The sequence below is a fragment of the Enoplosus armatus genome, chromosome 3 (assembly GCF_043641665.1).
Source record: "Enoplosus armatus isolate fEnoArm2 chromosome 3, fEnoArm2.hap1, whole genome shotgun sequence".
Classification (NCBI taxonomy): domain Eukaryota; kingdom Metazoa; phylum Chordata; class Actinopteri; order Centrarchiformes; family Enoplosidae; genus Enoplosus; species Enoplosus armatus.
Window position 1 is genome coordinate 11709625 of NC_092182.1, and position 70224 is coordinate 11779848.

At 40.7% G+C, this 70224-nt stretch overlaps 6 protein-coding genes across 15 annotated transcripts in view; 3 read left to right on the forward strand and 3 right to left on the reverse strand.

The window, feature by feature from the left end:
- Nucleotides 1-444: 444 nt before the first annotated feature.
- LOC139282457 (arf-GAP with GTPase, ANK repeat and PH domain-containing protein 1-like) lies at nucleotides 445-16651 on the forward strand. Of its 2 annotated transcripts, none has more exons than XM_070902178.1 (19): nucleotides 445-1594; nucleotides 6870-6928; nucleotides 7030-7117; nucleotides 7377-7462; nucleotides 7584-7725; nucleotides 7803-7937; nucleotides 8024-8145; nucleotides 8349-8510; nucleotides 9332-9415; nucleotides 9694-9798; nucleotides 9902-10061; nucleotides 10700-10828; nucleotides 10938-11075; nucleotides 11278-11337; nucleotides 11739-11890; nucleotides 13887-13977; nucleotides 15142-15364; nucleotides 15581-15884; nucleotides 16382-16651. In XM_070902178.1, the coding sequence occupies exons 1-19, from the start codon at nucleotides 445-447 to the stop codon at nucleotides 16649-16651; spliced, it is 3660 nt and encodes a 1219-aa protein (XP_070758279.1). The 2 variants fall into 2 exon arrangements, with proteins under 2 accessions (XP_070758279.1, XP_070758280.1); XM_070902179.1 differs by having other exon boundaries at nucleotides 9902-10049.
- A 4950-nt stretch (nucleotides 16652-21601) lies between these two features.
- On the reverse strand, nucleotides 21602-27633 carry LOC139282734 (phosphatidylinositol 5-phosphate 4-kinase type-2 gamma-like). 2 transcript variants are annotated; one of them, XM_070902580.1, is made up of 10 exons: nucleotides 27484-27633; nucleotides 27290-27387; nucleotides 25933-26029; nucleotides 25397-25546; nucleotides 24155-24301; nucleotides 23587-23625; nucleotides 22431-22544; nucleotides 22099-22354; nucleotides 21873-21976; nucleotides 21602-21682 (listed from the first exon to the last, which is right to left on the reverse strand). In XM_070902580.1, exons 1-10 carry the CDS (start codon nucleotides 27631-27633, stop codon nucleotides 21602-21604), a joined length of 1236 nt encoding a protein of 411 aa, XP_070758681.1. The 2 variants fall into 2 exon arrangements, with proteins under 2 accessions (XP_070758681.1, XP_070758682.1); XM_070902581.1 differs by lacking the exon at nucleotides 25397-25546.
- Nucleotides 27634-29323: 1690 nt separating this feature from the next.
- LOC139283251 (insulin-like growth factor-binding protein 6) lies at nucleotides 29324-30523 on the reverse strand. The gene is made up of 4 exons (XM_070903234.1): nucleotides 30214-30523; nucleotides 29766-29794; nucleotides 29543-29662; nucleotides 29324-29428 (listed from the first exon to the last, which is right to left on the reverse strand). Exons 1-4 carry the CDS (start codon nucleotides 30521-30523, stop codon nucleotides 29324-29326), a joined length of 564 nt encoding a protein of 187 aa, XP_070759335.1.
- A 3539-nt stretch (nucleotides 30524-34062) lies between these two features.
- On the forward strand, nucleotides 34063-46631 carry LOC139283235 (SPRY domain-containing protein 3-like). 2 transcript variants are annotated; one of them, XM_070903217.1, is made up of 10 exons: nucleotides 34063-34190; nucleotides 34353-34428; nucleotides 38306-38430; nucleotides 39364-39496; nucleotides 39635-39823; nucleotides 42858-43007; nucleotides 45158-45215; nucleotides 45809-45928; nucleotides 46005-46126; nucleotides 46215-46631. In XM_070903217.1, exons 1-10 carry the CDS (start codon nucleotides 34063-34065, stop codon nucleotides 46347-46349), a joined length of 1236 nt encoding a protein of 411 aa, XP_070759318.1. In that variant the 3' UTR covers nucleotides 46350-46631. The 2 variants fall into 2 exon arrangements, with proteins under 2 accessions (XP_070759318.1, XP_070759319.1); XM_070903218.1 differs by having other exon boundaries at nucleotides 45809-45922.
- A 3039-nt stretch (nucleotides 46632-49670) lies between these two features.
- On the reverse strand, nucleotides 49671-63395 carry LOC139283086 (LIM domain and actin-binding protein 1-like). Its single transcript, XM_070903034.1, has 10 exons — nucleotides 63326-63395; nucleotides 60069-60208; nucleotides 59873-59918; nucleotides 55942-56379; nucleotides 53432-53486; nucleotides 52953-53050; nucleotides 52325-52403; nucleotides 52166-52197; nucleotides 51925-52058; nucleotides 49671-51767 (listed from the first exon to the last, which is right to left on the reverse strand). The coding sequence occupies exons 2-10, from the start codon at nucleotides 60185-60187 to the stop codon at nucleotides 50693-50695; spliced, it is 2076 nt and encodes a 691-aa protein (XP_070759135.1). The 5' UTR covers nucleotides 60188-60208; nucleotides 63326-63395; the 3' UTR covers nucleotides 49671-50692.
- A 2465-nt stretch (nucleotides 63396-65860) lies between these two features.
- Nucleotides 65861-70224, forward strand: part of znf740a (zinc finger protein 740a) — a 21975-nt gene continuing 17611 nt past the window's right edge. For all 7 annotated transcript variants that reach the window (XM_070902590.1, XM_070902592.1, XM_070902594.1 and 4 more), the window contains exons 1-3: nucleotides 65861-65962; nucleotides 69128-69290; nucleotides 69496-69678. In XM_070902590.1, the coding sequence (XP_070758691.1) occupies nucleotides 69246-69290; nucleotides 69496-69678 (228 nt within the window). In that variant the 5' untranslated portion in view covers nucleotides 65861-65962; nucleotides 69128-69245. The remainder of the gene's footprint in view (nucleotides 65963-69127; nucleotides 69291-69495; nucleotides 69679-70224) is intronic.

A 70224-nucleotide genomic window follows, 5' to 3' on the forward strand; every position in this document is an offset into this window, starting at 1 on the left:
ATATATGAGTTTAAGAAGGGAAGCAGAGCAAAGAGTGGGGAGGATTATGAATGAATCAGTGGTAGAGACCAGTAGTAGCGGTGTGCATTGAGGAGGATTAATGGAGGCATTAAAAAAAAAAACAGTCTAGACTTGTTTCACCACTGGGTCAGCCTTTTAAATATATTCTGGTAAATTTGCAATTCGAAGCATTCCTTATCCCTGACTCTTCATGTCTTTTATTAAAGGCTTTGGGAGTGGGAGACTGGGATTCTTGTCAAGTGCACAGTCCTGATATCAGACTCCATCAGCTACACAAGGTTTGATCAGGAGTCTGTGTTTGATCTTGATCCTAGATTTTTTTCTCTCCCCCTGCTTCAGTCTTGTCCTGGTTGCCATGACTGAGGCGTGCAGGTCTGGCTAGGTCAGAGAGCAGGTGCCACTGTGCTGAAGTCTGCTGTCCCAATGAGCAAGGCGGGCAACCCACAGAGACGCACCACCTACCTCATTTCCCTCACTCTGGTGAAGGTTGAGGCAGTGCCAGAGGATGTAGCAGGGAACCAGAAGGAGGCTCTTCCAGAGGGGGAAGGGAGCCCTAAGAAGGAGGAGGAGGAGGAGAGGGAGGAGAGGGAGAGGGAGGTGAGCAATGCCCCTGAAAAGGAGGAAGGGTCTGTCATGGTGGAAAACACACAGGTGGAAGACGAAGTGGAACAGGTGCAGGTCAAGTATGGCAGCCAAATTGAGAACTGGGGGAAGCCTGAGAGGAGGGAAACTCAAGGGCACCAGAAAGATATCGTGTCAGTTGGTAAAAGCAAAGACACTTCTTTTGTACATGCACCTGTGAGGCAAATGGTCAAAGTGTACGGAGGAACTACCTCTGAGGGGACTGTGCGCAGGGAGGGGCCTCGCTCAGAGGCCATGCGTCCTAAGACGGAGCTGTACAGAGAGCCCCCCATGCTGTTTCTAAAGGGTGAAAATGGAGCAGACCTGAACAGCCGCTCGCGTTGCAGTCTCCCCTTTTCCGTCCCGCCGCCAGTCAGCCAGCGTCCTGAAGTCCTGATGAGGTCACATGCAGGAGGCAACTCTGTGTGCTGGAGGGAACTCAGAGAGGCCAACACGAGCCTGTACCACTCTGCTAAGACTTTGGATCGAAGAGATAACCGCTTTGGGGACCAGTCCCCCTTAATGGCAGCTACAACTCTGGGGCCTTACAGGGCGTCCTGGGCCGACAGCGATGGCAGGGGCACGCTCATTCGCCCCGGGGCTCCCGTCAGCGGAGGGTTCTCAGGCATAATGACCAGGGACAGCCCTCAGGGGGAGAGGTTTAAGACAGTTTCTATTTCCATCCCTGCACCTCCTGCCACCGACATGTCCAGGCCTCAAAGAAAAGGTACGAGTCGTACCCTGGATAACAGCGACCTACATTCCCTCTCTGAGGACCTGAAGAAGGGGAAGGAGGGCCAGGGTGGCACAATCCAGCGCGCTCCTCCCCGAGACCGAAAGATGCTCAAGTTCATTAGCGGCATTTTCACCAAAAACACAGCTGCGCCGCCCAGTGTGAACACTGCACCTCCCCTCTATCCAGCTGTGGAGAGGGGCTCGAGTGAGGAGGAAGGTAGGACCCCCTCATGCATCTATCTGCACACACAACTTCAATTCACACTCATGAAAGGCTTCATATTTTATTTCTCTTCACATAAATTCATACATTTTGAGTCATCTTATTGTTTTTGAGCCCCACAGTGCTGCACAACAATAAAGAGATCAGATGGTCACATGAACGAAACAGAGCAACATTCACTCTGTAGAAGAGATGGAAAACCACTCCTGGCACAAAAAAACACACTGTCGCATCTGTTGTTTCAGTTCAGCCATCAGAGCTCACTTGGGCTGAAATTGAAGCGACTAAGAAGACCATTTTGTTTTAATGTGATTACACAGGATCACATATTTATTGGTACTTACACTCCCCTCTCTGAATGGAATATTTTCATTTACTTAAACATTTAATTTTTTCGGGCATAGTAAATTACACACAGTTGATATTCAATTATCAGGTGAGCATGAATGTATTCTGCTTATTGTCATGCAAAGTGGATTTGAATATATCCAGAGCACCAAACTAAATGTGGTTATTTTCAGTTAGAATAAGCTGTTGTAGTTTCCTCAGATGAAACAGATGAGCTGTGCCTCTCTCTGCTTTACATAAACATGGGCAACATGTTAATTAAAAGCTTTAGTGGTGAACAGCATCAGTGTTTGTGACGTGACGAGGTAATGAGAAGACCAACCAGCTGATGAGACTGAGAGCCTGTCTGAGATCAGCTCTAAGTAACCCTTCATGCCTTTGAGGGATTTGATTCTGCTGCTTCACTACTGCCCCGAGCTCTATCTGAAACAAATTATTAGGGCAACACAATAACTTGGTGGAAATATATATCATATCTAATAATGAGGTGCTCCTTCCTTTGATGTCATACAGGCCTATACACACAAATATCAGATATTAGTACTGCAGGTATTAAATGTTAAGTTGTTAACTATTGCAAACATGAGGCTCTTTTATGTTGCATTTAGCCTATTAATAGTCAGATTTCCCTCCATCATGGCACAAACAATTAAGCCATTAAGCCAACAATTAAGAGCTGAAACAATTAGTTGGTCATTTGATTATGTGATTGACAGAAAAATTCTTTGTTTCTGGCTTCTTAAATGTGAGGATCTCCTTTGTCTTATGTGATGGTTCTCAGTATTTTGGGGTTTTGAATTGGTGTTCACATAAAATAAGCTATTTGAAGATATTGGATTTTTGGAAATTGTCATTTTTCACTACTTTCTGACATTTCATACAACAAACAATCAATTCCTCAAATCGTCGTTATCTACGTTAACTGATAATGAGAATAATCGTAGCAGCTCTACAATGATCACTAGACTAACAACATCATTTACAACATGTCACGTTTATCATCTTCCTCAACAAAAGCTGGATCTATTTCTAAAGATGGGCCTCCGAGAGGTCTGTTAGAGGAGTGAATGGAATATTATTCAGCTGCAAATAAAACCTGTTGCAAAGATAAATAATATGACAAACATACAAGTAAACTAGAACCAGCTACGAATAGGATTTTGACTTTATTAATGTTGCAGACAAAGTTTTAACATTTAGTACAGATTGTTCTTTGTCAGCAGTGAAAAGGGTTAAAAAGCTATGATCCGTCAGTCAACTTTGTGGGTCTGCGTTTTGAGGAAATTCCCCAAACCCTGACACCCAAACAAGTAGAAATTAGTTCAGTCTTGTCAAAAACTGCGAGAACACTTCATGAAATATTCAGACGTCTCTATTTGAAATAAAGGAAATGATGCAACGTTATCAATCTTTAATCTTTATTGATATATCCTAAAGAAAATCATCTTTGACTGAGAGTGCGGTATTGGAGTAAGCTCTGAATAATTTGTCAGTAGTAAGTGGGACATGAATAATTAAGGTTGGGGATACACAGAGCTGTGTTCATCGGAGGAGTGAGGGGAGCGGGGACCAGCTACTTCCTGCTCTGTGCATGGAGTTAATCAGCCTTCAAATGGAGCCTATTCATTCGCCGATGCAATATTGTGTTTAAGTGTTTGTGAGCGGCGCAGTCAACATCGTGCTGTCTTGAACCTGTAATTTCAGCTTATTATTGATCAAATTTGATCAAGAAAATATTGGTCCACACTGTCAATATGTGAGAGAGGCATTCTGGCATGTTTTCAGTGTCATATGTGCACAGGTGGACATCATGTGTCTATGCCTCTCACACACACTGTCGCTGTATCCATGAGAGACCATTTATTGTATAGAGACCCGGGCTGGAGGCTTCTGGAAAATGGAGTTGCCATGGCAACAGCAAGCCGTGAGAGATGCTATTTGGTCTGTGGTGTGACGCTGCTGATGGAGGGGAGTGAGGGGGCGTGGGGGATTGCCCAAAGATGGGGATGAGGGGGGTTTAAAGTTAGAATCTGTGTCCCCAGAGAGACGGCCGGCGCCGTGGCTCCGCCCAAACACAACGTGACCGGACAGCTTCAGAGTGTGTGTGTGCAAACAGTTTCTGTGTCGTTGTCTCTGGTGATGATGGTTTCTGTAAGCACTTTCACAGTGTTATCTGGTGTGTGTGTGTGTGTGTGTGTGTGTGTGTGGGTGTGGGTGCATGTATCCACACGTCATTCGTCTTTCTCTGTTCAGCCTCATATCTGCAGATGTGTGTGGTGTCCTTCATGGCTGTATGTGTGTGTGTGTGTGTTGTATTGTCCATTCACAGAGGCACCTTTTGCTGTAGTTCTACTGAGGTTAGAGCTAATGCACTCAAACCACAATGTTAAGTGCAACCTCACTACAGAGGTTCCCTCAGCGAGTCTCTTAATGCAGAACTTAGACCTTTTTTAAAAAGTGTTGCAGATAATTTCATAAAAGACTTGTTTTAAGAATTGTTTCAGTTGTCATTTTTTTGACACCAGCCGACTTATCTGTCTCATTCTTCCTCGTTTCAAGATACTCGTCGTCCAAAACCCTGAAACTACTGGAGGTATTTTATCATAATGTCCCGGCTGAATCTCTCATTTATTTGAAGGAAATCTTTGGTTGAATATGAGAGAGTAAGTGACTTGTGATTGATCTTCTCTGTAGAGTGTGGTGCAGAAATATAGCCATGACCTCAGAGTTAAATTAGAGAGTGAACTATGGACTAATAAAACTAAGAATAACAATGAATGTTCTCGGTTGCTGTCGTGTTGTAACTTCCACACTATGACTTTGCTGTCTGTACAGCCTGTATGAATTTTTTAAAGTGTTATTTTAGCATATCAGCACCAAATCTGATAGCGTATTACTTACTAAACCGACGGCTACACAACAAAGCCGCACAGCTGGGTGGATCATTAAGATCCCAGTTTAGCAATGAAGTAGATATATTTGGCCATAATCTCACAACTATTTGTCATTGTGACACTTGGAACATAATGCAGGTTTTTAATATTAACACTCAGTTATCATATTGTCACTCGCCAAGTGGAAGTCCTTATCAGTGAAACCGAAGCCAGAATACCAACACAAACACAGGTCTAAACATTCAAAGCATTCAATAAACGGTAATAGATCATCTTAGTAATATAAAAGTTTTTCAGGAGTTCATTTACATTTGACACATTATCATTTTTTTCTGTTTAAATTAAAGCTTTTGTCTTTTATAGGGTTGTTTTTATTTAGTTAGTAAGCGATTGGATTCAGTATAATTCTGATGCAATTCATCAGACGATAAAGACCCAACAGAGGAATGAGTTTGCTCATCTCTGGAGATGCTGACGTCTGTTTCAACCTAAAAAAGCTGCTCTGTAACTAGATGAGTCACTTGACAGCAGTTATCTTCTATCGTTTTTAAGAGAGCCGTTTCCTTTTTGTTGGATACAACATAAAGATAAATAACATAAAAATAACCAAAGTCAGTATAAAAACATCCCTCCGAATGAGTCATTTGGTCCCAGATTCAGCCCTCAGGTCTTATTTTTCTTACAAGAAGTCACCAGTGCAATCATTTCACTTTTCCCAGTGCAGGTTCCTCTTTTTATGAAATATTTGAGAAATTATGGTCAATATAATGTAAAAATATTGGAATGCGACAGGTCGCTGCTCTTGTGTTAAAACTCTGGCTTACTCAAAAATAGGAAATAAGAACTCAAAGCATTTTTTGATTAAACCGCAAAAATTCTGTATTCTGCTCCTTTGATGATGTGGCTTGAATAAGGTTTTACCCTCTTGGTACCACAGAGCACCAAATGGCATATTCTGTCTTGTTTCCGTTGACACTAACTTCTATAAAATTCATGAAATGAGGGGAAACTGCACTGGGAACAAGATGAATGATCTCACCACAGCTGGCTGAATTCTTTTTTTGTTATATTTTCAAGGCTGAATAAAAGAATAAATGACTTGTTGGGAAGGCTTTTTTGCATGGTAACCATAATAAAAGCCACAAAAGTGGTGTGTCTAACAATGTTAGGCTTTTGTACACATGATTGAGTTTCCTGGGTGCTCACTGTCTGGGAACTTCAGCCTCTCTGCACCCAGTGGGGAGACATGGACACCCTGACTCTCGTCTCCGTGCTGCGTTCACAGACAGTCAGCAGTAACTCTTTTAAAGGAACGCTCCGACATTTTGGGGAAATGGGCTAGTTTTTTTAACTTAGCCAGGGTCTGACAAGGACTCCGGTGTCAACTTCTTCTTTGTTTATGTACAGAAATAGGTCTAGGTCTTGCTTAGCTTAGATTAGCACAAAGGCTGACTGGAAGCAGAAGGCATGGTTAGCCTAGTTAGCTTTTTAAAACCAATGACCGGCGTATGCAAGTTGCCTACTTTACACATTTCCCTGACTCTCAAACAAAAACCTTGTCACTCATGGATGTGTGGGGGGCTCGTTTTGGATGCTAACAACACACAGCATGTAAATAAGACCAGTTTTGAAGTTGTAATAAGGTGTATTTCTTTTGCTTTTAATGGAGGCTAATCACCTTTGTTTCCTGTTACTGACCCCACACACACTTCTTAAAGCAGTCATTGACACATGATGTTTTTAAGAAATAGTTAGCTGTCTTGCTCACAGTCAGATGAGAAGGTCGATGATGATTGTGTTTCCAGTACAGAAGTGGATGTGGGGAGTTTTTCATCCTAGCTCAGCACAAAGACTGGAAGCAGGGGAAAACCAAAATGTTAGCTTACTCCAAAGTTGTCTATACTTTGTGTCCTATATCTTGTTATATCGCAAGTTAACAATACGTCAAATCATTACTGTGCTGAGCTTTGTTTTATGAATGAATCCCCTCTTCCTCTTTTTTTTGCTGTCGTTTTTGTTTTCTTCAGCTGCGTGCACCAGCAGTCAAGAGTGGACCATGAGCCAAACTATACAAGAGCTTCACCTGGTAAGCATGAAGACATACTGTAGCGTTTACAAAGCAGCGAGTGGGATTTAATACTAAATGAATATGTTCTCTCTATCTATCTGTGTGTTTGTGCTCTGCAGGGTGTTTTGGGAGGCCTGTGCAGTGGGAAGTCTGCTCTGGTCCACAGACACCTGACAGGAAGTTACCTGCAGCTGGAGAACGCTGAGGGTTGGTTTCACCTGTCTTCATCTACAACTTTTATGTGTGTTTTTCTATGACGCTGTCAGTACAGAACTGACAAAAGACCTTTATCACAGCAGCGGCAATAACATTAACACTGGCTGCTTTCCATTTACATGATCCAGGGCCAGGGCATGCTATTGATGGTGTCAATTATTCATGTGCTTTTCCTGCTATAACAAATGAAGATATCTGCTCTGAAAAAGGTCTATAGGAACTCTTGTTTATTCCTGCTGTGTGTTTGCAGGGCGCCAGTACATTAAGGACGTCCTGGTTGATGGACAGAGCCACGTGTTGATAATCAGAGAGGAGACAGAACTCCCAGGTGCTCAGGTGGGTTTGGGAGCTGACTGAAATGTGGACAACTAAATAAACTCTATGTCATTTAGTCCTCACTTTGAGCCTGCTCCTGCGTCATTTTGAGTGCTATTCTTCTCCTCCCCCCTTCTCGCAGTTTGCAAGTTGGGTGGATGCAGTTATCTTGGTCTTCAGTTTGGAAAATGAGGCCAGCTTCCAGGAAGTTTACAAAATCTACCACCAGCTCGCTGTCCATCGGCCTATTTCTGAGATACCTTTCATAGTAGTCGGCACTCAGGGTAAAGACACTCACACACGTGCTTTCCTTCAAATGTTTGCAGAGGTGGACTTCTGTTTGTATTTGTGCTTTTTCTAGATAAGATCAGCAGCACCAACCCCAGAGTGATCGATGACGCCAGGGCCAGACAGCTCTGCTCAGACGTGCGGCGCTGCACTTACTATGAAACCTGTGCGACGTACGGCCTCAATGTGAACAGGGTCTTCACTGATGGTACGTGTCCCTTCTGAAGCCAGATCAGAACATCGAGGATTCAGCTGCAGAAGATGCAGATATTTACGGGTTTTTTTGTTCCACAGCTGCTCAGAAGATCATGGCAGCCAAGAAGCAAGCTGCTCTACTGGCTTCCTGTAAATCTCTCCCTAATTCTCCCAGTCACTCTGGAGGCTCAACCCCAGTGTCGGGCATCTTTCCAGGACAGGTAAAACTGTTAAGGACCATCTGTTCCACACTGTCTGAAAAAATGATACCATGTTGTACCTTTTCTTACTGAGTGTATTGTGTGTTTTTTGCTTGCTGTCACTTTTAAAATCTGTTGTAACAAACTCAACTATCTCCCTTTTCTGCTCAATTATCACATCATCTCCCCCACCCCCTCCTGCCGCGGCTCTTTCGTCTCTTTAGGCCAGCAACGGTGGTCAGAGCAGTGATTACTCCTCATCACTTCCCTCCACTCCTGTGATCAGCCACAAAGAGATCGGCAGGACAGCGAGAGGAGAAAAACAGGAAAGTGCCACGCCCGGGTCAGTCCGCAGTGCCACGCGGAGACGCACCTCCAGATTTGCGGTACATACTGGTCAAGTGATTGTTTTTTAGGGGCACAAACAGTCGTGCTTATGTACCCATTTTAATACTCTTCTCTTCTTCTTTTTTCTTACTTTGACCTCACATTTTACCAGGTTCCCTTTTTTGTTTTAAAACTGATGAAACTGGCAACAATTGTCAGGATTCTAGGCACTTAAAGACAAACCAAGGTCCAGTGGAAGAACACCCTGAGCAACACTATAGTGTTTCATACAATTTATTTGGCCGTTTCACCTAAATGTACAAAACTTTGCCATATCAGTTCACAGTGAACAGTTTGCTCACAGAGTTGGGGTGGGAGGTATAATCTGTTGTGTCAGACTGCCTTCTCAAACATTTTTCATGGTTTGTTTTGAGATAATAAAAGAGGTTACTTGTCACCCTGCACAGTCTGTAGATAATTGCATTCTCTTCGATGTTTGACATTTGAAGACCAAACCATGCGTGAAACAGCCCTTTTTACAAACTAAATTGTCAAATAACGTATTGGGAAAAGTAATTTATAACTTAGAAAAGACCATAACTTTGTTTGGGATTTGACAATGAAACTTGTCGAGGTCAACAGGAACATTGTTGATAGTGCAGCTTTAATGTGAGGCTGAATGGCACTGATTTCTAATTTCTATAGATATCGCTAGATATCGATGTACGAGCCAGCTTTTGCAGTCAGCAGAGACTCCATTCACATTTCCAAATACTTTGTAATGAAATGCACAGCAGTTCATAAGGAAAACTTCCATACTTCTATATGTGTTTTTTTCTTGCCTCTGATGCAGTCATTGCTTCTCTTGTCCTTTGTTTAGGGTCGGAGAGGCAGCGACTCAAACAGAAGGAGTGCAGACTGTAAGGGCGATCTGGGCAGTGGACGCTCCATTCCCATCAAACAGGTAGGACACAGATTTGCGCTTGATGCGGAAACAAATATGATATATGTAATGACCCCCTGCAGAGGACGTCACCCCGGCACTTCACTTGAAATCAAATGTCTGAAGGCAGTTTCATCACGCGGAGTGGTGAATCGCTGCGATCTCCCATATTAGCCTGATGAATAGGATGGTGGGTGTTTTTGGCAGCCAGCAGTCATCACGCTGCCGAAATGTGTGAGATGAACGCACAAGACATTTGCAATAAATTCTCACTCTTCGGGTTTTGTCACCTCCATCAGGGCATCTTGCTGAAGCGCAGCGGGAACTCGCTCAACAAAGAGTGGAAGAAGAAGTATGTCACGCTGTCCAACGACGGCATACTGTCCTATCACTCCAGTGTCAATGTGAGTCAGCGTGTTGACAGGGCGCTCTGAAGCGTTATATGCTGCTGAAAGCACCACTGACGGCTTTGTGGTTGATGGTAATGGCTGATGTTTGGCTTGGCAGGACTATATGCTGAATGCCCCCGGGAAAGAGATGGACCTGCTGCGAGTGACGGTGAAGGTGCCAGGGAAGCGGCCACCTCGGGCTGTACCCGCCTGCGGCCTTCCAGTCGGACTCAACGGGCGGGTCAAAGATGTGCCGGGACCTGAGGGTGTCAGCCCAGGTCAAAGGATAAACTTTTCTTTACTCTAGATGCCTAAAACCAAAAGTATACAACGTGAAACCAGTTCCTTTACCCAAATTTGTGCATAAGCAGGAAACAAAAAATGCAGTCGAAGTAGCATTTCGTATATCAGAGGAATTATAGCAGTAAACGTTGCTTACACAAATGGCAGTACACTGGCTGAAACTGAAGATATTTGATAGCTTTGTGGAGCTGGGGTACATGTGAGTTGGGTGAAATGTAGAACCGAATAACCCTGAATAGGAATGAATTGGTACGTTAAAAAAGAAACAATGATAAAAAGATGGAGATGGGGAATAAAGGAGGAGTCAGAACTGCAGTAAATGCACCGTTCCTTGGATTTTAAGAACTGTTTTGTGAAGAGGGGTCAAACCTCTAGAAATTTGCAAGGGACTGCAAAATCTTTGCAAAAGAACAAAAGAGCTTCATAAGGGATTTTAAGGGAGTTTTGCAAAAGTGTGTGAAAGACTTCTTCAGTCACACTCTGTAGCTTTTATTTTCCCTGGTGTTCATACAGAATTAGTAATGTGTTTTCTAATTTAAGTAGCTCTGGTTTACATTTGATGTTTGTCCACATTACTCTATTATTAAGTGCATGCTTGCCATCATCTCTTCAGTCCCTGTAAGCGCCAGCAGCCTCCTGCAAGTGGAGGAAATGGAAGGGCTGGGTGGTGCACTGTTCCTGAGGAGTAACAGAGGCGTGCAGCGATGTCCCTCCACACTATCTAACCACGCCCAAAGTATTGGTGAGTGAAGGACCTTCATTCATCATATGTTTAGCTTTAAAAAGCATGCATGTTTTGTACCAGATACATTTAATTTGGTGTGGGTTTTTTTTCTCCATCTTGTTGGCAGACTCTGCAGTTGAAGGTGTGTCCAGCTCCTCCTCCACCAAAGACGTAGGCTCCTCCTCCCCAGTGACAGACAGGAAGAAGCATCGTCGAAAGAAGAGCATGAACCAGAAAGGAGACGCAACCCTTGGCCAAGCAGATGGTAAACGCTAAGTACTCCATATGTGCTTTCATGTTTACCATATGGCAATAAAAGCAACAATTTGAGATGATGCTAATTATTTAAAAAGTAATAGTAATGATTGATAACTTTATTTGATAAACAGTTTCCACATGTAAGATTTCATTATTTCCTCTCTTTCTCTCGTTGTCTTTTCTGTGACATGTTCTGTCTTCTCATGCAGCCAAGCGTAAGATGTGGAAGCTTAAAAGCTTTGGTAGCTTAAGAAACGTAAGCAAGACAGGTAATGTTGATCTGTCATGCTGCATCTCTCAAACTCTGACTGCTGCACACGTCAGTCTGTCTGCTTGTGTTGTCACATTAGGGAAGGACGTTATATCGTCTCAAGCTTTAAGCTAAATTACTGCTGTTCGATTGACATTCTTTCCTAAAATATTTCACCTACATGTATGTGCATTTTAACATGTAGGCCAAAGTTTTGGTTGTAATTCACTCACATAAGAAGACTTGCCGTCAGACATGGATGCGTAACTGCACAGATGCTTGCACACTAAATCGTTTTAGTTCATAATATTAACAAACTATTCATGAAATGTACATTTGCGTTACTGCTTTGACTTTCTAAAAGGGCAAAAATAATAACTGATGAGAAATCTCTCATATGTTTATGTTTTTCTGTGTCAGACGAGGATAACTTTGACTTCCTCATCGTGTCGAGCACCGGCCAGACGTGGCACTTTGAAGCCCAGAGTGTGGAGGAGAGGGACTCCTGGGTCCAAGCCATTGAGAGCCAGATCCTGGCCAGCCTGCAGCTGTGCGAGAGCAGCAAAAACAAGGCACGAATGAACAAAAGTGAACGCTCTATAGAGAACGCATACACAATGATTATTCCTTTTTTTTCATAAATGAACTTCATTAATTATGTCCACACTGGGTTCGTAAGCCCCAATTCATAATGTTTTAACTGCACTCTAATGATAAAAACAAAATATTTGTAATAGAGTGCGACAAGAAAACAATAAACGAAGAAATAAATAAATAAAAGGTAATACAGTGAAGCCCAGTAAGCATTTATACTGATACCTCAGAAAAGACAGGAGAGATACAATATGTGTGTGCTTATATATGAATACACATACAAGTCTATCAACATGCATATCCAAACATATATATTTACATTAATACACCCGTCTGTGTGCACCTGCACACATTACATTTATCTGTTTCCTCCATGATGTCACAGCCATCTTATGTCAATATTGCCTCGGAGATTCTTTCTATCATCATTTTTGTCCATTATTTCCGGAGACATTACACCTAATACGATTTTGTTTTATTTGGATCCATAGACATTTTCACATTTCACATCCTACTTCACCATCCCAATATGATTTTAACATTTCACATGATTAAAATATGTGGGTGTAGTCTGTAAAGATGTCTCCACATTCCCGCCAACACAATGAATCATATTTAGCATATTTATCTGGGCTAATAAAATACTGCGTCTCTATCTTCCAAGCATATTCTCTCCACATGTGCGAAGCAATTGTGTTATGTGCCCTTTACAGCAATAATTGCATGGACAAAATATTATGAATATTATGACAAAATGTTCTCTTCTCTCAATAATTCTTGGAAAACATTACAGGCTCTATTTTCATCCACAAAGCAAGTAGAGGTGCAAATGCAGCTGCAATGCCATTTTTGTTTGTATTATATGGCCCTAAAATGTACCTACTTGCATCGAGGAGGGCGGAGTCGTACACCTGAGGTTGTGTTTATACAGATCAGGTGGTGCCCATATTGGCATGAAATTATGTCTGTTTCCATCAGCTCCTACTGAAAGTCCACAGAACAGTTCTTCAGGCTTTTGTCGGCAGAGGCACACACACAGATTACAACTGCTCAGCTGTTCCACACAGAAGAAACGTTGATACAGGGAAATCATTTGTATCGCGTGGAGTTGTAACAAGTATAGGATGTGCCTGCAGGATGCAGCCTGAGCTAAATTTTCTATGGACAAACAAAACCAATCTTTCAGTCTTGTAAACCACTAAAAATGACTTGCTTTACTCAAAGTGTTGAAGCAGAGGCAGCAGTGTACACATGTAAATGTGACTGAATATGGCTGGTGGAAGGCAGCCTTCTTTATTTTAGAAAGCAAAATGTAGGCAACAGATGGTAATAATGGAAACACGTTTATTATATCACATTTACTGTATTATACTACCTGAAATGTAAATTCACATTTAAAAGTGACATTATCTGCCCTTGGAAGTACATTTGGAGGGCCGTATAATCATGTTTGTGTGCTGTGTATTTGCACCTTGGGACTCCTGGATAAGAACAGTTTTCTCTCAGGAGAAGATGGCCTGGACTCTCTTCTCAACTTATTAGGAAACCGTTAACTGCTGCTGCTTTTAAAAGGGATGAGGGAAGCTAATTAGAGTGGCCATTACCAAAAACCCACCCCATCTCCAGGACTGTATGTGCTTCTGTCCATTAATGGGCTATGCTGGTTTCTGTGTGGTCCTGGTGTGGAATTGCCACGAATATAATGATAGTGAATAATTACTTTAATCCCATGATGCATTTCTTTATAGTGTTATGAAAATTGTGTGTCCTAGGAGGCCAAAACCAATGATTTTACAGCTTTAAATGGTCATAATAATGATTATAGCCTTCTACTGCAGCCTTTTCACTTTGAGATTTGGAAAGTCGAATCATTGTTATTAGTAATGAGAGCAGTTAGCAGAGCTAATATCACACAGAGTGGCTTCACTGGTGTGTTTCTTTCATTTGAAATATAATACTGTGTGTTTTCCACAGGCTCGCAAGAACAGCCAGAGTGAAGCCGTGGCTCTGCAGGCGATCCGCAACGCAAAGGGCAACAACTTCTGTGTTGACTGTGATGCTCCAAGTTAGTGACACACATTAAAGCTTTACTCTTCTTTGTGCGTGTGCGTATCTGTGTCTGGAGTTGGAACATTACCCATCTCGTCCCGTTTCAAACACCATTTGCTCTTTTTTTCTGTCTTTCTGTGATGTTGGTATGAGAATCATCAACTACCAACTTGTGCATACTACTGCTGAAGAATGTGGAGAAAATCATTTGCGGAGCACTTGGACCTCATTGCACATTTTCATGCAACTGGTCAATCACTGTGGAAAATGAGTGTGACCATTGAATTGTCATTTGGAAAGTTAAAAATAACAGGCTGTTTAGATCCTCCCTTATCTTCAAAATAAATATTAAAAAAGAGCTTTCTACATGTCAGACTGTCCAAAGAAGACTGCCTTTGGATTACGTATAATACAGTTAAACATAAAAAAATATAGTTGCTTTTTATTAGTTCAGATGTTGTAAAGTCACAAGTTGGTCGTGTCACTGAAAGACAAATGACAAAATTGAGTTATTATCTAGCCTTAGTTTAGATTCAATAAATGCTGCAACTGTGAAAAAATCACAGGTTAACTTTGTGTGTGTGTGTTTCCTAACTTAAACATATTTCTTATATGCAGAGGAAGACTTAATTTTCAGTATTATTTTTTTCATATTGTGTAATTGTTGAAATTTTGAAGGCAAGCTGAAGAAACTTGCTGACTTGTTCATTTAGAATAGAGATGAAACTCATTTCCTGACTCTTTTCTGAATCCTCATCTGTTGCTGAGTATATTTGATCAACCTTAGGTTTTAGAAATGTAGTCAGCATTTCATTAATATACCCTATAATTAAAATCTTAGTCTTGAACTAAACAAAAATAGATCAAATGCTGAATATTCCTCTAATGTTGGAACACTTTAAAGGGCCAGAGTTTCAGGGGAATATATTGTTTGGCACATCGTCCACGGATTTAACAGCCCTGCTTTAAAATGTGTCCAAACAGTATTTCAAACAACTTCAGACACTCTTGAGGCATGACTCGGCCAAACTGGCATATTTAAATGGCACACAACAAATTCAAATGGTAGAAATCTGTCCACCACACACACACACACACACACACACACACACACACACACACACACACACTTCAAATGAAGCAGCAGCCTGATTCGTTGTGTGTACCCTTCTTCTCCTAGATCCAACCTGGGCCAGTCTGAACCTGGGCGCTCTCATATGCATCGAGTGTTCAGGGATCCACAGGAATTTGGGGACCCACCTGTCGCGCGTTCGCTCGCTGGACCTCGATGATCTTCCACCAGAGCTCACGCTGGTTCTCAGTGCCATTGGCAATCACATGGTCAACAGTATATGGGAGGCTCGCACGCTGGGCCGCCGTAAACCAGCGCCTGATGCTACACGGTAAAGACAGACGATATGCGATATGAAGTGACATAGGGCTACACTGCTGTATGTTTTACAGTGTGTAGCTGCATACTTACAGATCATGTGTCTGAGTTTACAAGTGTCCGTAGAAAGAAGTTGTTGTCTTTCTTGAAGAGGAGAAAGACAAGAGGCTGTAGATGTATTTCACTGAATATTCATCATCGTCTCTCTTTGCTTTCTTTGCTTGCTCAGTGAGGAGCGGGAGTCATGGATCAGGGCCAAGTATGAGCAGAAACTGTTTGTGGCGCCGTTGCCTCCTCCCACTCCTGGCGAGGGCCCAGACATCACACTATCTGGCCGTCTTCTCTTGGCAGTGATGGAGCACAACCTCCCCAAGCTGCTGCTCCTTTTGGCCCACTGCACTAAGGAGGACATTAATGCCCCCCTCAGCCTGTCGCTCTCCTCCAGGTCTCTGCTGGCACTGCGGCTGCCCGGCTCGGCCCTGCACGCTGCCTGTCAGCAGGCCGATGTGGTGATGACGCAGCTCCTTGTTTGGGTGAGTCCCCCCCCCCCTCTCTGATAGAGGGACCTATAAAACTTTTGTGTGGATGGTCTGACTCCTATCACCACAAAGAAGTGCAAAACATAGATAATGTTACAGTGAAAGCACAGTATTGACAAGGTGTGAAATTATTCTAAATTTCTTCTTCAGTGTAAAATGTTTGCATCACAGCAAACCATCAGGTTGAGATATGCAAAACTGGCAACATAATGAATGCTACCCTTCAAGAACCTCTACAGTAAGTAATCCCCCTCAGCAAAAAAACAAAAAGCATTGAAGCAGATGACTCAGCAGACCACTCAAGGTGATCTATATGTGTGAAAGGCACTAAAGCTCCCGAAGTCACATCTTGTTGGGATAATTTAAGACAGTCCTGTCTGGTCGAAGTTTCAGTTTATTGCACGTGATAAAACCTCCTTAAAATGTGGAATATGGGGTAATTACATAATCTAATATCTATTTTTTTATCTTCTTCTTTTAATTCCCTTCAGTATGGCTGTGATGTTCGGTACCGGGACGCTCAGGGGCAGACGGCGCTGGTTCTGGCTCGCAGCGCCGGCAGCCAGGAGTGCGTCGACATCTTGCTCCAGTATGGATGCCCAAATGAACCGGCCGCCACGCTCAGCTTTGCGGCCTCCGCAACATCCAGCTTCCCTGTTGCCATGACGCCGAGCCTGACAGTTGCCACGACACTCAAGATCTCGCACAAGAGCGGCGGCACCAGCTTGAGTTACAGCACCTCTAGGAGAGCAGTGTCATAATATGGTGTGGTAAAGTGTGTGCGTGTGTGTGTGTGAGCTTTGCCATCATGGTGTCCTGTACGCTCACACAGGCCAGCAGGACTGATGAACATGTTGCCAGATGTTGCGCTCCCTGAGGTTTTAAAGGGTGTGTGTGTGTGTTTGTCAGGGATGGAAACACACACTGGTGATCACACAGGCACATTCAGTCTGCTAGAACGATTTAACCAAAACAAAAAGACACATTTTCCTCGACTACACTTTCTACGTAGAGGGTAAGACAAAAGAACATGACATCACAGATGAATAGGAATGTATTGCACTGTATACCAGCTGGTATGATTCATATTTCATCATGCAGTCGATATTCAACTTTATTCACTCAATTAAGAATGAAAATTCGCCTTTGGCCTCAAACAGCTTATCTAGTGCCCAAAAGTGAAGAACTGCAATAAGTTTATGATTTCATAGGAACGTCTCTGTTGTTCAAGCCTGTCTTGATCTGCTTGATATTCCAAACTTTAAACACATCCACACTTCTTAACTTTATTGACAACGAATGTCAGCATATACTGTGTTACGTTACCCACAGCCAGTTGTTTATCAGTGCATAAATAATGTCGTGTGAGTTGAAGAAAAAAAGAAAAAGAAACCTTTACAATGGCTGAAAAAGGAGAGGCAGTTTTAAAGATAATCAAAATACCTGTATAGAAATGCATTGATGAAATATTATAATTCTAAAAATTTTAAAAAGTGCTTCATTTTCGAGATTGTTATTGTATGATTTGTACAGTCGGACCTGTGTATAAAACTCAAAGGGTTACTCATAGCTGTTCAGAGACTGCCTCTGCAGCTTCTCGGTTTGGTTTTCCTTTTAATAACCACCTGATTAACTCTTTGACACCTGAGACTGAGATTTCTATGTTATGTTTGTACCACTGTGTGTGACATAAGCACTGTACATGATGTGTGCATTACGACTCCAGCAGCAGCAGCAGCAGCTCATCGTCAAGGCGAGTGTTAAACTAGACGTGTACATGAACAAGTGAAATGCCTTGATTTTGATTGAATGTAGACAGAAAACCGATGGTTTGATTATTTCAAACACTTACGTATGTTTTCCAGATGACACAGTTTTGTTGGGCTGTCAGGGCGTTTTTATCTTTTAATGAACTAATATTATTCCTGCTGTGACTAATAGAAATTAAAAGTATGGTTTAATAGATTAAAACTTGGCAAAGGTTCTGATCTATAAAACTGGGCGAATGGTTGTGATTATATTTGTAAGTGGCTGAAAAATCCACATCAAATAGAGGAATGATGCCCAGTTTAAAATGTTAAAAAAGGCATAAAAAACAGCCCCTGCAGTACTGTATGTATTTTTTGTGTTACTCTGAAGACGCCGCTGAGTGTACATGTCTGTGATGTAAGCATCTCTCTCCATTTGTATTTTTTTACTCATGCGATGATTCATAGAGCATTCATTATCAATACACTAAGGCTACTGCCCGAGCTGTGGTGTTGTGTTCAGAGTTGTGTGTGTTTTTCTGTGTCTCATGGCAGCGGAACTTATTTCAAAAGGCGGGCTGAGGTGATTTATATTATTTAGTTCAGTTTCCAGCTGCGTCAGAATCATGCAGTGCGGTATAGTTGCATCACATATGCTGGTGTGCAGACGGTCCATGTTTCAAACCGAGCTGAGAGCTGTTCTCTGGACAGGTGGAGCCAGTAGCTAGTGGCCGTCACTCAACTAGCATTCAGATGTGAGATCTTCTGGATCAAACCAGTTCTTGTTAAAGGCCCCTACTGGCTTTGACCTACTTCTTTCTAGGTCGAAGTGAGGGACTCATTTTTATACCATCATACCATCGCTGAGATGGTTTCAGTTTCATGGATTCACAGTGGTAAAGTGATTTTTCACATATATCAACAAACACAATAACTATAAGGCAACTGAAGAATTGATGCCAATATGGGAACATTTGAGATTTATAGATGTTGGTGTTCAGTAACTACATTGAAATATATATATATATATATATATAAACACAATGTAGCTTCTATTTGTTTTTACCTAGAGGGCTCTCTGTGTTTGTTCTCAGTGAGATTTGGTTTATAGCACTCAAAGTACCAAAAGGAAAAAATAAATACACAGAAAATAGAGAAAAAGACCAGGAGCTGTCTGTAAGTTCAAACCTAACCTAGCCTAGTTAAAACGCAAGTGTTACTTTGCATCACATAAATGAAAACTGGTTGCACCGCACAAAATATTCGTAAATCCTTCACTAAGTTTTAGCGTAAAGGCCTTCCTAAGGTCTTAGTAACTACTAGCTAGTTTCAAACTAGTGATTTCCTTTGGGTGGCATCAATAAAACATAGTGTAGTAAAGACTTAAGGAATGTCTAAATCGGTTGCTAGGAAACATCTAGTGCTATCCAATCCACAGTTTTAGATGATAGTAGATCTGTATTGTCCCAGAGAGAGATTTGTTTTCTCAGCCAGTACATCTTCCACACAGCAGCACACAGATAAACACAAATCCATGAAATATACACTTGGTCACATCTACACATATACAGTACATTTATGCCTCTGTCTGTTATGTTATCCCAGCTCACACAGAGATGTTTAGATCTATACAACAGTGTCAACGATGCACTTTGTGTAGGCAGGCCTGCTCTGGCAGAAGGGACAAAACAGCCAAAGTGAACTCTTCTCCATGTTAAAGTCCTGTCTCTACGACCAGATGGCAGTAATGTGAAGTGTGGATTGAGGAGGTAATCAGTGTCATTTGCTATTAAGTGTGATGGCTCTGTCCTTCATGTCCTAGTGATTAGAGGCACAAAAGATGTATGTTTTAGGAATAGGTATTGTTTTGTTTTATTTATGTCTGCATACATGGAGAAATTGTTTCAGAGTTAGTAGTATTACTTAGTAGTACTCAGAAGTATTCATGCAGTAGAGTGAAATACCTGATTATAACCTATTTGATATTTTATACTCATTTAGTAAAATGTTAATGGCATCATGTTTCTTCAAGATTTACATTACTATTAAACAGCATTTATCACGTTTTAAGGTTAGGTTAGTCGACCATATTATCTCTTTTACTCTTCACTGTTGACGGGTCAGGATTTATGTGTGCAAAGCCTTTGCATCTTGCTCATGTGCCCTCATGTATTTACCAATCAACATCAGGCTTGTACAGTCTTGACCAGTCGTGTGCTCTTGAAGATGTATTTTAAATACAAAACTCAAAATAAACAAAAGGCAAATCAACAAATGTGTTACTCAGAGGTTAATTCAGCATAATAGTTGAAATAGTTTGTAATAGTCTGCACAGCTGCTGTGTCAGTTTATCTCCAATCCCTGCCATATTTATCTAGTCTCATACAATACAAACTAATAAAAGGCATCTTGGACTAAAGTCACTCTCACGAGCTTTGTTTCTCCTAATCTTCCTGTCCCTCCACGGCCTGTTTGTCCACTCAGCTATTAAAAGTGAAATCCTCATGATGATATCAGAAGGAGATTCAGAAATGTGTGCCAGGAGGACTGGGACAGAGGAGAGGGACTAAATAAGGACATTAATGCTTTACCATCGAGAATACATTCTGGAGGAACACATGTACTGTTGGATCTGGGATGCCATGGATCACATTTTGCTTTCACTTGCATTCCCTTATTAAGAGTTACGCCGATCTGAACTCAATGATTCCCTTGATACTTTGCTCACAGTTTACATTATGTTGTTAAATAGTTAATCTTATTCAAAAGCAAAACAAGTGTTATACAATATAGGGCTGGATCCAAGCTACAACATTCAACATAAAAGCTCTTTGATCAACTCACGGTTTAATATTTTGTGTGCTATAGTGCCTTTGAGATGATGCAAGTTTGTGTGCGGCATACCCTGAAGCTAACGCAGCATTGCACGGCTGTGTAGCACAGTAAATGCTGAACATCGAGCAGCACTGCTGGAGATGTGCAAATAACACTTTTCAGTTTCAAAACACAAACAAAACTATTTGTACTTAAATGTGCAGCAGCTTATTTTACTCACTTTAGTGTTAGGGAAAACAAAACGGTGAAACAGTTTCCAGAACAAGCTTAAATTAAATTGCCAGTCTGGAATATTTGTTTACTCTTTGTGAAAACAGGTTTTAATAGCACGTAATCATGAAATCATAATTGATAATACATTCAGTGATACACAATATTTCCAATGGATTCACATATTTATGTCATAATTACATGCTCGATTCTTTTAAATATGCAATTTTTCATTCTAAAAGACAGGAGATATCAGTATTTAGGCAGTATTTAACAGCTGGTACTCGTTATGTTTGTGCTATTTATGGTAAATCTGCATTTAGCAACATTTCATATAAGATAACACGCTGGTGCCGAGAAGGAGATGAACATTGTATTGTTCCTAATTGAGACCCTGTAGATTTGAGCTAAGTGGTGTCACTGGCAGGACAAAGAGGGAGTCACAAAGTAATGTTTAAGAGCAAAACATAATCATCTTTCAGTGAGGCTTCCATTGAGGGAAAACTGGACACGACAACAATGAGTGTGTTGAGAAAACATGTTTTTCTCATCATCCCCACCCCTCACTGGCCACTAGGAGGAATACATTTTATGTCAGAGGTGTTTACTTACATCACCTCTATTTGGCAATCCTGCAAATCAGACTACCACACAAAGTGAAAGCAGCGTTGCCAGACCTTAAAGTGACCACAAAAGAAAACCCATTAACAACAAGAAGACTTTTCCTCCTTCCTCTTCGTTCTTCATTCAAAAGAATTGCACAGTCCATCTTGATATGGAGGTTAAATGCTCAAAAACAACAGATCATTTAGAAATTAAACGTACATGTTCAGTGGTTCTTGATGTTGATTTGAAGTATTGCATAGTGAGACTCCTCTTGTATTAAATGATGAATGCAGCCTGGACTGAATCCTTGAACTAGGCAAAGATCTTAGTGATGAACTCCCGGAAACGTTTAGCGTACTGCTCTGGATGAACTGTTGAGATTTCTGCTCCTGCCTGTGAAGCGCGCACACACACACACACACACACACACACACACACACACACACACACACACACACACACACACACACACAGTTGATCAGAGCTGACAAAATGAAAGCAACCCTCTTTTACACTTTGCAGGATAGAGATGTAAAGGCTGCATACGCTTAACCGACCCCTTTCAAGAACACCGCTCTCTCACCCCGTGTTTGACAGCCTTGGCAGCGTGAGCAGCTTTCTTCTTGGTGTCGTACTGCGTCAGCACGTCAATCAGACCCATAAAATACACCTCCCTGTGGGGCGCACCTACATGGGAGCGATTTACAGCGTTTGGTGAGTGTTATTGATCTGCACGTATGATGTTATCTCTTGTCTCACACAAGGTTTAGGTGTTTCACAGCGTAGATATCTCAGCCGTCAGGACTCACCTACAGCGCTCTGAATTGCGTACACATCCACATACGGGTCAAACTCCCCGGGACCCATGGGTTTGAAGGAGTTCATGTAGCCACTGATACCCTCAGGTGAAGTGGAACCCGGAGCAGGAGCCAGGTTGTTTTCATCTTCCTCTTCCTCTTCGTCAGACGACTCCATCTCCTCCTCCTCCTCCTCCCTCTCAGCCCGCTCGACATCATGAATGCCCAGCAGCAGGCTGTAGTCCATGATCCTCATACGCACCAGAAACTGCAGCAAGAGGACACATAGATTATGTCAGAGAAAACAAAGGCTGCATGCTTCTTCTTCAACGCTGTCTTCTCACCTCGATGTCTCTGCTGAGCTTGTCCATGATCTTCTCCTTCTCCTCATCGCTCACATAAACTTTCTGCATGTTGTTCCTGAAGTCTACGTCTTTGTAAGTGGGCAGCTCCTTCACCTGGAAACATAGAGTGAAGGTCAACTACTGTAAAATTACATTTAAATAATAATAATAATCTCAAAATTAATTTGCATTTTTCTCATTAAAACACAGTCCTATTATTAGTGACATGAAAGTCAAATAATATTACCCCAAAATGTTGTTTTCCAAATCAACACAGTCACAAAGATCAAAGGTTTCCACAGCTCTGCAGATATTTAAACTCCGTCCTTTCAACCAGCTATTTCTGTCTTTTTATCGAGGTCAGAGTCGCTCCGGGCCAAACAGAGGGGCTCTGATGTTATTGAAAGTCTATTGCTAAGTGATTTTTCCTGCGAGAAACATTTCTGAAAATGAAATCTCATTTGTCACAATGCACAAGCAACAATTAAATACAATGTAAGAGATGCGATTGTCACACTCTGCCCTCAGTCTGTTTTTCTGGTTTGTTGTTAGAGATGCAGCAGGTCACAGCGGGAGAAACAGCGTGAATATACGCACACACCTTCAGACAGGCTGGCGGCACAGCTGCAGCCAGATGTCCTCATTAAGAAAACAACAAAGAGTTTTAGACTTAATTGAACTTTTATTAATTTATTCGCAGTTGTCTAAGAGCTCTGTCACTTAGCAGCCACTTAGAAGGGCAAGTTTATAGTTTTTTGTAAGATTCAAGAATATGAATCAGAAGCATTGAACTTGTTCAGGGGGATGTTAAAGGGGCATTCCACCAATTGTACAAGTGAAAGTCAGTTTTACTCTTCAGGAGAAATATCAATCAGATGGTGAAAACAGTTGTATAATGTCTTCTGTGCATCTAGGGGAGCTTTCTAATTCCTGAGGAGGATATACATTATGGGAAATGTAGGATTCAGCATTTCTATGGCAGTGCAGTACTACATCACCTTTAAAAAGTGTAGAGCAGAAAAAAGTGGTATAAGAAATACTGAACTTATCTTTTAGGTTACAGAAACATGTTTCCTTTTACAAGGTAGCAGTGCTGCAGGGAAGCAGAAAGTAGAGTTTAAGTAGCACTCGTCATAAAACCTTAATTTGATCTCACCTTCTCTTTAAAACTTGCTTCACGAGACACCAGGGACCCCTGAGGAACAAAAAGACCCCCCACAGTCACTAATATGTAACTGTTGAGCCAAAATAATACAAAAACCATGTTCACACATTACGTAACAGAGCTAGAACTGTTACACTGGCTGATTTTTATCAATCACAAACCCCTGAGAGTCAGTGTCTTTATGCATGATTCATGAATGGCCACGGATCCAACAGTCTGCTTGCTACTGAGGAGGTTTTGGGTCAGGCATTGCTTGAATTCATGAGCATTAAAGGCCACACGTGTAGAATTATGAGATGTGATTATAGTGTCTTTCAGGTAAATACTTTAAATGTTCTAGCACACCCCCTCTTCCTCCCCAACAAGACTCAAGAAAATCAGTTGGTGAACAAAATGTAATATAATGAAAGTTTATGACATAAAGTTCCACACACTTCCAATGACATTAATCAACTCTGAACCATAAATGCAGGTGGAAAAATGAGTGGAGGCAGAACTAAAAACACTACACATGACCCACCAGACTGAATCCTTATCTAGCTACACCTGCAGGATTTACCTTGAGGTCATACTTCCTGTGTACATGCAGTCTGTGGCTGAACATGTTCCTCATAACTAACAGGTAGGTGTCCTCGTTCTCCACAGTGACTCGGTACATGGCCAGGAACTGAGGGAGCAGCGTGTTGCCGTGGCAGGTGACAATATGCTAGAAGACAACAACAGTGACCATAGACAATGAATGACTGGAAAATAATGGAGACGCAGTAACCCGGCGGCATGAATGAACAAGTTGCTGTCATTGACTCAGTCCTGCTCAGTTCCTGCTGTCTAAAATAATTATTGAAACATCAGAAGGAAGTGGACTGCTTGTCATAGTAAAAAAAAAAACAGAGCTCAAGGATACAAAATAACAAAACAACTTTACAAGAAAACTCCACAGGGCACCTTCAATATTGCTTTGGAGCTTTCAACCACATTTCACGGTCTTCATCAGCGTAAGGAATTTGCTTACTCTGAGCAAACGCAATCCACTGATTTAAAGCTCTGGAAAAGACCTTAAATAATGGTTCTTTAGGGATAGGGTTTGTCTTCATGGGCCTTTTTCACAGAAGACATCGTGACATGTCACAGTAGTTAAAGCACAGTAAATAATACAATTAATAATGGCTGAATTCCATTTAGCGGCTTCAGTTTCAGGGTCCTGGTATTGTGCGTGCTGCCTCACTGACACACTGTCACGGCTTACTGGGACACTTGAATAGAACTGAGCCATTGTTAATGTAATATGACAAGTAGAAATGTCTGCTGTGAAAAAGGCCTATTAGGACAAAACAAATGTAAATATACTTCACCGCACCATCAGTACATAAGCAAAACCCCAATATTGTGTTTGTTTTGCCAACATATAAAGTCAAGTATCATTCTCTGTTAAATGTCTTCAAAGAGTGCATCTTGCCCTTAAATCTGCTCAAATTTAAATGGAAAAACAAGAGCTCTGGTCATGTATCATGACTTGTAGAAGAAAATCTCAAATCTTGTTTAGCTTTGATGTTGTAAAACCTTCGCCATGGCAACCAGGGTTATCAATAAAAGGGTGCATTTTCTCCCGGTGCACAAAAGACCCAGGACAAAACGAGAGGAAAATATGTGACTAATGGAATGTATGCTCAGATTTCACTGACTGGGGTTAATCACAAACCAGAATCACTACAATGTGGTGTTAAGATAATGTCTTGCTCTCTGTGGAAGGACATTTAAACCTCCTGCCAGGCGTAAGCTGTCCGCCCTGTGTTAGTCCCACCTGGTGATACTCGGAGAGGATGTTGTGCATCTCCTCCACCTCCTCACTGGAGATTTCTTTTACTACCAAAGTACGGTCGTATGATGTCAGCAGCAGCCCCACGCACTGCCCGTCCTCGTCTTTGAGAGGAGGACTGCGGGCCAGAGACACCTGTTGGCAAGAGAGAGGATGGCATCTCTGAACAACACCTTTTACATCCATTACACTTTTACCAGCACACACTTTAAAGTGCACATGCAGTGAGCTTCATATACAGTAATTGTGTGCTAAGCAAATGTGTCCTGTGCAGAGCAGACGATGACTCCGTCTGGCACCTGGTGCATGCAAATGTCACACAAAGAAATGCAAATCTAGAAGGGAGCAGATCAATACATACAGATAGGTGTCTGGTTTTATATAAAAGACAACAACCCTGGACGTTCTGTGTCTGTGAAAGTCCGTATCTCTGTTTTTCAAACCACCTTGTTACCTCTCTCGGCTTGTAAAAAATAACGTTTTTGTCCACTTTTGATTCACGGGAGAGTTTATAATCATACCTGGTAATCTTGGTCCTCGATTCCAAAGCGCTCTCGCAGGTTTCTGAACACCTGTGGACAGTACTCTTTGAATTTGAACTGTCCTGGAAGATTCTCCCTGAAAAGATAAAGTACGTTTTAATACGTTAAATAAGAACAATGCAGCTTGATTTAGTGCGCTGCAACATTCTCCACACAGCTTGTAATCAGCAACAGGAGCTACCAATGCTTCGTTAAATAAATACTAAAAAGTGTCCACTACTTCAGGTAATTAAGCTTAATGTGAAAGGTTTCTGTTTTCACTTTCTGTATCTCCCTCTATCTTCTTAAATGCACAAATACAATATTTCCGTGCACAAAAGCAACATGTTCAAATCATGTGATCCAAAGGATAACATGACTAAATGCCAGCTGTTTTGTGCCGCTGTTTCTGTACTAACACACTCTAAGTCTATGCAGATAGTAACCAATTACAAGTCATGTGTGTATTAATTAACACTATATATGTGTGTATTCTATAATGCCACTAAAACATGAACTCCATGTGTGTTCAATGGCACAAGGTGATGTCAGATCTGTCCAAATTTACAATTGCATTATTGGTTATGTTTAAACTATGTGACTGAATTATCTTTTAGCATCCTGCTGTCGCACTTGACTGGTTTCCACATCGAGACAACATGAAAAACACTTGAGCAAAAACCTCCACAGAGGCAGCGGCACTTTAACGTGAGAAAACATATTTTATTGTTCTTCCCACCTCTGTTTATGAGTCTTTACACGACCTGGATTCCTGACTGGATTAAAGGATTATTGAAAGCCACTCAAGTTTTCTCGACTCCATCCTGTATGGAACATGAACCTCGAAGGCATACGGAGTGTATGTCACAGCTTTCACCCTTAATTATTATTTTTGAAACGGGCTCTGTCAAACACTGATGCTCACGGCCTCACAAGATTTTCTGATGAATGCATGACTTTAGCGCTTTTCTGTCTTGTTTGTCTGAAACTTATTCATGTTCTGGTGTTACACAACCACAGAAACAACCCACTGGCTGGGAATGATGCTGCATTTCCAATTCTAATATACAGCATCATTCTTTGACATACAGCCAGACCAGACCAGCTAAATCATTATTTCTTTCATCTTTTTTGGCTCGTTTCAACTGCTGTTATTATTAGAGGTAATAGCTGTAGTAGCTATGGTAGTGCTAGAGCTATTGTTAGTGTAGAAAAAGCATTGTTGTTCTCTAAAGGGGTCTGCGGTTTCTGATAAGCACATGCAGGCAAATAAATCATAATAAAAACAGTGCAAATGACAGGAAGCAGGATGAAGGTTCCTACAATCAGGCAGACAGAGCTGAGTGGAGCACAGTACTTGTTGAAGAGGTGGTGGTTGACTTTGATCTTGGTGCTGGCTTTGAAGTCGTCTGGGAGCAGCATGACAGGTACAGTCACCTGGCTCAGGTCATTAATCTGCGCATGATCAATGGGCAAACAGTCAATGAGCATATTTGACACGCAGAGTGATAGAAACACGCCGCAGACTGGTTAAGCAGCGCACATACCCACCGAGTGATTGACTCCCCACATCAGCACGCTCAGCACGGGGTCGCTGGCTCGGAAGACCTCCACTTTCTGCTGCACGAAGTGCTTCTTCTTCGTCTTCCTTTGGGGCGCCAGAGCGTTCAGAGGGCTGGAGGTGGCGCCGGGAGAAGACATCGTATGTATCCGTCTGTGAGCGGGGAGTTTTCAGCTGGCACCTGTGGCGTCCTGTTTATGTAAAGTGGCCTGAAGCCCGAGTCTGTAGCAGCGACCTACCGGCGCTGTGAGCCAGCTGACACCTCCTGCTCCTGAGACTTTACGTCCATGCAGTGCAACAACAATGACATCAAAACAGGTGCAGGATCAGCGTTACAGTCAGTATGATGAAACAACAGGCAGAAATATCTCATGCATGTGATGTGGCACTGTGTTTTTCTTATAATGATAACAATAATCATTAGAATTATAATAACTATTTCCCTAGAAGCCAAATACAACAACAGTCTTGAAATATATAGAAAATATAGATACATACATATAGATAATGAGGGCCCTATAGGGTGGGGGTATCTTATAACTTATATACAAGTAGTCTCAACAAAAACTGAACATTTTAAGTAAGGTTGTATTTATTACACAGCTTTAATGGACACCATGGCAGCATGCAGTTGTTTCTATTTTTCTGTGCCTCAGTGTAATCATGGTCTCAGTGTTGCAGAAGTTATTACAAACGTCATGGTGCTTTATGCTTTATACTATAGTTAAGCAGACACTGAATTATCATAGTGGTTTTGTTTGGTGTTTAATCCACTGTAGCTACAAGAAGCACCAACTATAAACGAAGAAGCAGCACTTGGGAAAATATGTGTTCATATAACTTGTTAGATAAGTACTGAAAGTTCTTCTTCTTCTTCTTCTTCTTCTTCTTCTTCTTCTAATTCTCTTCATCCCTGATGATGGTTTTAAGGACTAGATGGATTCAAGTGTTGAGCCAAGTCATTTTTATTTTTTAAAAAAGGTAACAAAATGTTCTTTAAATGCACAAAACCCACAAAGCATTCATAAAGTCTCTCATGGACACGTTTGCAATATATCAGTGAAGCACACCTCCTCTTATTGTTCAAGAGGCACATTTTCTTGACGAATGCCAAAAACAAAAAATCATAATAACAATAATAATAATGCCCCCATCGAATTCTGCATTAGAAATTCAGGTTTTTAAAATAATGCCTCAGGTGTCTGCTCTTATGGGCAACCAACTGATAAATTACTTATTCAAATTACCAGCAATATTAACATAAATAGAATATCATATTTAAAGTAACATAAATAGGATTACATCTACGAGAGTATGTACAGCAATTACAGTAATACAGCTACAGTGGTTTCAATACTGAAAATATACGTATAAATACAATACATTGATCCAAATCATATTGTTCCTGAAACTAATGCAGTTAAAATGTTGAAACTTAAAGATGAACAACTTGAAAATGTGCAGCCCAAACTGTAGGTGCCGTTATTGATCAAGAGACAGTTGAGGTTACTATGGATTGCCTCAACAGAGTCTCTTACTACAATGTGGCTGGATGCTTTCACATGTTGATACACAATAAATCTAAATCTAATATAAGTAGATGTGAGAGGACGTCTAATTAATACAGTCCTAATATGTTCAGTAGAGGGCGCAAGGAGACAAAGTTACACCTGATTTGGAAGCAGCTTCTCATTGGTGGAGAGCTGCTTCTGGCTGGTGGAGAATGAAATGTGAGACTGTGTCGGGCTCCTTTGTGGTGTTCCTTCATCTTTATCTCCCATCGGTAACGAAGCTTCAGCCTCCTCTGCTTCAGTCCAGGTTTCATGCATTTTAACAGCTCAGGCCGCCCTTCTGTTTGGCGTTTGAGGAGACCGGCATGCCGTTGGGATCCACACACCAGCACTTGCCCCGCTGCTTACCTCGAGACGACCAACACTGCACAAACGGCACAAACAAACAGGTCGTTTTTTTGCAGCTGGAAATACAAACCACACTTCTGTAGGAAAGCCAATTGTTAAAATGATTTCTCAGATTTTCTGTGATTCTCACCTGCTTCTTTCTGAAGAAACCACGCTTGTCACAGTTTGGCATATAGATATCATGACGTGAGTTAAATAAATGGGCATCAAGACCTTTGATAAGTGTAGTTAGCAGTTTGCGACATGGAGCCTGTAGGAAGAGACAAACAGACACGATCAGCGTGATTACATGTTATTCACGTACTGTTTCTCTGGATTATTAAGGTGATTAGACAAAGAGGGTTTGTTTTTACCTCATCTGGATTCTCAGTAGGTGCTGGGTCTAGGATCAGATACAGACAAAAACATTTATTGATTGGCTCATTTCATTGAGATGTCAGCTTCAGTTCTTAAAGCTACTTTAAGATTTGCATCACTCTTAAGTTAACTAATAGCACTAATAATACTAAAAGCACTAATAGATGTCCATCTTGAAAAACAAATTAGTGGTTATGCTGTGGCCACTGAGACATAAATAATATTTCACCACATCTCCTCATGCTGATGTTTTTATGTAACAGCTTGTTTCTCTTGACTGTTACAAACTCATGATCACACTACAGGGAGATTGACTGAACGCTCATATGTTGATTACATATGAAATGGACGAATGAATCAGCAAAAAGGTGAGTGTTGAAGTGTACCTCACCTACTGTGCGCCCAAAGCCTGAACAACTCTGCCTCATTTGGTGTGAACCTTACCTACAGTGTGGATGTTTTCAGTCGGGTCGATGCTGCTGGCATTACTGCAGACTCCCCTGCCCTCCAGCAGGGCACGGAGGGGCCTCGACTCATCCTCTTGAGGAGCACAACGTAGGCCGTGGGCACAGCTCAGAGTGTAGACCCCACATGGTTCTCCAACGGCCAGAGAGGTGGCGTTTAAATCCACAGACGGCTGAGTCTGCGTGGACTTTGATCTACAGGTGGGACAACCTCTGGACGGTGTGGTCACTGGACTCGACAGAGCCGGCTGCAGGAGGAACAGCACCAGGACGTTCAGATACAGAAGCATCTCGCACAGGAAGTTGTCCACTAATAAATAGTAACAGTCCAGCCAATCTCTATGAGGATCTTAGATTAGATCCACCGACTGCAGTTTATCTGTGTGTCGCAAGGTGGATAGTAATTCCCTCAAGCCAAGACAAAGTGATAGTGAGGCTGACAGACACCACTGGCAGCAGCTTTTAAAGAGCCCAGGCCAGTGGGGGAAAGGTATGGGAGGGTACGTGATGGAGAATGTTAGTTTTCCTTCTCATTTCCACACAGCTGAGCACACCCCGTTTTCCCTTGTCTGACACACACACACACACACACACACACTCTCACGCATACTCATACCATTTGTTGCCTGTCATCTCGCAGGATAGTAATGTTTTCTACACCGACATAAATCACAAGTGATTGCCGTGTGTGCTACTCCATTGCTCTGCCTTTTCCCCACCAAGAGGGTAATTTATTTACAGAGGTGACGCTTTCATGTGACCAACCAATCATGGCTCAGCAGACAAGAAAATTCACCACTCAAGTTTTTAAATTACTGCTGTTCATCATTAAAAAGTAAACAACAATTTGAATCTTGCCATCTGTCTATAGAGAACTGATAAGATTTAGATTAGTTGTGGCTGAAATGTACAAAACAAAATGAAAAAGTAAAGCCATCAGCAGTAGTGGTTCTCCACTTTATTTCACAAGCAAATATTGTACTTTTTACTCTATTTATCCTATCATATCCTTTAACCTATACAGAGATTATTAAATATAATGCAAACAGTTAAACGTAGCTCCACCTCAACCAAGTACAACATTAAAATGTTTTTTATACCATAAATGGCTCTATAATCCGTCGTTTTTCTACAGTGCTGTGAAGTTTTAGCTCATTATTATGAGCCAACACATAGTACTCTGAGCATGATTTGAAATGCAGCATACATTCATTAAAACACTTTAATTAAAACATTTATTAGTAAACTAACTGGCCTTATAAAATACTCTAAATAATACTCTAAAGTATTTAGTTACTTCCACCCTTTTCGTCCTTGTTTTTGACTTTGTTATGACTTCTTTAAATAGCAACCACTAAACAAACACAGCGTGTTTACAGAGTCTGTAACTGCAGGGCTTTAGATTCAGAGGAAAAGGCCGACGCTGAGAGGCTGAAGGAGTGCCACTCAAGGTTTGTATGACTAAGACATTAATAGCCACGAGCAAAAAGTCCCACCCGGTAAATTCCACTGTCTGTGAGTCACAAACAGATTGAATTAGAAGACACGATCTTAAAATCTGACAGCCTGTCCTCTAACTTGATGTACTGATATCCAGCTTGTGAACGATTCAACTCAGACACAAATGCAATGCTGTTACAAAGGTGGCCCAATACACAGGGTCAGAAAGAGTATGAGTATGTATGACTACCGGATCTGAAAACACATCAAGTAAAAGTAGAAAGGTATCAGTTGGGGTCAGGCAGTATGACCATAAACAGTGAAACAATCTATCCCTTAATATATTTGGATGTGTTAGGCCTCTTGATTTTTTTGATAAAAACAGTCCTATCTGTTTGTTTCTGTTTTTACAGTTTCCTAATTTAACTTAAAGTACCAGCCTATATAATGATTTATATCAACATCACAACATAAAATTACACTGTGACAGAAGATTTTCGATCCCCGTCTGTCTTTTCTTTAAGCTTCACACAAATTACAACTTCTGAGAAAAGATGATCAAAGCAAACTTCTTGAAGTACAACAATACTTCATTGAATATTACTGTACTGCTTTTAGAATATTGACAAAAAGTATAGGAAGTATAAGAAGCTTCTCCCTGACAGTTAAACTTCAAAATAAAAAACTGTCTTTGACAAAACATTGAGGTGACAATACTTCTTGTCTTACAATGTTTACTTTTTTCCCGATTTTATCGATATATATGTGTACTCCTCATGTAAATATATGTAAAAGGCATATGTAAAATACCAACTGTAAAACCAAAGAAAAAAACCTAAACAACACACACACACACACACACACACACGGCACTGCACAGGTTAAAGACTACACACTGTATTTGTCCTGTGATGTGATTGGTTGAGGGGGCGGGACTTCCGACGGCGCAGGTTGGACATAAAGTGACAGACTTCACCTCCTTAAAATTGGAAGAAAAACTGAAGGACGACGCGTTACAAGTTTTAAAACAGTAAGGAACCGACATGAGACAAATAGGCTTTGAATAGTTTGTGGATAACCAGAGGTATAGTCATGTTTACAGTACAGTATTAAGCCATACCGCGCGATAATGTTGTAACGCTGAAAGCAGCTAGCCGGCCAACCGAGTCCTGCCTGTAGTTTGGGAAATGCGATGCTGCGTTTAGGGGAGGCTCGTAAATAGGTAAATCGGAGAAGTTAACACGTAACAAATAATAAAATGAGGTGATAGCTCGTATATTTGTTTACTCTATCAAGACTAATTACCAGTTAGATCCTCAACTATTTCATTCAGTCGTATTTGGGCTAGTAACGGTTTCATTATCACTTTGGAAACATTATCCCATACTTTCCTTTCACTCATGTTTCAAGAGGAACAGACAACATTTTCAGGCTTTCTATAACGAAACCATTTCCCCCCTATGCTAGTCTTTGTAATACTGTAATGTAATGATCCCCCGCTGAGCCAGCTAACACAAAAAAACACATAATAAAAATACTTTTGTTTTCAGTTATGAATTTGAATGGAAAAACAAAACCTAACTGTTTAAAAAGCTGCCTTCACCTGAGTCACCCTGGCTTTGATTACATAACCTGACACATGAAAAAGCATAATCAACTACATTTAGAGCACTAGTCTTGAGCTAAAACGATTTCTCGATTAGCTGATTGACAGAAAAATAATCTTCACATATTTTGATAATAAATTAATCATTTAAGTAATTTATAAATATAGTTACATAATATTATAGTATTTCAGGAGGAGAAAGACCAGAAACACAACACTGAGTGTCTCTTACACACGGGCATTAACAGAAGAGCCAGTCTGTACTTGAATCAGTCGCAGTTCACATTGGGTGGAAGGCACCCGAGGGACACACCTGACCATCACAGGACTAACACGAAACGCCTTCTGCCAGTGTACAGTCACTGTCCAGGCCTTTGCTTGTCTCTGGAATGTGGGATTAAACGTAAATGGAAAAACACAAACTCCTCACGGGAAGGGTTTGGCCTGAGGTTCAAACCCAGGCCCTTCTTGTTGTCAGGCAACAGTGGTAATCATGTTGTGGTCAAAGATGTTTGCTGTGTTTTTAAGGAGGACCTGTGCTGTTACTGCATTTTATTTTTGAAGGTATCCTCTTTTTTCCAGCAGCTTGTATGGCTGCAATGATTGACTGAACAAACTCATCAGGCACAAATTATATAGATTTTAAAAAACAGCATTTTGTCTTTAGATTTAAAAAAAGATAACTATCTAATGTTAGTTGGCCTGTTTTTTCTGATAACATTCACATTTAATAAAACTTTTTGATTTGTTTCCCTGTGTCCTAGATTGTAATGATTTTCAGACATGGACGACATAAACCTTCATTATCGCTTTCTGAACTGGAGGAGGCGTATTCGAGAAATTCGTGAAGTGCGAGCGGTGCGATACCGGGAGCGACTTAAAAGGATGCTGAGAGACGGAGACATACTCAGGTAACAGCGATGCAGCAGTGCCACTGTGAGAGTTTGAAATGAAGACACATTTATTGTGTGGTTTAGTCCCTCATTTTACGTTACAGCCTCTGCTTTGCTTGCTTTTTGGCAGAAGTGATGATTATAGTAGTGTTTTGTTTCTCTTTTTGGATCTCTTTCTAGGTATCATGGGAATTCAGATGAAGTTGGCTGTTTTGTGGCGGCCAGGCCGTTGTCAAGAAGAAATCGCTATTATGAAGTAAGAGTTGCATTTCTTTTCAGTCCATTACGATTAATACGACACAGGAGTGACATTTTTTTTTTAAGGGAAATGTTACAGCCACACTTGTTATTTGATGATTTGATATCAATCTACATGTAAATGAGCCTGATTTCTGACTATTAACAATCATTCTGTACTTTGTGTCCTTACGAGTCCCAGCATGATATTCAGCAATGAACCCAAACTGAACTCTAACCTGAGCTATGCACTACAAGTGGGAGCAGCTTCATTGTTGATTAACTGCCAATGTAATTATCAGCCTAAGTCCAACATGTTTTCTGCCATTCCCACCAGTTATGTTCTGTACTCTGTTGACTGCACAGCTGTCTAATTTTGACAGTTCAGTGCATTTTTGATGGCTCTCAATTCTCTTAATTATGACCTGTATCTAATGTAAGATTCAATCTAATAACAATGTGGCGTGATAAAACAGCCCAATTGCACATAATTGTTTTTAACATAAGTCACTTTATTCCCAATGAAAGTGAAAAGGAATGAATCAAGAGGGGTTAAACTGTACATAAAGTACATACTTTATGTAAATACCTGTATGTACTTGGGTGTTTCTACAGTGAAGTACTATGAAAAGAGCTGTGTCCCCATTTCAACAATGCATACTAATTTTATACACCATTTAATATAATCAAGGACGCTAGTATGCATACAAATCAATTTGAGGTATTGATCGACACTTTTTGTCCCACAATGCAGTGCACAACAGAAATGGAGGAGCTCCTCACAGCTGGAAATAACTAAAACAATTTTTGACATTTGTTTTCTCGTAACTGAGATTTCAGCTCAGATAGATTTCAGAAAACATAAAATAAAGTATTAGTATTTGGTAAAAAATATTCTGCGGTTCATTTGAAACCATCAGCAGTGATCCACAATCTTGTGTCATTTCCACTGAGTACAAAGTTGTAAAATACCTTCATTTCTTGTACACTAACTGTCAAAAAAGTGTACTGTGAAGATTGTGATGATGGCATTTTGTATTTACAGTTATATATCTTATACCTTTTGTGTTTATTATGGATTTAGGACACAGCTCTTGTTCTGTGGGCCATCATGTTGTTGAGCCACAATGAGAGAGAAATCATGACACTTCCTGGGAACACACAAAGATCTTTCAGCTTGAAAATAGATTTGTTGAATTACTTGGCAGCTCTTTTTTACATTGTATGCTGGGACTGGGCGTCCAGTAATTGCAGAAGGAAAAGCTGATTCTTTAAGTCATACATGCCAAAATCATTTACACCAAAGTCAGAAGCAGTGTCAGTGTCAGTCGCAGCACAAAAAATAGTAACTATCATTTTTTGATGAGCAGGTTTGCCAGTTTGCACATTTTCTTGAACAACTTTGATGTTTACACACTGTTCAATCAACTTAGCGAGTTCAACTAGGGTGAAGAAGATGTATGTCTTTTGATTGCATCATTTTTATTGTAAAGCCTCTGTGATTGAGAAGAGACGGTGATTTAGTGTTGGATCAGAGGAGAAACCAAGTAGGAAGAGCTTTAGTCTTCTAGAAACTCAGTAAATGTAGTCGGCAGGATTACATACACACGTTTCCTGCAGTTTTTAATATTGTTTACTAGTTTATTAACATTCATTAACTTCATACAAAATGTGTTATAAGCCCTGCCCCCCTTAGTTACTGTTGCTATGCCCGTCAAGACCTCCATCCTAGCATGAAACACGTGCTGTTTATAATGATAACGAAGGCAGATTTAATACAGTACATTTTAAAACAAGGAGTTAGACCAAAGCAGACTTGAGCTGAAATTACAGCTGTTAGGGGCAGATTTTATCAGCTGTAGCTAGGTAGCTAATTCAGATAATGTTAGCTCTTTGAGGTACACAAATGGAGTCTTGAATATGCACTTGCTTACATGATATTATACTAAAAGTTGCTAAAATGTACAATACTGTGCTGGTGACACCAGCTGAGTCAGATCACGACTCTTTATTTGTAAACAGGCTCAACTAGCTGCCAGTAACACTCTCTTCAGCCTGTAAGAAGAAGGGTCAGTGGTGCTTTTGAGTCGGTGTACTGATGCAGGGCCTTATTAATCTCAGCCTTGACAAATTTGTTGCGCAGAGCCAAATAAGTTGTAGCTCATTACAAATCATGTGCTGGTTTGTTTATTTCGCTGTTCTCCATCATCTAAACGCTGTAGTGCACAAACATCCCAAAGACAGTGACTGTTTCTCAGAATAAACCATGTTCAAACATGCCTAACAGCACACATCCTGCCCCCGGTCTGACGTGTAGTGAAACAGTAACTAACCCTCTCAACCTTTATACTTACGTGTGCTTCATTATGGTGACTCACTTTGTGGGAGTCACGTAGGAGGAGGGAGGGAGCGATCTGCGTAAACGGGCATATGAGCTATTAACTGATAGCAAAGTGGATACTGATTGTAGTTTTTAGGGTTCATCTGCATGTTTTACACTGACAGAAAAAAGGGATGTGTTACATTTCACTCTCAGGAGACCTGTGTGTTGAGGTCATGGGAAAGAACTTTAAAAGTTTCCTCTTCTCCCTGCCCTGGATTTGCCAGCAGTGCTCCGATTGCAGTGCGTCTATGTAGGGCTCCCTAGGGATGATGTCATATGGTCAGCATTCAGTTATGATAACAATGGTGAAGGCCAGCTCTTTACTTAAGGGTTTTCCCTTTGAACCAACATGCAGTTGTTTCAGGTTGGATTGGAAATGTCATGAAGTGAAAAGTGCAGCAGTGCCAACCCAAATGCAAAATGTAATGGCATGTTAAAATCTGGGGTGGAGCCTGAAGGAGCAGAGCATACAATCTGTACAACTCTTAACTGGGAGGAAGACTGTGGTCCACCACTTTGACTGAAATCTCTCAACAACTGTATTTGGATTGTGGACATTTTGTACAGACATTCATCTTCGTCTGTAGAGAATGAATGATCCCCTGACTGGCTAGCAGCAGCAACATCAAACATTTATTTATCCAATAATTTAGTTTATGACCAAATACCTGAAAAACTAATGAGATTCCCATGAGCCTGAGCTGTACTTTGTGTGTAGTGCTAATTAGCAAATATTAGCATGCTAACTCGCTAAACTAAGATGGCCAACAAACATTATACCTGCTAATCGTCAGCATGGTAGCGTTGTCATTGTGAACATGTTGCCGTGCTAACGTTAGCATTTATCCCAAAGCATCGCTGTGCCTAAGTACAGCTTCACAGGGCAGCTAGCGTGGCTGTAGACTCTTTATAAAATGAAATATAAAGTTGTGTTGGCGATATAAACATGATTACTTTGCTTGGATAAAACCTGTTTCTTTGTGAACACAGCACGCTTGGACTGTATTTAACTTATCTCAGTGGCTGAATCACCCTCGTTTGATAGCATCCACCAAAAGTAAATCAAAGAAATTCTGATTAAAAAGACATACAGTATATCTGTGTCCCTCACCCTCACTGCACCCCTCTCATACTCCTCCTCTTCCTCTTCCTCTGTCTCAGCACAGCCTGTTCTGCTTATACTGTCTCGCAATATAAAAGCCTCCCACACATGATGTGTAATGAGTAGTTCATGACTCGTTGCTGTGAATGTTCGTTGCATCTTTTAAATTCAAGGTTGGCGTCCAAAGAAAAGTGTCAGAGGAAGAACAAAATGACTCCTTACATTATTTAGAAGAAACATTAATATGTAAAGCTACTAGCTATGTTTTGATGCTCACAGCTTGTTTGTAGAAGATAATGACACCCTTCTGTTTAAAATTAGATGGTGAGATTATTTTTTATAACATCCCAAAGATAATCAGTTTTTTTTTTCTCTTGTGTCTCTGTGATAATTCAAGCTGTGTCTTTGTAGGTGACCATCATCGATACAGGAGTGAGGGGAATGATTGCTGTTGGTTTGGTGCCTCAGTTGTACAAGCTGGACCATCAGCCGGGCTGGCTCCCACACTCTGTGGCTTTTCATGCTGATGATGGCAAGTATGTGACAATGATGATTTTCTTTACATATACTGTACACTGAACATGTTCTCAATGATACATGACATGGAGATGCAGCAGAATAAAGTACTGACATAAAGTAATGTTATACATCTCATGTAGGTTTCGCACAAACTCACTTGTACTTGAAGGATTCACAATTTTCCCCAGTCTGTCTTAAAACAATGGCCAGGTACCGCTATGAACATTGAAACAGATTTTGCTTGCTGTAACAATTCCTCCTGTGCATATTGGCCAGTAAGAGATCCCTTCTTCATGCGCTTTCAATGTCTGACTTGAGATGAATTTGGGAAAGTCCTGACTGAGCACTCTTGCATATTTATGTTTGGTTCTCAGAAACTGTTTTTAGCAAACACATTTATGTGGGACTGGCCCTTTTTGGAGTAGCTGTAATGATACAACAAACACCAGGATTTATAGTACAAGTTTGGATATCTACCTTGTGAATGTTTCCGTCCTGGTGTTTAGAATAACATGCTGTCAGTTGATGTGAATTCAATACAACACTGTAACACTTCCCCTAAAAAGGTCAGACCAACAGCACGCAAGCACTGCTGGCTCCATCACAAGGAAGTGAGATTTTTTTTTTTATGGATGCCTTCATTAGAGCTTTGACAGTAGAGAGAGAGAGTAGAGAGAGAGTAGAGAGGCAGGAAGTGATGGGAGGGAGAGAGGTCGGGAACGACATGCAGCAAAGGGCTGGAAGATATTTCAGTTCAGCAGGGATGCCCATTATTTTCGAAAATTTCAGTAATATAAAAATCCAGGGGAAAGTAAAGTATGGTATTGTATATAGCAGTGTCAAGTGTTTTTAGATAGAGTGTTTTCTGATGTTTCTCTGTGAACATCTGCAGAACATGAAAATGGCTAATCATTAAGGCTCATCAACCTCTTTTACTTGTCTTTCCACAGGCTGTATAATGGCAACACTGTCGGACAGCAGTTTGGTCCAAAATGCTGCAGAGGTGACAGAATCGGCTGTGGAATATCTCTGGACTGTGATGATGGACAGTTAACAGTGTTTTTTACCAAAAATGGCAAGGAAGTAAGTGTCCCATTACCATCATATTACTTTACCGTAAACAGAATTTATTCCACCATTTCAATTTTACAAGTGAATTTATTCCTAGTTCCCAGCTACGTTTCCCTAAAAATACTGTATCTGAATGTGTGACTTCCACAGGTCGGCAGAGTGGAAATCCCAGCCTCTCCTGATGCTCTCTACCCCGCCGTGGGAATGCACTCTCTGGGGGAAGAAGTGCTGCTGGACCTGAACGCTGAATGGGGAATGGAGGAGGATGATGGACAGATGATAGTGGATAGTCATGAAGAGGACTGGGGCCGTCTCCATGACGTCAAGGTGACCGGCACGGTAAGTCCTGTTGCAGAGAGGTAGACAATTTCCTTTTTTTTTTTTTACCAATTCTAGCAGGTCTGCCAGTCAGGGACATTAACCGTAACATAAAAATGTTACAGGTTGTCTCCTTCATAAAGGTTCATGCTGTGTAATGGTTGGCTGGTATCAGAGGGAGGATGAAGCAGAGGGAGAATCAGCGTGCACCAGATTATTGTTCTCAAATACATCAGAAAGCTTTAAGCTTTAAACTTTAAACTGATGTCTGAAACTTGGCTCCTGAACCACATTTCTACATTTCAAAGGTGATACATCACTTGTTTGTCACTCCATCACTTGTATACTTTCAGTTTTTCCCCATTAGTTCCAAAAGTCCTTGTCAGACTATAAAAAATAAGTATTTATATACTTTAAATATCCCAAACTCTTAAAGGAGTACTACTGCATATGTAAAAAAAAAAGAAAAGAAATTAGTTTGTGAAGAACACAAATCCTATCCCAAACCCTAGCCGTGTATATTCTGACACATAAAGACACTTACCAAGTCTGCCCCCATCCTCTCAGTTCGCTTTATTGAAAAATATAGAAGTGATTAAATGCAACAGGACTTCATCAAAAAGTCAAATAATCTGCCCCCAAACATACTATCAGTGATCCTATGTGGGTTTAGTGGATCTGTATCAAATCTAAAATCTGAAAAATCCATATTGAAGATCAACAAGGCAAAGTGCAAACTTTTAGATTGCAAGTCCTAAACCAAATCTCAGAGAATTAATACAGAAATTCAGATGTAAATATTAGATAACCAATATAAACAGTATTTTCTCTTAAGTGCCCATTGACCTCCTCTATCTCTCTCTCTGGTTGGGTCTTCACCCCTCCCTGTGACGGCAGGGATGCAGTGTTTGTGTCTGACTCAGGCTTTAGTGCTCACAAAACCTGGATTGAAAGGGGATGGGAGGGGATCGCAGCTGAATAGCCTTTAGGCAAGAGCAAGTAACCTGTATGCCACCCACACATTTAATTAAACATCATTTCTACAAATGTGGTCCTGTCCTGTATGAATACAGGCCCCACAAACAGTCTGATCTCCCTGCAACTCATCAGTCACACATGTGCACGTCTTAACACAAAATGAAAAAAAACAAAAACATGTCAGTAACAAAGCAACAGTGGTGCTTTTCTGTGGGATTTCATGAGGCTTTGATATTGAAGTTTTGTGATATTGATTTTTGGATTTCTGTGTTGTGACTTCCTATTATTATGCATCCTGGTTTCTTTTTTTTTTTTTATCTATTTGAGCCTCAGTTTCCCTCAATTTGTCCAAACAATAACTTCAAGTGTTATTCTGTTTCATTTTGCTGACGCTTGTGATTGCGTGTTGGGTCAGGCATTTATTGGACACAGGTTTAAAATGTTGACATGCAGGTGTGTTAAACACATACTTATTAAGAAGACACACGAAATCCAATATTGTCTACAAATAAACTGAAACTGGCACAGCTGTTTAGAGATTAATGAGTGATTTACTATCATCCAAATGAGGTAAGTCACAGTTACAACACTGGAGCGATTGTCTACCTCTTGAGGTTGTGCTTACGTACTGACAAAAAAGAAATCAGTCTGGAAATGCTGATGAATGAGAATTCTTTAAATACGATTTAAGCCAGTAAACCAGCATCATGTTGTTATTGGTGCAACCTGCTGTTTGTTAATGAAGGAAGTGAGAACTTTACTGGGCAAACTGGCAACCATGTTAGTAATGAGATGTTGGGCCTAGACACTCTTTGAGTGTGATAGTCTTTTGCTTTCGCTCATGTTGTCATCTTCAGACGGTTGTATTGTGGTCCTATGTGTACATCTACTGCTCTGATGACATTTGGGAGAGTCTCTCTGTAAATGGAATCAGCTTTGGTGGTGGTGTTTTCCAGAACAGTTATGTTATCTCTGTTGCTGTAGCTTTGCTTTTAGTCCCCAAACAGTACGAGGCAGAGATGACGAATCTAAATCCTGCCCTATTTTTCCGGGAAAGAAAGAATTGCACTTTGTTGCGACCTACTTTTTTTCATCTCATCATCCAACATCCCTAATAGGATAATGTGTGAATAAAACATTTCCTCTCATCTTATTCAACTCTTGTCTCCTCCGACCGGAGAAGGGAGCCGCAGCCATGCCAGTGCAAAAACAGACATGCTGTCGCTAGCAGTGAAACGCATTGTACAGTCTGGGGAGTTTATGAGTCATTAAAATAATTTGAATAAACTCTTCCTCCAGTGTTGTTGACATGCCTAAACATACAGTAGGTTTAACAACCTGCTTGATTAAAGCTAGGTAGTGTTTACATTTTATTAATTTAAGTAATTACAGATACAAAAGATTATGAGTTTTAGGTCTAAAAGCATTGGTTTTAATGCATTCGTATTGAAATAGCAAATACAGCAAGTCTTTTTTATGCAGCGTTGACACCAACACACTGTTTGAGCTGTCTCAGAAAAAACAATGAAAGTAGTGCATCATGCATTATGGAGATTAGTGGAACAGAAGTAGCGGCAGGACTTCGGCTCTCTATATGCGACAGATAGGCAACTTAATGCACAAAACTGATATATTATCACCACTGTGGCAAGTTGTGGCAAATACGTAGCAAATGCGAAGGCAGTGGCAACATCTTTAGCAAGCAATTGCCTGTTTACACATCCAGCAGCCATGTAGCAACAATACCATTAATTTAGAGTCGTGTTTTTGGCCACACCACTAATGTAAATCCAAAATTCACTCTTCTTTTAGCTCTGATCAACATCCTGCAAGAAATATCTGTCTCTTTACCGTTAGATGCTCCTCTGTGTTCACCAGCTAACTAGTCGCTAACTTTTTCTGCTGTTTGCTGTTGGGCAGGTAGCGTATGGTGGGTTTATACGTTTTTTTGTTAGTTGATTAGAGCTAAAAGGCACATAGTCATCATGCTAAGATACTAACAAAGGTTTAGAGACATGAATCCAGTTTCTGTGTTTGGTCGTAACTTGTATGTGTAACCTATACATTATTTCCACAGCTGCTGGAGTACGTGGGTAAAGGGAAGAGCATCGTGGACGTGGGCTTGGCTCAGGCCCGACGGCCTCTCAACACACGCTTCCACTACTATGAGCTGGAGATCACAGATGCTGGAGAGAAGTGTTACATCGCCCTGGGGCTGGCACGCAGGGTGAGAGCCTCCTCGTTTTTAGTTATCAACATAATGAACACATGTCATTATCATTGACACTCCGTGTTACTTACAGTACACACTCTGTGGTTATCTGTCTGTAAAGAAAACTTCTCCCCCCTCCCCTCTCACACCTCGTCATCGCTCTCCCTCATACGCACCACTGCTCTCACTGTTTCCAGTCTGAGTGATGGATGACCGAAAGAGGAAAAGCTAACAACAGAATAAATATTGTCTCATTTCACCCCCACATCTGGTTTTCCATAGAAAGCAGGTTGTTCCATTTACATGCTAATCTACCATATTAACCAGAATGCTGAAGTCAAGTATGTGAGAAGTTAGATGAGATAAGATGAGAACTTCTGATTGTTTGTCTCAGTTTCTTTCTGTTTCTGCTTTATTTAACATCCTCTTTCGATGCAGTCAGTCACTCTAGACAAGAAGGAGTAAATAGAAAATAATTACAAGTATGCAGGAGTTCCTCAGGCAAAACAATTTAAGGTTGATATCCTAATTGATTTGGCTCAATTAGGTGGTTTTAATCAGAAATGTTGACAACAAGTCATAATCCATATTTTGGAAATAAGTGGGGAGTGAGAGGAGACTTGTTGAATGTTTACACCACAGACGCACATTCGGCTGCCTTTGGCCTCGCATGAAATCATCATGAACTCATGTGCACATTCTGTTTAATTGGAATTTAACAGTGTAGTAATTCCTTAGGATGCAGTCATCGTGTCATTTAAGTGACAGATATGAAATGAAGTGTGGCTCAGATATTGCTGCTCTCCGCCGGGACTCGTAGTTCTCAGTTATTGGACGCTAATTGATTGAGCATCATTCTTGCTAATCACACGGCTGTTTTGCCAGCTGTGATGGTGCTCGCAGCCTGGGAGGTGGTGGATCACTGTAGCACTCGCCCTTGACATTAAGCCCCCACACCTCCACCCTCCCCCTTGACTCCCCTGCCGTTAGTTACTGTGTGTGGGCATGTTGCGCCCCCGGGTCAGGCGGCGTGGAGAATAGAGCTCTATCATTTTGCTGATTGTTGCCCAGGAATTGTTTTTCTGGATGTGTCTGCGGTTTTGGTGGAGCATTATAAATCCATCAAACGGTCATTCCTGAGGTTTCGCTCCATCCCCCGTCATCTCCTGTGACGCGCAGCAGTCTGCTGATGGGAAGCATTAACTCTCGCTACAACAATCAAAACAAAGGTGTCTCTCTCTCTGTCTCAGGGTAACACATGCTTACCAGTTACTAGTTGCTCAATGGTTGCTTATATTGGATAAAGGAGTCATTGTTTATGGTGCATTCCTTTTCTCTTTTGTTCCTTCAGGGGAACAGTCTTATTATCTCTGTTTTCTACGCACCAGTCTGTCTTCTACGCATAGACACCTTATCTCTTTAATTCTCTGGTATTCCTTCAGTCTTATCTTCTCTTGCTTTCTCCTTCCAACACCTAGTTTTCTCATCTGCTGTGGCCATCATCACATCAGTGCTCTGCTTACAGCGGCTTATATGGTTACTTAGACCTCCTAGAATAAGACCAAACACTTCACTGGTTTTTTACCTTGTATAGTATGTACATGATAGTAGTTCTATGTTTATTTTACCTATCTTTGTTCAGCTTTGTTGACCTTGTTTTTTTTAGCAATTTAGTGATCAGTGTCACATTGCTTGGTGAAAGACAATTTACTGTTATAGGTCATAGATGTGACACATAAGGAAGCCCAAAGCTAGATACAAACTGTGTGTAGCTCTATTTGAAGAAGCAAATACCAGATGATAATGGATACCTGGCCAGATTCCCGTTACAAATCACCTTAAATCTTGATTAACTGTGATAATTTAGTGATTAATAATATAACCCATAGATGATGACATGATGTGCAACCCTAAATTTAATTAGGGGAAACTTCTTAAGACATTGATATCCGCATCAAAATATATTTGTTTTGTTTTTTTAAATAAATGGAAACTCTCACCACCTAGTTTGGTGTCATCTCACTGTAGAGCTTTTATGTATTTTCTGCACCTGTCTGAGATCAGCTATCAGTTTGGATTTGACTTTGTGATGCAGCGATGACATTGTTCAGGCTGGTTGATGTGTTAATGAATCATAAGATGTCACTTTCTCTTTTGTCTCACAGGACTATCCCAAAAACAGACATCCAGGTTGGAGCAGAGGCTCCATAGCCTATCATGCAGGTGAGAAACCCATATTAAAGTATCACTGACTGTTTGATATTTTGTATTGTACACATTTATTGTGTCACCAACAATCACACTGTTAATGCCACCAGACTGTCACTCATGATTCTGGCAATGGTAGAAAGTACAGATTATTATTGATAGCCACGCCAATATTAATGAAATATTTAAAAGGTTATTATTGATTTCCTTGTCACTTTAAAAACAGCCAGAACAGTGCCTTGCTGAAAACAGTTTCCACTAAACTTAGGAGTTTTATTGTTCCAACTTAATATTTAATGCGTGTTCTTCCTCTGTGTCTGCGTGGGTTTCCTCTGGTTGCTCTGGTTTCCTCCCACAGTCCAAATTACACAGGTCAAGTGAACTGGAAACTCTAAATTGCCTGTAGGAGTGAGTGGGAACTAGTTTGTCTGTCTGTACAGTGTGTGTTGGCTGAGCGGGATCAGTGGTTCAGCAAATGAATGGGTGGATGTGACTTCACACTCCTCAACCAAACAAAAAGATTGATATAAATGTTGGCAGATGTTGTCTTGTGTATGATTGTATCACCTTCTCTCTCTATGTGATGTAAAGCTGTTGTTCTTTTGCAGATGATGGAAAGTTGTTCCAGGGCAGTGGAGTCGGGGACCCGTTTGGACCACGCTGCTTTGAAGGGGACATTATGGGCTGTGGGATCATGTTTCCACGCGACTACAGCCTCGATGGTGGAGGTGAACATCTTTTGTATTGTATCCAAAACACTGTTACTCCTCATGTACAATCTCTAAGTGTCTTTCTTTCTTACAGATGATGTTGATGACTGGGACTTCGATGTGCTCCCCAAGCCCAGTGAGGTTCAGAATGACTTGTATGCAAGCAATGAAGATGAGGAGGATGAGGGAGAAGATTTAGAGGGGAGGAAGGTCATGGTGAGATGCTGTCAAAATCTAAGAATATAAAACTAGAGACTCTTAATCCTTCAGTGCAAATATTCCCATTTGCTGTGTGTTTGAGCAGGTGTTCTTCACCAGAAATGGGAAGGTGGTGGGCCGGAGGGAAGTGGCCTTACCTGAAGGAGGCTTGTACCCCACGATCGGCATGATGAGCACGGGGGAGAAGGTCAGAGTGGACCTGCACCCCCTCAGCGGCTGAGCAGAGTGGAGGAAATGAAATCAGAGCGAGGACGAAGGATTGAGCTCCAGTACATCTTGGAGATCGGACAATAAATAATACCTCCACATCAACGGGCTCCAAGATGTTACTTGAAAAGTCACTCCAGTGTAGAGGGTGACTGTGGCTCCCTCATGCTGTAAGAATGATCTTAATGTTTTTAAAAACAATGATCAAAATAATGCATGTTAATATTACATGTGTGCCTCACAGAAGTGCTTCAAAATGAAATGTTTTTTACAGAAAATTGTTAAGCCAGTGGTTTGTGGGGGTAAAACTATTTTTTTTGACAATTTCATCACACAAAGTAAAGTTAATAAACAAGGGCCCCACCAGAATAATGAATGTAAAAATCAGAGCTAACACATGGACCCTCGTATCAGCAATGATAAATGTCAGCAGATATGTAGCGCCACCCTCACAGCCTGCAGCCATACTGTTCTCGTTACCGGAGGTCTGCTGTACTTCTCCTTACTGGTGGTGTGTTACTGACACTCAGTGGTGAGAGTGAGAGTGATAGTCTGAAAAATAATGCTCGGAAAGTCCTGAAGTCCTGAAAGCACTGAATGAACGAGTTTACGCTGAAGCAAAGTAAAACTAGCTGCTTTATGTCTGTGGTTCTGTACGAGCGTGGGTTGTTGTTCTGACATGGAGTCATTACGGCATACTTTGTGGCAACCGTGCAAACCACACGCAGTAGGAATTTATGGGATAATTAAATGTAATAACAATTTGTTGAAAGGAAATCCAAACCATCATTATGACCCTCAGTTGTTTTTACTGGAGGAAGCAGCTTTAAAAGCAAAAATTCCAAATCAAGGTTGGTGTTTATATCATGACTATCTGTTGTCCTTTTTTAATCAAATGTGATTTTTACCTACTAGTTGACGATGTACATGTCATTAAATACATGTGCAGGTCATAATCACACCGACATCTTTGGCATAAACATTTGTGTCTATAAGATGTGACAGAAAAACCAAAATCATGTCAGAGGAAGAACCCAAACAGATTTAGACCAACAATTACTGGAGGTGGTGACCGTCTGAGTCTATTGATGCTTTGAATGTGTTTTTGCAGTATAGAGATATTTGATGTCCAAGTGTACCTACACACATGTTCTTTGAGCATGTATCTTACAATTTGCCTTACACGCACACACAAACCAAGAAAATTACTGATCTCTATATTTAAGTTAACAAAAGTAACTTGCAAGCCAAACTCAGTGGAGCCTTTTGATAAATTAAACTTCACAGAAAAAAAGACACATTTGAAGTCATGACATTGAATATATTTCCAATGGATCATGAGGTATTTTGGATGAAATGGATAGAAAATGTCTCAAAAGGGGAAGAGAAATTCTCTTGAGTATTAAACCCTGTCAGGACAAGAGTAATTGAGGACTAAACATGGTATAGTAGTGAATTTGTTATTAGTGCAACATTTGAATATTTTACTTAAGACCTGAATGTTGAAGAAGCCATACTGTAACTAACATTTGCTGCTCTCAGGTATGTTTGAAAATCAAATGAAATACCTTGTCTTTTCCATGGTTATTTTTGTGATTTTGCGCTATGTTAAAATCAACCATTGATTTCCACAAACCTGTAGTGCATTTTTTAAAAATGTTTTTGTGTTTGGTCACAAACTGAGTTGTTTTCCTAATGAATCTATCTTTTTGAAATTGAAGACTCTTCACATGTAGTTGAATAGTCAAAGATTGTTTTCTTTTTACACACAACACCTCCCATTTACCAAATTAAGGCGCTGCTTCTGGTATCAGTTCATACTACACTTACAACAGGTTCCTCTGCAGATTTCTGTGCTACAAGTTATTCATAAAAATATCACAATAGGCTGCAATTTAGAGAATTTTAACCTGCAATGCTGTTTAAAATTGTTTTCATTTTTTTTGTCTGACATAAACAGATAAAAGAACTTCATTGGTGTTGTAAGTAAGATTTACAACCAGAGTGCTTTTAAACATTTGACCTTTGCAAAGTGCCTGTGTGAAAAGAACCAGTCTGGACTCTTAATACACCTGGTGGTAGGATCCAGTTGTTGGAACGTTGGTTCTCGCTGTCATGCTGACATTCACACTGAAAACCTCCGTCTGCACCTCACCCCAAAGGTGTCACATGTCTGTAGACTCTGCAGGCCACTGACAAGATCTAAAAACACCTTGTTGGACTGTCCATGTGATGCTCGACTGCTGCTAATTGTGTGCTGAGGAACCTCTCTGCACATCAACACATCAGCCTGTACTGTAGACAGGGTGTACTCATGTCTGGTTTTTCAATTTTCATCATCACTGCACAGTTTTGGTGATTCATCATCTTCGTTCACAGGAGCTAATAATGGTCTTCTGCTGCTGTTGGCCACCGGGCCACACGCTGTTAATATTCAGCCCTACTTTATCTTCTGTGTAATTAATCATGAAGGAAGTTGAATCAGGGCGTCTTTCTCTCAATCCAGCCCTTGTGTACATCCTGTCATATATGTTGTTGTTTCATCTGGACTTTTCTCTCGCTCCCTCTTGTCTCTTTTCACTTAAAGCAATCAGATAAACATGCCAAAAATAAAGTATTTATATTCACTGCACCAATGACATCTTCCCACGTTGTGTTGTAGTTAATTATGAAAAACATTCTTGTCTTTTTTTAAGGGTTAAACTCTTAGCAGGTTTTCTAGTTGACAGTGTTTCATAAGAAGCTGTTCAGAGAAGCATATCATTTATGGCATTATTAGGGCTTATTGATTTTACATCCATTGTGTGTCAAAGTCTTGAATGTCTTAAAATCATTAGAATATGTACTGTATTTAAGTATTTACAACATTGGTACTCAACAGTAAGAGCTGCATAATATGAACAGAGCTAAAAAATTGTGCTGCCTTAAGAAGAGAGCATGAATATTGGAAAATCAGAAGAATCTATTTAACCAATATCCGTCATCCAGTTAATAATGAGCTTTTTCTTTGGCTTAACTGTCCCCACGGCTCTCTTCTCAAATGTAAATTAATGCCCCTGCCAGCATGAATGACACTCGTAACAAGACATAAATTAAGAAAGATAATATTCTGACTGGCCTGCGAATGAAGAAATCTGATTTCATTTAAAACAATGTTCTCCTGTGAAAAAATGGATTCAAGTATAAATCCAGATGGACCATGATGACCTGTTTAGTTTACCTCTCTGCATGGTAATTGCTGTTCCTTACCAAAGATAGAAAACAAATGCACAGTAAGTCTAATATCTAGTGAGGGTGTATCATGAAAAAGGCCGCATCAGCTTCGAGCAAACTCTGGATTTCATCATCAATATATTTTAATTGTGATTCAACAACAGTTAAGACTGTAATGCCCAATGTGTCATTATACACAAAATTATAACAAAATATTCTGCAGTGCAAACATAAATTCCGCGGCACATTTTAAAAAATGTTACACATACATACCATGTAAACTGAATCACATTCAGAAATGTTACAAACAAATCCAGAAGGCCCAGAGAGATGATATATATTGTGCTATTAGACTGAGAGGATAACTGTCGTGTAGAAATCTTGATGCATTATATTTTCTCCTTTTATTGTGGTAGATAACATATGAAGGCTTCGTCACACAGACACACCTATGATTGAGATACTCCCTTTATAATTTGCCCTTTCTGTATAGCTCTAGCTGTTTTTTTTTTACCATACCAGAGCGCCCCCTGCAGGATAGTGTTATTAAGGTTTACTGACTCTTCTGTATGGCTATTTAAAGATCTTCAGTTACTTATGATGGCGGTGGGAGAAAGTAAAAGCTCAACAACAGTTAAAGCAGTAAACTGCATATTGTCGGCTCTATAGTATTTTAACAGGAGGGGGGTTTCCAAGAATAACAAGACCTCTGATAGCGGCATTATAGAAAAGTCCCATGAGAGGAGATACAGCACAAAGGCATGTAAGACACTGACAGTGTCTTACATTACCTGCAAACAGTACGCCACTGATGGTGCATATAATTATCACGAGATGAGGTCCAGAGATGTAATGATTCAATTTAATAGAGTCCCACCTTCCAGCATAATCAGGAGTCATAAAAAGCTGTATTAGATATTTTTACAGTACATAATTAAAATATAAAAAAAGGAAAGTCAAACATTTGTACTTTAACAATTAAAGGCAGTTTTTGCAATATAAATGCACATCTATTACACATGTTTGCATCTCTCCTATCACACTATAAAATCTGGCAAAGCTATATTTGTGATCTACCTAAAAACTGAGAAAATAAAACTGTTATATGGTGGATGGACACAACCAATAAGAAGTGAGATGTGCCTATGAGTCCTCCTCCTCCTCCTCATAGTAGCGGTTTCTCTTGATGATATCCTCTGCACTCAGCTCCTCGGCATCACTTCCTTCTTTGTCCTCCTCCCAGAAGCCCACATCCTGGGAGGCGCGGTTCTGTTTTGGCTGTAAAGGTGGAGAAGGAGACGGCGAGATATCCGGGGAGATGCTTCTAACAGAGCTCTCTTCTGCCGCCATCTTGTCTGCTGCTGCCTCCCCTCTCTGTCCTTGTTCGTCTCTCTCTTCCAGTTGCTTGGGCAGAGTCTCCTCTGAGGTGGTCTCACTTGCTGCGTCTTCACTTAGTATTTGAGGTATCGTCTGCTCTTCCTTTTCCTGCTGTTTCACCTGCTGGCGCTCTGGCTTGTTTTCCTTGGGTGGTTCTTCGGATGGGTTTCGTTCCTCGAATGATGCTCTCCATTCCAGCAGGGATTTGAGAGGGCGCCGAGGTTCCCTGGGTCCCAGACCGGTTGCCGGGCTGGGTTTAGCTGCGATTGTAAAAGGCCGACTGCGCTCCTTCAGAGAAGAACTCCTCCTCAGGCTCTTCAGTTCAGCCCGATCTGAGCTTTGGAAGGACGATGGCACCTCTCCCTCCGGGGGCCACTTAGATCTCCAGGGTCGGCCTGAAGCAGCTCCCTCCGTGACTGGACTAAGTGCTGCTGTCCCAGAGTGGCCCTCACCAGCTGGGGGAGGCCATGCGATCCTCAGCCGGCGTTTCTCAGCTGGCCTCTCTGCAGACTGGGCTTTCTCCCCGGAGAGGCCATGTGTCTGCACACGTGTCTCCAGTAAGGCCGTCAGGTCTGTAACCTTAACCTGAGGGGATGTTTCCTCAGTCAGGGTTGGCTGGTTGTCTGAGATACTCTCAGCTGGACGCGTCACCTCTACTGGTCTCTCTTGTTCTTTTGGCTTCACCGCCTCCTCACCTTCCTCTCCATCGGCTCGAGGCTCCCAAAGCTCCTTGTGAGGCCGATGGCCAAAGCCCTCATCATAGTTGCCTTTAGCTTTAAACAGCTGGCTGAAATGGGGCTTGCAGTAGACGTTACCGTGCAGAGAGGCATAGTTCCCAAGACTAGAAATGGAGAGTAGCAAAGATAATATTTTGCAAATTTCCCTGTTCGTGGTTATTGAACAGACAGCCAGAGGTGATTTGAAGGTATTGCTTATATCAAAAGACATTATGAAAAATAAAAGAAAATTCAGGAAAAATGCGACAATGCATGACTAACCTGAGCTTTGCACTGCAGTGAACACAGCGGAAGCAACTCTTGTGGTAGACATGCTGAAGAGCCACCAGTCTCTCCAGCGGGTACACCGTCTTTAGACAAGCGATGCACGTCTCCTTCACCGGCGGGCAGAACTTCTAAACACACAATAATAGCCACATATATTCATAATCAACGAGGGTTGAAATTGGATTTCTTTTGATGATTAATGCATGTCTCCTGCTTGTTGTGATGACTGACTCACCCTGGGTGCTTTGGGTTGCTCGCTGCTCTCCCCTGAAACAAACAAAACACACAAACATGTTAGTCTCTTCTGTTTGATTTCACATTTTACATTACAAATAGCACTGTGTCAATAACATTAACGTTTGAATGTGTCCTTGGAGTATTCACTAAGACTCACCATTGCAGTCAGGTGCAGGAATGTGTTTCTGATTTACTGGTGCAGATGTTTTTGGGGCAGGCACCTCTGGAGTCAGACCCTAGAGGAAACACAAAGGCAAAGAAAAGAGGAAAACAAACACTTGTGTAAACTGGCTATTACATAATAAAGTGTTATGTATTTTCCCTGTTTCTGGTGCGGGTAGGAAGGAAGACATTAAAGAAAACGGAAGACAGCAAACAATGTACAGTAACATTAGTGGGTTGATCTGCAGAGAAAGACTCATCATTCACCAATACACAATGTTGCCTCCATTAATACTATATGCAAATATATGTACTTTTGGCTTATTAACAAATGTGGTCAGAGCTCAGTCATCTTAAAACCTGCTGCATGAGAACTGACAATTTTTAATAGTCTAAAGGTGTAAACAGTGTTATTTTCTAAATGTGGCTGGGCAAACTCTAGTAATCTGGGTAACACTGTGGTGATCGTTCGTACATGACTAAATCCCATACATGATCACTTCTATTTATTTACAACAATTATAGATTACTGGAGTTTTTTTTAATTCCCATTCCCATTTCTTAATATACAATACAATAAATAGTTCCATGTAAAAAAGATTGATTGTACTGCATGAACTCACAGAGCGTGTGGTGCTTTGTTTAGAAACAGCAGTCTGGAACTTGGCCATCTTCTCCCTCAGGGATGTCGACTCCAACACTCTGTCAGACACAGACGGACCTGAAGCAGAACAGATAATCACACTTAAAGCTTTGACTGTGGTGATTCTTCAGTAAACTCATACGCATTTCACTCAAACCACAAGTTCAAAAGTATTATTTATGATTCAGCTGTGGCACAAATTACTGTGTTCCCTGAAACAACAGTCCTCACCTACATACATCCATAACACTAAGGTTTGAAATAAATGTGTTTCATGGTAAAGATTAGGTTAATTCTGTGTATTGTATCACCTCCACTGATATGTACAAAACCTCACTTAATTATTCAAATTCGTGTTTGTGTGTGTGTGTGTTTGTGTGTGTGTGTGTGTGTGTGTGTGTGTGTGTGTGTGTGTGTGTGTGTGTGTGTGTGTGTGTGTGTGTGTGTGTTTGTCTTTACCTCCATGTTGGTCCATGTCTTCTGATGAAGTGCTGCGTAGTGTTGTCCTGCCACCCTGTAAGAGTAAAACAATTGGTGGACTCAGAGGTCCAGTTTACAAAACTTGTCCTATAAACTTACATTTGTTTATCTACAAATCTTTACTGACTTCCTGTCTTTCAGCCAAACAAATGTTACTATAAATCTTACATTCATCATAAAACACAAATGCTTTGTTTTTTTGTGAACATGTTTTAGCCAGAAAAGGTAATTGAAAAGTCTTTGAACATCACTGTAAAGATCACCATACTGCTGTGATGTGAAGGCCATAGGAGATGTTTTGATGTAATAAAGTGGACCTACATAGAAAATGTAATTATAGCATTGTCAACAAAGTTTACTTACTCCAGAAACGTACAGAATGGAGTTTTGCAGAAATAACACACAACATATAACAACAAATAGTTTGTGTGTGATTTAATTCTATGGGCTACTATTTTAGCCTCTGTCAAGTAGTTTAAAGGCCAGAGAAAGTCTGAAATTCAAATTATTTCTGAGACAAAGATTACTGGTAAGTTCCTGAAGTTTCACAGCCGGTATGTGAAGCACTGCCTGTCCTGTTTCCTATGCCTGCATGACACATGGATGTCAGACAGACAAATAACACATAGGAGACAGTCCTCAGTGTAAAATAGGTAGAAGATATGAGGTGATTGTGTTCTCAAATAATAAAAATATAAAACCCCAGATTTCCAAATTATCCTCCATGTTTCATGTCTTGTCCAGAACTATTCTTGTCAGATGTGCAGCGGCCTTTGACACAGCGTCATAAGGTCACCAAACTATAGGCTACATCTCAGCAACACTGCTCTAAAGACAGAAATGACAGGTATCTGCAGGGACAGCCACCAATATGCCTTTGGCCTGCAGTCCAGAGAGCTATTCCATTACACTTTACTAAAAGAATGAGCTTTGTGTGTGTGCGTGTGTGTGTGTGTGTGTGGGTGTGTGTGCATGCCCACGTGTCACCAACACTAATGAGTAAACCAGACAGTTTGTCTCAGCAGTTATTCTGTACACACAAGTGGAAAACAACTTTTGCCAATTAAAACAGCCATTTCTTCAGGTTGCTGCACTGGGACTGTGGAGTCCTGTTGTGCCACCATCTTCCTCAGCCACATAAATCCAACAACAACTGGATTATAAAACACTCACGCTTCAGTTAGATGAGGGCATGGGTGTATTAACCTGGAGTACTTGTGTTCACTGAAGAAGAAGATATTCTTTTCAGCCAGTATTGACAGAGTTAAGAGTCACAAAGCTCCTGGTCTAGCCTGTAAATGTTCACCAATAACTTTTACACTTCTTCTTTCCTCGTGGTGATGTAATGCTGTTAGTCATACTATTAAGAATTTCTAAAAGACTACAACTTCCATGGCAAGAGTGCAAGTTAAGTAAAATGTAAGGCACAAGAGGGTTGTGTTCCTTTTCACTTGCAGATTATGTGACGACGGCTACACATACACTAAACTTCACAATATGACATAAAAACTGGAAAAACCAAAACCTCAAACTGAAGCTGAGGACTGTTGGGAATCCAGAATTCACACTGTGCCTAACGGAAAGCGAGATAAAGACAGCTGCTCCTCAGAGGTGATCCTCTGAAGAATGAAACAGCCCTAGGTCAGGAATGTTCCTGCATTCCTCGGCGATGGAAGGTGAAGAGAGGAGGGCTTGTTGTTTTGGGCTCAGAGGGAGAGAGACACCCAGAGAGAGTGAAAGGGAAGGACAGAAAGGGGTGGGGGAGAAAATCCAGGTGGAACAAGACTACTTGAGAAAATACAGGGAACACAGAACACATCTGAAAATAAACTGAAATAAAAGGATATGAAAATCTTAAGACACATAACTATCCTTAGCACTGAGTATTTCTGCACTGTTAGTATGGTTGGATGGAAAAGTTATCATTATGGTCAGTAACAGGTGACTTCCTATCTCTCTTTTACATGTTTAAACTAATTACACAGTCCCAGATTCACAATAGAAATAATACTGCTAATGTTTGTGTTCTGTTTAGTTCAGTATCAGTTAGTTTGATTTGCTGTAAGGCTGAATATTTAGTCGACAAGCCTTGGACGTGGTTAAGAGTTCCTTCAAAGATGCAAATGAATTATGGTCGCATAAGCAGCTTCATGCTATGCAACATAGAGTTAGCCACATGTGAAAAACACTCTGCCCTTTTCTCAAAAGATTTACGGGGTCGACCAACAACAGTACAGTAAAATGGTTACAGTTAACGCCTGAGAAACACGGCCGGCTGTCAATAAAGAAGAGACGAAGAGCCTCATTCTTGAAGCACTCATATTGGATGTATGCACAAACTGAGAACTTTTTTGCCAGGTTTGTAGGTACTTAAATAATGTAATTAATAATTTATTGAGGGGTTGTCAGTGCTTGTTGAAGTGTTCATCACATTGTGTCTCAAATGTATTGTGTGTGTGTTCTTCTCCAGTGAAGCAGTCTATAACTACCTTGCCCACGGTGTCCTCTCCCCTCTCAAACTTCATCTTCAGGTTGTTCAGTGGCACTCTGGGTTTTTCATAGGAGGCACACGGGCTGGTTGGAACTTGCTCGTTGAGCTTTTCAGGTCTTTCACTGTGTGTCAGCTCATCCCTGTCCATCCCTCTCTGTTCGTCACCTTTGGACTCCTTTGGAGCAGCTGAGGGCTGTAGACTGGCTGTAAATTGACCTCCCTGAGCGGTCAGCAGGTCGGGGCTCTTTAATGGAAGACAGTTCTCGGTGATGGAAGTGGGCCTGGACAGAGCGGGAGGCCTGCAGCGAGAGCTGGACTGGCTAGGAGGTGGGACGGAAGAAGGCTTGTCCTGACCAAGGTTGCCTGCCTGCTCCCAGCGCTTCTTCAGAGCACTCAGGTTGGCTGACCGCAGGGAGGGTGCCGCACTCTCAGAAGTCTGTGAGGAAGAGAGGAAGAGATTAAAAGCAGTTTAAACAAACTTAAAGTGCAACAGTATAAAATCTTTTCTTCTTAGGCTGGTGTCTTTCTGTGTTCTGGCTGAATTATAAAAGTATTTCCATTTGGCAACAAAGCATATACAGTACTAAACATACAGCTTAAACCCCAATTCAGCACGATGGGATAAAGGAAATGCCGAAATCTGAACTGGGCTTCACTGACAGATGAGGTGAACAGCTGTTCAAGGCTGGTCCAGGAAATAGATGTTTTGCTGCGGCTGCTGACGGCAACGCTTGGCTCTAGACAGACACAGCAGCGCTGAGCATGCAGGCAGATTTTTTTTTTCAGCTGCCTTCCTTTCAACACGACAACTTTACCTTTCCCAAAAACCAATGAGGAGGGCTCTGTTCACCACTCAGCCATTCATGTCAACTAAACATGTCGAGCAGCACAACAGAACAACAGGAGGCTCACTACTGCCATGTGACCCCCGGGAACTTCCTTAATTATAAAAGAGGAACGACACGTAGAAGAAAGAGGAAGTGGACACGTGAATAAATCACCCTCATATAAGTAAACTAATCAGCTTATAAATCTTGCAAAAGCTTTTGTAGGCAAGCTTCCCAGCTGATGTCAGGTCAGAAGAAACATTTAAACACTACAAACTACAAATTAATTTTCAACTTCATTAGAGATGACAAACAAACAAAAACACACAATGAGTCCCCAAAAGACTACAGGAAAGATGAAATAAGAACATATGAATAAAAGAACTGAACAAAAAGGGACAACCACCCCTTCCCAAAGTGGACAAAAAACAGACACACAATTGCTGTCTTTGTGAGGCAAGTCCAGGGTGAACGGAAAGAACTGGACAGTGACAAGTTTGTTTCCGTTTTTTTAAGCAAAAAGAAAATAAAAAATAAAAAGAAACCTCTGTGAATGCGTTGGAGTGGCCAAACGAGGTGGACAACCAGACAGCAAGGAAAGTGAGAGTCCTGAGGTTGGTCCTTCTCTAAAGGTCAGTGTGCTGAGAGACAGCGAGAGGCAGAGCTCTCCCAGATGTTAGCAGCTAGACAAAATCTGCTCGTAACAGCAAGTCCAACCCACCAGGAAAGTGAATGGGAGCGAGAGAGAGAGAGAGAGAGAGACTCAGAATACCCAGGAAACCAGAGCAGGAAATGATACATTCAGGGAAAAGTTAACTCTTTGTTCACTGTGTCGAATTTGACATTTTTCCACTCACAAATGATTTCTGAAGATAATAGTACTAAAAATGTGTCTATGTGGCACTTATCTTCACAGAATGAACAAAGGGTTTTATAGGAGGCAAAATGGCACAAAAAACTGAATACAAGACAAGACAAGAAGAAAGGAAAACATCGGGACAATAAAAGAACCATTAAAAAAAATCATCACATGAAAGCAGGAATGAGTCACATTAGACTTTTACACAAACATTTAAACATTACTCAGAGCTCAGTTACTTGAGGTTGTTTCACTTGAGTCCAGATCAGGGCAGCGTCAGAAGAGACACACAATATCAAGCAAAACGCTTGCCATTTATCTCAGGGGCCATAGATTTTTGAGCTTCTAAAGTATATAAGCTAAACATGTTATGCTATAAAACTGACTAAAATAGGGAGTTTATTCCTTACTGAGGACACCAAACTAACCACATCCTGGAATGACAGACCACTGTACCGAACCCCAGCTCATGGTTTTTAATCACTGGTTTAATATGTGGCCGTAGAAGACCTCGTCTGCACTGACTCACATCCTGGGAGCTGGAAGACTGAGCCCAGTTATTAATTCCACTGTCCATGAGGTCCAACAGGTTCTGAGACCAGCTGCACCAGCTGATACCACCAGGGCCAATTTTGAGACCGTCAAGCCTGTTTGCAGATTCTAAGGTTGGAGGAACCCACGCCATGAAAAAAATTACTTCTCCAAAGTGATGACAGCTCTTAAAACTTCTGTGATGATAATTGTCCCTAACACCAATTTAATAAAATGAAAATATAAGTGAACACTGGGGACAAACATTTCTCTGACACTTATCACAATTATTTTTCATGTATCAATGTTAATGACATTTCAATCAGTAATTTACTCTAAAAATGACAATAATCACAGATGCCCTTTGCAAGTTACCAGAGCCCAAAGTGATGTCCAAAAACTCTACTAGTAAACTAATCAGCTTACAATCACATTAAATGCAGTAGATCATCACATTTGAGAAGCTGTAACCAAAAAATGTTTGGTATTTTTAACAGTTTTCTGTCATTTATCTATGTAATTCATTTAATGGATGTTTCATTGTCATGTAAGAAAAGTCCCCCCTTCCCCCAACTCCCCCTCTCACACACACACACACACACACACACACACACACACTCACACACACACACACACAGACAGATGGTCTTTTATGCTGCTCATTCAAACTTGCCTGAGACATATCAGGACACAAGTGTTATCCTCCAATATCTTAACTAGACTTCTGTATCCCTGTAATAGTGGCATCAGCTCATATCCATACATACCATTGGTTCCTGAAAATGATTACAAACTATGATGAATCACACTAAAATGTAAATTAATTTAAAAAGAATGAAACTGACAACCTGAACTCGTGGACAGAAATTTACCGCATGTAAGTAAGTTAAGTTGATTTCTCATGCAGTGCATTCATATCACACTTCTACAGGAATAGAAAAACAATGTTCCTGTCATTGTCATTACCAGACAGATCATTCAACAAAGACTACAGAAGCTAACAAGCTTTTAAAGCAGCTGGCTTACACACACACACACACACACACATACACACACACGGGTAAACAATCACCACATTTCCTACAGTACACCCACAGCAACATTACCTTATATTTCCTCATGGTATTAGCTGATCAGTTACTCAGTTAATCTCAGTCCTGCTTTGTTTATCAGTCTTTCACACTGACAAAGCAGCTAACCTACAGTTGGAACCACAGAGAGCATTGCGAGGGGATTACACTGTAGTAGGATTATGGGTTTGATAGCCTGCCCATCGCAACAAGTGGCCAATGAGAGGTCAGCTAAGACAAGACATTTGGCCCAGACAGTGTGTTGGCATGGTGAGTGTATGTGTGTGTGTGTGTGTGTGTGTGTGTGTGCACTCCTCATCTCAACACACAATAATTAGTTTAGCACCAGCAGCAGCTACTGAGCAAGCATGACACGCAGTAAACACACTTCATTTAATCATGTAGTCTGCTCGGCGAGGCTTATCAAAATGCTGTAAACAAGATGTATCATAGATTTATGACTGTGAATAACAATTCATCTTGTGAACTGTTTAATATAACATGTATGTGAGGAGCCTCAACTTGCACTTCTCTTTCATGTATCAGATTCAGGAACAGCTGTACACTACTATTTCATAAAACCCAAGTAATGTCTCTAAACTGAAATTAAATGTCTCCGGCATCCTGTTCAGAAATACTTACTCCTTTTTTCTTCTCTGCACTTGACTCCTCAGCAGCTCTCTGGTACCTGAGAGAGACAGAGACAACACTGACCTCTGGTGACTAAAAACAAAAATATAGACTTCCCTAAGTGTCATGGCATTTCTTCTTTCAAGAAGCAAGGCACTCAAAATCTTTATAGTTTTAAGGTGTAGTAAGTAAGTAAGGTGTTACTGACTTGGAGAAGCGTTCGGCAATGGCATTGTTTCTCCCTCGGCCGCTCAGTGACAGCTCCTTCGCAGTGACGCGCACAGACTGCGTCGCCCAGGACCGTCGGTTGAATGGACCACTTTCCATCTCTGGCAGCTTTCTGGATGCCTGAAATACAAACACAACCACCATTTCAATGTCCTGAAATATTATTGCTTCTTGTAGCCAGAAAATAAACTGCTCCACTCCATCCTCTTGTCTGCATTTGTTCACCAGTCTACCGTCTAAAAGTTGTGTGTTTTAGTCGATTGAGATGCTCCATGGCGCCATCAGACAAGATTTACATAAACAAAACAGCCTTGTTTTAAATGGATAAACAAGGCTAAAATCTAACTTGACATGTACAGACTGTTCGGAGTGTTGGTGCCAGAGTCCAGGTTTGAGCATGCAGAGGAAACTATCTGCTGTGTGAGATCACTGATTTGCAAGATGCTCTCCATCAGTTTACCTCTCATGATCACATCCACACTGCCTGACATACATACCAAGGAGCGCTCACACATATACAGTATGTGCTCATACAGTTATTCATGCAAACAAACAGGTCAACACGTCCAAACTTGCACTCCAATCTTGAGCCGCTTGACTGCGAGATAGAAACTTCAAACAGCTAACCTGAGAGTGAGCATGTTATCATTACGAGAGGATAACTTGCCAAGGGCAACGTTCACAGAGGACCAATCTTTCTTTAACTTCACTCGAACAAACCCACACTTAAATAAGTGCTGCAGACGGATGACGAGTCTCTGATACAGCTTCAGTGTCTGGAGAGATATCCTAATGTCAGGCCAGACAGTATGTTATAACCATGTATTGAAATCACCACTGTGCACAGCTGATAGACTCAACAATCACTTCTCTTACTGTCTGTTACTTCTCACTGAGGTGCAGCTCTTACATCACCACTCGGATGCAAAGCGACACCAGTGACAAGCAGCGTGAGGACTTTGGACTGAACTGAATTTCAACATAGGCCCGATTCGAAACACTCAAACACGGTCAAACGCAAATACACTTCTGGTTGTATTACCTACAGAATTACTGGTTTAGATCAATACAATGTGTCATTTTATATACAACATATTAACAATATGTAATCGTAGATAATTATATGTAATTACTTTAATTTGCTGTCAGGCTATTGTTTGTGTTTTGAGATGGGCAGAGGTGAACATTAACAAAAGAAACACCCAAGTTAGAAATAACACAATGACATAAAGGACAGTCCACTATTTTAATTAGGTTTCTTACATCTGAATCGCTTGGGGTTGTTTACTGTTTCTACAGGTTTTGAAGCCTGATGTGCAAGTTAGTTTACCTTGTCTTTAGATTAGTTGCCTGTTGTGCTGTGTATAGTTGCTATTGAATGGATACCTGGTTTTAAGCACAAAAATATTGTAACTTGATGGCTATGCTGAAAATATGATCCTCATTAGTCTCCTTTATATCCGGTTAGTCCTTTTGCAGGTTATCAGGGGGCTGGAGCCTATATTCCAGCATGCACTGGATGAAAGGCAGGGACACACCCTGGACAGGTCAGCAGCAGCCCGTCACAGGGACAACACAGGTGGGTGAGCACAGGTGAGCTTAGAGTTGCCAATCCACCTCTTTTGCATATCCTTCAACGGCTGAAGAAAGCCAGAGCAACTGAAGAAAACAGGGAGAGCATATGAACTCCCCTCAAAAACGACAAGTGTTGAGAATCAAACTTAAAGCTCTTCTTGCTATAAGTGCACAAAGAGAATAGCTGAGCTGAACAGAGGTGTCGTCTGAAAATCAATACACAGCAGGAAATGTTGCTGATTTAAATAAAGAATAGGGTGGGGTCATAGCGCGCTTTTCCTGTATCTGAAACAATCGTAATGCTTTATGTTCGTGTTACCTGGTTTGGAAGTCTGAGAGTAAAGAAACTGTTTTCACAGTATTGTATAAGAAGCTAATATTATAACATTTTAACTTTTAAGAATGTCATAAAACAAAAATTGTATAAACCACTATTTGTAAGTAACACATTCAAGTCCAACAGGTAATAGATAGATTTGCATTTACCTATAATTGTTTTAACTGACCTTTGTTAATGTCCCTTCCTCATAGGTCAGACATAAAAACTATACAGTTTTCTGTATCATTAATTAGCAAAAGAAAAAGAAAACTGTAAAGGTCTTCTACGCTTCATTATCACATCATAGCCAACAGTGTTTTTTGTCTGACAACCTGTGAATGTAATCTTTTATAAATTGCCACACTATCAGCTTCACATTGCACTGAAGGGCCCTTTGCTTTCATTCTTGACAGCTCCATGCCTCCTGGCATGATATCATCAATGTTATGTATTACTTACTAAATCTTAATTAATAAGAGGTAAGAAAGCCAACAGGATGTAAACAAAACCTTTACAAAGGTGGCTGTGTTTCAGCAGGGGGTGAGGTGCACTGCAGGTGGAGCCTTGAAACCACTGCAGGCTGCATCTGTGATATATGAGCTTTTGAAATCTGATAATCTAAACACCAGCATTTAGCTTCATCTCCATCACTTGTGAAAGGTGGTTAGTGGCCTTTAACCCTCATTTTAAGCCACATTCTCCTGAACAACAAGTAACCACAACACAGTCAGATACAGTATGACTCATAGGTTAAGGAGGAGCCCGCATTGCTTAACACATGATTGACTGAAGGCGCAATTATTTTTAAAAACACAGCACAAAATCTGTTGCTTATATGGAAATAATTGAGTTTGAACTGAAGAATCAGCACTGAGGCGATGTAATACACAGACATGACTTATGTTGAAGATTGGCAGCCTTGCTCTGAGGCCAACATGTTATTTGAAGAATTTTAATTTCAGGTGTTTAACACTGTAAGCGCGTGATAGAGTCTGTGACTTCTGGTAAAAAGTCAGACTATAATTACATATACAGTAAACATACTTATGTACTTTTATATATGATTTCGATACATGTACGTTATATTTAGAGCGAGAAGTATAAAGTGGCAACCTAACCCAACAGAGTCAGCAGCTGGACTGGTTTGGCACCGATTATCTCGAAAGACAGTGAGTTCTTTGAGAGCTAGACCGTGTACGTGCACGTGCGTAATTATAAAAATCAACGCCTAAATCTAAACACTCACAGACTCAAAGGCTTTACAAAGTACATAGGCTACTTTTGGTATTTTTACAAGAGTCCTGGCGAGATTTATTTATGTTATGCTTTGAGTTTTGTCTTACCTGTGCGAACTTCCGTCGAGTCACTCCTTTAGTGAAACCTTGAGACACCTGACACTTGCTACCGCCGCTGCGTCACCGCCCGGTGTGGACCGACAGAGGTGGAGTGAACACAAAGGTGTCATGGGAGTGGAAGAGCTAGGTCATGTGACTTCATACACCAATGACCTTGGGTATTGCATTACCCCTACCTGGTACATTTATGTGAGTGTGTGAACGCGGGGGTGTGCGTGGTTCGCCAACATACCACCCACCACAAATTCCTGAGGACACACAAGAGATACTCGCTCATTTTTCAAGCTAAGAGAAACATGGAGAAGGAAACGAAAGAAAGAAAGCAAGCAGACGTACGGAACAACTCAGGTTTCTTACAGTTGGGTTGACAGAGCAGCAATTGATTCCCCAGGGACTGACAATGCTGTGAGGTAGACTATGACAGATTTTGGTTGAACACTTATTTATTTAGGTTAAATTAAAAGAATGATTTGAGGAGCTTTATGAAATATAATAACAATAATAATCATAATCAATATCAACAATGAAACAGGCTTTATTTATATAGCACCTTTCATACACAAAATGCAGCTCAAACTGCAAAAAGCAAAATGAGAAGAAAGAAATAAGCAGACATACATTAAAAAGGGAGCTCTTATTTGGGCATTTTCATGCGCTTAAAGCAAAGGTGACAATGTAGGTGTCACATGCTACATTTTAGCCTGCAGAAGAAAATGTCAAAACAATCATACCTTTGTGAGACCTTGCATTATTAATTGTAAATGGGAATCGAAAGAGCTTGCTGCTGTGCATGTTGGGAGGTTTGCATTACATTTGCCTTCCAAATAAGCCCAGCCGGAAATAGTGAGCAGGGAGGTCATGGCTTTAATTCGAAGACCTTGCTTGATGCTCCAGTGTTGGCAAGTGTCCAGTCTGCTCAAGAGTCCTTGAGCAAGGCATTGTGTCTTTTAGCCCCAGGCCTGTTGCAGTGAAACAGACTGATCACTCTACTGTGGCCAAGAAGTGAGGTCAGTGAGACAGTGGTATAAGAAAAGAGTTTCATGAGTCCAAGGGTTCACTGTTATCTCCCAGCCAACCAAAGCAAAACACATCTGTCCAATTTTCTATGTTTTTTTCTAATTTTTCTAAAATTTTCTAATTCTATTTTCTATTTTCAATGAAACAATACCTTTAGTTACATACCTAAACTCAGAGAAGGGGGCATATTTGGTCCATTTAGTCACCTGTAAAGGTGTTGTTCATTTAAAAAAAACAACAATGAGAAAACATATTTCTTTTTACTTTTATATTATTAATATTAATTTGTCATTATTTTCAAACTGACACTATATATATAATATATAAAATATAATGTGTCCACATATATATAGACTTATCAGCTGATATTGACTTTAATTGACTTGCATAGGAAATAAAAGATAGGATATATAGACTAAAAATGTCCAAATCAAAATTCTACATTACTCTCTCTCACTGGCCAGCAATCAATCAATTTTAGTTTTCGCTTAAAAATAAAAATATATTGAAACGCAAAGAAAACAAAATTCTCAATTTATGAAAAGGGAATGAGCCAACTCTTATTTTTGTTGTCAGTCGCCTAGCAACAGTATTCTAACGATTTTAAACCAATGGAGTGTGTCTATGTTGAAATGCTCACAGTATCATATCAAGTCTCATAAAAGATTTAACAGTCAAAAATCTCAATTTACTTCTTACTAGACAGAGTGAGTGTTTAATCTGAGGAGAATAGTGAATGGGGGGTTGTTTTTTGGACACAGTCACATTTTAAATCTTACTTACAGCATACAAGTACACAATAAGAAGCATATTACAGTGTTAAGGATGAGCTCCAGTAAGTTTCCATAACATGGGTATGAGGAACCGACTAGTAAGTACATTATATAAGAAATCAATAATCACACAAATTAAGATTCCCCTTAATGTAATACATTTGACCAAAACAGAAAATATTTTTTAGTTTCGGGTAAACATGCAAACCAACCATAACGCACAAAAAAAGAAAGGAGCAAAGTGCAAAGTAAACTCACTGAAAGAAATCAATACTGACACAATTGACGATGACGCCATCGCCCGGCTGCTTGGGAGGAGCTATATCACGATATTAATTAGCCTGTAAAATTAACAGACGGAAATAATAGAAATCCTATTGTAATAATAACAATTATTAATTCGGCCCGAGGGGCACTTCAGCCAGGGCAAAGGGGCGGATTGAGCCACTAAAACTACCACCAAGTTGTATGTCTGCACGTCGCTGTTTTCTGTCATTTGTGTCCACTCCTTCCTTTTCATCTGCGTCTTTTCAGTCGTCGTCTGAATCTGCTACAAACTGCAAGAGGCCAGCTCCACCACAACAACACATATCGATATAACGCTGAGTGGCAGTAAAATCTCCACAACAATATAAAAAATGGATTAACAAACAGACTTTGCTCGCACTCTCAAGCAACGCTGTCTGTTCACGAGGATCTGAAAGAAGAAGATGACCCTTTTCTCTTCGCTTGAAGAGGCTGTGCTGCTGTGTGGGGGAGTGGGTAACATCCTGTGGCGTTTCCTGTGTTTGTAAACTAGACGGTCTTGAAAACGTCGGGCGACTGAAGCTCCAAGGTAGATACTTATCTTTTCATTTTTCTTCGATGCTCGGTGAATTTTGACTGTGCATTCAGTGGTCTACAATTTCATTTGTAAATATCCATGCTCGCAAATGGCAGCAAAGGGATTTACCCAATATTACAGCGTCAATGTTAGCCATTGCTAGCGCGCTAACAAACGTTAGCTTAATCGTCGGGAGGGGGAGGCACTCGACGGCCATCACGAATGTCTTTATCGCTCAATCTTGTCTTGAACCATTTGAGCTTGTGTCTTATAGTATTATAATAGCGAAAAGATGAATTGGTCCTTGCTGCAAGATAGATACACTCGTAAAACTACGATATCAAACCGATGACCAGGTGGGCCAAAAAAATCTTCGATTACTAACATTTCAGTGGGCGAGGGCGCCAGCGAGCAACTAGCTGCTGGCTAGCTGATGTTAGCCAGCTTGTTCAACATCAGCAAAACTAACGTTAGGTCGGGTGATAGTGCGAAGGCCAGCACAGTCAGTGCAGAAAAACGACACATTTATTTTCAAAGCAACATTATGTTAGGTTAGGGTTATGGTATTTTCTCTTAGGGCAAATAATACAACGACCGCCAAAAACCTAACTGTACGACGCAGCCTCGTAGTCTTTTAATTAGCATTAGCCAACGTTAGCGTTACGCTAGCTGTCTATTTTCCTAGCAACATTAGCTAGCTAACAAACGCCAATGGCGAAAGCACTGTAGCGTTAAAGTATATCTCTGCCTCCATCTGGCTACCGTTAACCTTTTATGATGGCACACAAGCGTAACAGTTAACTTGTGCCACAGTTGGAGAAAAGAACAGTAAGTAAAAACGTATCGTTAAACCTAGAGAAGCCATCAAAAGACAGAGCAATGTTTCTTTGAGTAAATTCGTGGCCCGATGTCAAAATGCAAAACGTATTATTTAATGTACCAGATCAGCGTGGGTGCAGACCCAGAGTTTTGCGTGCTTGAATGTGTGTGTATATATATTACAGCCCAGTTGTTAAATGTTAGCTTTTTCAGTCCCCTTCGACAATTCATGTAGAATTACAATCAGCCTCAGTCACATTCTACGTAGGCTTACACTACACACACAATGTGTCTCCATTCAGCTAAACAGAATATAGGTAAAAGAGATTTAACGCTTTCTCAAAGTTTTGCTCTGAGGGTTGTACTCTACAAGGTGAATTATGTAATAATGTTTTTTATCTGAAATGAGGCCTCTAACTTCCATGAAAACAACAGAAACGGACTCACAGCAGTTAAAACAACGATAACATTTCCCATCAAATTATATGCCCTTTTCATACTTTGTTCACTATTTTTATGCCATATTCTGTATACTTGCAAAGCAGTGTTTTAATTCTTATGAGTTAAATGTTATCAAAATATGTCTTTGTCCTACATAAACCATAACCCTATTACACTCATAATCCAATACATTGTAAACCACTATACATTTGAATCAAAACATTTTTACACATTGATGGTGGGATTGGTTGTATGTTCTGGTGAGACAGAAGGGGAGCTTATGAAGGCATGGTAGTAAAAGTATTTTAGTGTCAATCTGTAACCATTTTGAGTTTTTGTTTTGATTGACACAGTTGACAAATTCTAGGCCTTTACTGTATAATAGTTCATTTTTTGTGCTTTTATACATGTTGAATTAGAATTTTTGTTCTGTATGTTAGAAATAATTTGACATGCTAGAAGGTTTCAGATTTAAAAATACTAGTTGCCTCATCAATAAAACTCAGAAAATGACATTGGTAGTTGTCTGGCTGTGCTGTAGAGATTTTTCCTCTAGATTATTTCCTTCTCATAAGTTTCTGTGCAGGCCTCTCTTGTCTTCACATTTCAGCTTGTGTCCCTCATGCCATACAAAGCTTGTATAAAATGTCAGTTTGAAAGCTTGAAAGCTATATGAGTACAAGTGAATCTACTATACTACTTAATGTATACCCATAACATCCAGGTGGGCTTTGTGTTTGGATTGCCAGCATGCAGTTTACTGCTGTGCAAACTCGTGGTGAAACTTGCATTAGTTGTTGTCATTGTATATTGCAGGGTTCGGGGAAAATTGTTACCTTTTTAATGGTTAGTGTTTGGTATTGATAACTGGTCCTGAATCCGAACTGATTCCAGATTTATAAGAAGAAATGTGCTTTTCTAATGTGCACATATCTATTCCTGAAAGCAAAGTTTGATTGTACTTTTATCTGCTTCCGTGGTTATTCTTTCGGCATCAGAAGTGTATAGAGTTTACAATAGTGGACTAGAGCTACCACCTAAAACTATTGTTGAGCGAAACACAATAGTGCTATAGCAAAATGTTATCACTGAGCGAACATAAGTTCATACAGCTCAGAGGTTTGTCTCGGAGGAAGCATTAGGTGTAGTACAGTGTAAGACCGGACTGTTTTTGATGTCCCCAGTAGCCCTCTAATCAGTTGATGCTAATGCAACTGTCATAAGTAACATAATTGTAAAACACTAATCCTCAACTTCTGAATTGTATGAAAACATTTTTCTCTATTTAAACTAAAACAGAATCAGATCAGAAAATACTGGAATGTTTTCAATATCATATTGATCAGAAGTCACACATTTTTGTTGTGTGAACTAAAAGTTATGTTTATGCTTGAATGATTTCTTAAACATGTCAGAATGCCAGGCGAAAACAGTTCAGGTTGTCTTTAAATTACCCTGCAGTCCAATGTGACAGCAGCTAGACAGGTGATTTTCCAGACCTAACAAGATAATCTTGTTTATCTTTATTGAAAGTAGGTCCTTTTGGTGATTGAGGATTTTATTTTTATTTTTTTCCCCATGTGTCACCCATCAGTGAAATAGTTAGTAGTAGCTCCAAAAGAGAAAAACATAACTACAAGGTAAATATACTGGATGATTAATCAAATATTGGCCACAACCTCTGTGTATGGTCAGTTTTTGTAATGGTAAGTATACGGAGTAATTTCCATGAACAAAAATGAAAACCAAAAAAATGAAGAATATTTATGTGTGTTATATATTTGGTGATGTTTAAGTGTCTTTGTGAAAAATTACCATCCTAACTGGAGTTAATGGAATATGTAACGCTAAAGACAGCGAATGATGCTGTTGTAATTTCATGTTTGTCTGTTTCATCCACATCCTCCTCTTCCTCAGTTTTAATGCTAGATGAGTGAGGTGGGTGTGGCTTCCCACCAGCCCGACCATCCTGACTGACGGATCTCTGGATGACCTTGTCCCCACCCCTGTCCCTGCGCTCACATACACCACAGCAATGTCACATCTGCCCAGCAGCTCAGTCCGCGACCATATGAAATGGGTTTGTTTTGAGAACACCAAAGTGGTGACAAATAACTTTACTTGCAGTCTTGTGTCACTCAGGATGTTGTCGTTGATGACTAGCTTGGCAAATGCCATGTGACTGGCAGTATTGTCTGAAATGCAGATAATTTCAAATTGCAGAGTGTTTTTAGATGTTTGATATTAGTTGGTAAAGTGTTGTTCTTCATTCTCTTTCTCTGCAGGCGGGGCTGCTTGGCTGCGAAGCTGTCCTCTCCAGTATGGCCCTGATGCAGGCCAGCTCCATGGCCGCTCCGCCCAAAAAAATGATGGCTCCACTTGGCCATGGACCACCGCAGAGAGAAGGACCTGACCGTGGTCCCCAGAGCCATATGATCCTCCCATCTGGAATGAGCTGTCCACCCCTGGTTAGGACCCTCTTGGGAAATTGGGCTGTTATATGCTATGCTTTTCATATTGTGAAGGGTGTAAACCCATTGCCTCTATGGAATTGAACATTTCTGTGTGGGAGGACTTTCCATCAAAATGCAGTCTTGATGATTTATTCGACTTTAAAACAACCCCCACTTCTTGTTTTAGTAGTGTTTTCACATATAAATTGGAATATGAGTTTATGTCATACATACTTTAAAGATAGAAAAACATTGATATAATCACTACCAGGTTATACGTAAGGGCAAGTAGTTACAGTTTCACAAGCTCCCCATATCCAATTGTCCTTATACCTCTAGAAACCACACTTTTCTTGTTAGAATTTACATTTGTTTCAGATGGACAAAACCTTGCCCTAACCAACACAGTATATCGATGATATAACTCCTCCACCTGAAATTATTCAAATCAAGACTGAAAAATGTACAAACCAACACTATTTAACACTGGCTTCTTCAGCTGGCAGTGGCAAAAATGCACATAATAGAGCTTCACGTTTATCACTTCATTTTAGTCATGTT

Excerpts from the sequence above, each read along its gene's own strand:
- LOC139283235 (XM_070903217.1), top strand. The coding sequence starts at position 34,063 with ATGGACGACATAAACCTTCATTATCGCTTTCTGAACTGGAGGAGGCGT. Across the intron at positions 34,429-38,305 it reads GAAGAAATCGCTATTATGAA|GTGACCATCATCGATACAGG; the intron begins GTAAGAGTTGCA and ends GTGTCTTTGTAG. Across the intron at positions 39,497-39,634 it reads TTACCAAAAATGGCAAGGAA|GTCGGCAGAGTGGAAATCCC; the intron begins GTAAGTGTCCCA and ends TGACTTCCACAG.
- LOC139283086 (XM_070903034.1), bottom strand. The coding sequence starts at position 60,187 with ATGGAAAGTGGTCCATTCAACCGACGGTCCTGGGCGACGCAGTCTGTG. Across the intron at positions 52,059-52,165 it reads AGCAACCCAAAGCACCCAGG|AAGTTCTGCCCGCCGGTGAA; the intron begins GTGAGTCAGTCA and ends TTGTGTGTTTAG. Across the intron at positions 51,768-51,924 it reads CACTGCAGTGCAAAGCTCAG|TCTTGGGAACTATGCCTCTC; the intron begins GTTAGTCATGCA and ends CTCCATTTCTAG.
- LOC139282734 (XM_070902580.1), bottom strand. The coding sequence starts at position 27,633 with ATGTCTTCTCCCGGCGCCACCTCCAGCCCTCTGAACGCTCTGGCGCCC. Across the intron at positions 23,626-24,154 it reads ACAGGAAGTATGACCTCAAG|GGGTCCCTGGTGTCTCGTGA; the intron begins GTAAATCCTGCA and ends TTTGTTCCTCAG. Across the intron at positions 21,683-21,872 it reads CCAAGGCTGTCAAACACGGG|GCAGGAGCAGAAATCTCAAC; the intron begins GTGAGAGAGCGG and ends CGCGCTTCACAG.
- LOC139282457 (XM_070902178.1), top strand. The coding sequence starts at position 445 with ATGAGCAAGGCGGGCAACCCACAGAGACGCACCACCTACCTCATTTCC. Across the intron at positions 10,829-10,937 it reads TAACCACGCCCAAAGTATTG|ACTCTGCAGTTGAAGGTGTG; the intron begins GTGAGTGAAGGA and ends TCTTGTTGGCAG. Across the intron at positions 13,978-15,141 it reads TGTTGACTGTGATGCTCCAA|ATCCAACCTGGGCCAGTCTG; the intron begins GTTAGTGACACA and ends TTCTTCTCCTAG.
- LOC139283251 (XM_070903234.1), bottom strand. The coding sequence starts at position 30,523 with ATGCTTCTGTATCTGAACGTCCTGGTGCTGTTCCTCCTGCAGCCGGCT. Across the intron at positions 29,663-29,765 it reads CTACTGAGAATCCAGATGAG|GCTCCATGTCGCAAACTGCT; the intron begins GTAAAAACAAAC and ends CTCTTCCTACAG. Across the intron at positions 29,429-29,542 it reads GTTTCTTCAGAAAGAAGCAG|TGTTGGTCGTCTCGAGGTAA; the intron begins GTGAGAATCACA and ends CCGTTTGTGCAG.